The 60,948-nt window shown below is 39.4% G+C and overlaps 1 protein-coding gene across 1 annotated transcript; it reads left to right on the top strand.

The window, feature by feature from the left end:
- Positions 1–416: 416 nt before the first annotated feature.
- col18a1a (collagen type XVIII alpha 1 chain a) lies at positions 417–39,692 on the top strand. Its single transcript, XM_053329209.1, has 41 exons — positions 417–774; positions 9,961–10,502; positions 12,720–12,803; positions 15,385–15,447; positions 19,732–19,810; positions 22,307–22,443; positions 23,151–23,177; positions 23,514–23,720; positions 24,022–24,048; positions 24,218–24,280; positions 24,435–24,512; positions 24,632–24,682; positions 24,913–25,035; positions 25,148–25,210; positions 26,495–26,539; positions 27,295–27,426; positions 27,726–27,797; positions 28,844–28,870; positions 29,864–29,962; positions 30,917–30,952; positions 31,270–31,356; positions 31,495–31,527; positions 32,089–32,124; positions 32,355–32,414; positions 32,733–32,810; positions 32,960–32,995; positions 33,105–33,158; positions 33,736–33,807; positions 34,553–34,618; positions 34,955–34,985; positions 35,383–35,427; positions 35,551–35,585; positions 36,663–36,782; positions 36,941–37,100; positions 37,369–37,433; positions 37,629–37,757; positions 37,905–37,937; positions 38,017–38,310; positions 38,551–38,748; positions 38,913–39,028; positions 39,200–39,692. Exons 1-41 carry the CDS (start codon positions 417–419, stop codon positions 39,411–39,413), a joined length of 4,275 nt encoding a protein of 1,424 aa, XP_053185184.1. The 3' UTR covers positions 39,414–39,692.
- Positions 39,693–60,948: the final 21,256 nt, after the last annotated feature.

The raw sequence follows: 60,948 nt of genomic DNA, 5'->3' as shown, positions 1-60,948 counted from the left end.
CTTTTTAACAAAAAGACTGAGTCAAGGGGAACAAATTGCCCCTCTCTGTAAAACACTGAAAGCATCAGTATTGTACACTGAAAAGCAAGGCTGCCGTAATTCTAAAGTATCAGTCAGCAGGAGAGATCGCTTTTCACTGCTGTGACAAAAGGAGAAGGAGGAGGAAGGAGGAGTTAGGAGAGGAAATATTGCCAGGGCAGCCAATACGGAGCACACCTCCTCCTGCTCTCCCCCTTTACTCTTTTGAATGGGGCACTCTCTTCACTTTTCCTCTATGCCTGGTGGAGTGTGTGTGGAGGCAGAGCTGGAGGAAAGTGTGTTATCAGGAGTGTAGTGTCTCTGTGGACATGTCATAGTTCACTCTGGGAGCCTGAGCAAGCTGGTGGACTTGGTCAAGACTTGACATTGCGCCAAAGATGAGGATCCAGTTTGGAGTTTTGTTTTTTTTTACCCTGTGGGTGGTCTACTGTGATGCTTGGTTCTGGTCTAGTAGTGGGACTGCTACCACTACTTTGGCTCCATCAGTGGAACATGAGGGGTCTGGTAGTGCAGGTAGTGGAGAACTGCCATCAGACAATATTGGAGCTGAGATCATTGATGAAGGACATGGGCCCCATAAAGCTGCACAGACTTGGGATGGGCCTACTGACGCTCCTCGACTGACCGCTCCAGTACCTACAAGGCAACTACAGAATCAACGTACATCAGAAAGGGGCAGAGCAGAGATTCGGTCTCACACACGTAAACCTGGTAATAGCACATCTTCATTAGAGGGTATGGGTTCTGGAGAATTTGATCATTCGGGTTTTACAGGAAATCTATCGGAACTTGGATCTGGGCTTGAGTCTGAATCATCAGCATCAGGCAGTGGGTCAGGTCTTTGGTCTGGATTTAGAGAGCCTGATCAGGCCTTAACAACTAGCCAGACAGTGGCACCCACCCAAATTGGCCACATTTTATATGCAACACAAACACCACTTAGTGAGCAAGAACCTAGCCAAACCACCTCAGCTAGTCAGACAGAAATATTGCAATCTCCATTTGGCGTAGAATCCCCACAATGTTTGTTTGTAGATATTGCTCTTCCTTTTTGCTCCTCTGCATTTGGGGAGAGTTTTGCTGTTCCCAATTACCTCAACCAGACCAGTGTGGAAGAAGTCCAGGTACTCCTGAATGAATGGGCTTGGCTGTTGAGGTCACATTGCCACCATAGTTTGGAGTGGTTTTTCTGTCTTCTCTTGGTACCAAAGTGTGGTTCTCTGGCCCCGCCGTTGTTGCCTTGCCGGAGTTTCTGCGAAGTCTTGCGGGACAGTTGCTGGACACTCCTGGATGAGGGACGCCTCCCTTTGGAGTGCCACACTCTACCAGATGAGGAGGATGATGGGTATCAGTGCTTGTCAGTTAGTAACCAGAAAGGTAATCACTGGTTCGAATGAATCCTAATTTTTTGTCATTCATTCTGAACCAGTTTTCAAAATCCCTACTCCCCAGTTTGTCTGGTGTTTCCACCCAAAACCCAAAACCCAATACCTGATACCCCCACCCAATATCCCTACCCTATAAAATGAATTTTATCCCAGTCAGCACAGAGTATAAGTAAGATTAACAATGTCTTGGTTCCTGTTCACGGCAAAGGTATTAAGATAAAAACTTAGCATGTTTCGTGTTTCACAGTCATTTTGTTAAAAGGAAGTTCAGGCTACAATATAACAAGCATGATGCCAGCAATCCTTCAGTGTGTAACTTTGTTGCATGTATTTGTTTCCCTTGTCCTTTGGATCACATGTGACTTACTACTTGAAGGTCATTAAAACACACACACACACACACACACACACACACACACACACACATGCACATACAAACACACACAGAGCATGCTTTATGGTCCATTAGCAAATCCACTAAAGATGGTTATTTTCTTTTGGAAGTTGGACATTTAAAGGAGAACATTTTGCACAGATAGACATGACCTGACACAGCATCAACAGACATGCTGGCCAAAGTGAAATTTGAACTAAGTGTATTTCTGTCTCCTAGTTTAAGACTTTCAACTACTAAACAACAGCGTTCCTAAATGCAGATTCTAGTAACATAAGAAATACAAAACAGCATAAAGTAAAAAAAAAAAAAGTTCTATTGCTATTTGTAACTTAAAAAAAAAAAGTTTTATAAAGAATAGCACATATAACATTTTGTGTAACAATGAGTTTACTGTTTATATGATCTTTAATATGTTTTCATAGAACAGAAGTTGTGCATGAAATGGATATTTGAAGAATTGCATGTCTCTTTTGACAACGAGTAGCTTGCAGGCAGCTTGATGTGCAACCAGGATTCGACAGTGTTGGTTGTCATGCATGGGAAGCCGTCATGTTTGCATCAGTGCTTTTCTTTAGGATGTCAATTTGTACAACTGTGTAAGTTTGAAACATATCTGACAGCCTGCAAGTTGGTGCACTCACAGGTAACATATTTTAACATGTGAAAATGTAAAGGGTGAAAGGAATTAATTACTGTTCATGGTACTTATTTCTGTCTGATCTGGAATGATGATCATAATCAAGATTGTTTAGTTTGGTACAGTTAAATGGCTTTGATCTCATGTGCCTGTAATTACTGTGTCAAAAGATTTTGATTCAAAGAATATGGCACGTGAAATACCAGAACAAGGCAATAGTAGAGCTAAAGTGTTATATACATTTCACTATGGTGATAAAAACTCTATTGAACTGATAGTCATATGTGTGTATCTGAGTATCCTCTCCAGGGCTTAAACCAGCCAGTAAACTGCATGTCCGTGGTGACTAAAACAATGATGGAGAGGATGACTCAGATGTTTGTTGCCATTAGTGAGAGCTGATTCACGTGAGAACATCCTGTATATTGAGTTCTGCATCAAACACTCTGGTATGAGAAAAAAAAAATCTGTTTCCGTGAGGATGCTGTGCCTAAAATTATTAATGGCTATAGAGTGTAATCCCTGTTACTGGGCTACTGACGTGCCCTTCACTGCCAGTTCATATCATTGAGAGTTCAAGACTCTTGTCTTTTTACAGCTTCACTATCTTTCTGACAGCTTGCTCCACTGACAGGCATGAGTGGACATCATGTCTCTGGTTCCAATACTAAGTGACAGACCAGGGCCCAAATAGATTTATATTGGTTTGAAATGTTTTAACTCTGTATTCTTTGGCCTGCAAGGCGATGGTGTGGTTTTCTACTTGTGAAGTGTTTGGATTGTGGTTCATATGGTGTCTTGTAGTCAAAGAATGTTAGCTTTTCTAGCCCTTATTGTATAGGATTATGTGGCAAAGCTCACTTTTTTTAAATTGCTGACATTGACACAGATATAAGTAAAATATATGTGTTAGGGAAACCTCAACAAAGATCAAGATAACTGTAGAAGGTTCTAGACAGATTAGTCCTGACATTGCGGATAGACAGGACTCAGGCAATTTAAACCATATGACCTTGTTGCCATCTTTTCACCCTGAGGGCAACTTTTATAGGCTCTCCAGTAGCTGGTTAAGCACCAAGGCATGTGTGTTGGATATTGCCTGTAAGAGAAGTCTCAAGTTATAACTGGAGTATTTTGAGTTACTGTACTGTAAATCACTCTTGACTAGACAGAAAGCCGCTGCAATCAAGACCATCGGGTATCGTTCATTTAAATCCTGCTGATGGACATTGCTCATTAGATGGATTGTTTACAATGGTTGAGATGGGCAATGAGGCGGAGTAGATTTAATTTAATGGTGTTGGGTTTGTTTAATCTCTGTAAGGACTTCTTAGATTCTTGATTTATATCCTCTGCACAAAAGCTGCAAGAGAAGTAGTTGCTTTAGATTGAAATAAAAGCTGCTTATAATCATTTTAATTTCAAGTGGTTCCTATTAGAGTGAACATGCAAATGCTTTTATTTCACTACAGAAGGCTGTGTTTGTATTGGCACAGTTTTCAAAGCGGTCAACAGGTTGGTTGTCTTTGGCTTTAAGTTGATTGAGGACGCACATAAATGATGCAATGTGCCATAAAACCACGTTATTTCTCTGTTTATTAGCCTTTATTCTGAGCTGTTTCCCACTGCGTCTACCCACTAACGACTCCTTTGACCTCTCGGATTCACTGATCAGAGCCCCTACTATGCAGTGTCTGGGAAGCTTCAGACACTTTTCACTATCTGCGGCTCTGTTAGCTTAACGTGTGGGAGGAGGCCATTCTCATTTTGCTTTGGGCCTTAAAACCAGCCCACTCCTACATCATTTAACTATGACCTGTCATACAAGAATGTCTCATGATATATATAATTCATCTTTCTTTTGGTTTTAGCTTCTTTTGGTCGAATTTTGAGGCCATTATCATAAGGGCAACAAACACAATCACTAAGGTATTTGAATGTAGCCACTAGATGTGTGTATATGTGGGAGCTTACTGTGGGAAGATTGCAGAGATATCAGTGTATGCTTTGAAACTTTGTAAGAAATCTGTCAGATGTGAGCCTTTTACTACAGGGGGGCTACCCATGTGGTAAGACAGGATTGTTAGGGCACAAAAGCCCTTTTAATGTTTTTCCATGGTTACCGGCCTCTTGCTTGAAAGATGAGCAGTCATTCATATCAGGGTCTAGAGGTCAGGTGTAATTAATTTTGTTATTGATGGTAAAACTGTTTCCTGTCTGATAAACTCCATTACTCTCTGTCTTGTTAAGCTATTAATTGAAATTAAAAGAAATACTGTCCCTGGCCAACATTGTGGTGGTCTAAAAAGATGAAAAGGATGCTTTCATGTTAATGTATACAATACTCCTATCTGGAGGTCTGTGTACATTTGGTCTGTTTTGGGGCTTGTACATGTACACTGCACCCTTTTGGTGGTCTGACACTGATTTGTAGCACTGTGGTTCCATTGAGCCAGGATTGATATTGTATCTCATGACAGAAAGGCCCAAAGCTGGCTCCAGTTATGTGTGCTCCTTGCCAGAGAATCATTTTGAGTTGGCTCTCGGGAGGGTTCCAATTATGGGCACAGGGTAGTCCGACTTCTTTGCTGCCAGAAACTCATTGCCCCCTCCGGTTTGTATTGCAATAGTACAAAATGTGAACTGTGGTGAAGCAATGTTGTAAAAGCAGTAGGGTGGATAATGGCCACATGGTCAGCTTTTTGGTTGTTTGTATTTTTTACATTAAAGAAAGGAAAGGCAAAACCACCAAAGTAAGAGTGGTATGTGAAACGGTGACAATTTACTCTAGTCTTTCAAAAAAATCTGTGTTTGAACTGGAGTGGTGCTGTATCAGCATTTTGAAGTTCTAAACCTATTTATACCTGTGTGATTATCATCAGTACTATTTTCTCTCAGAGTTCTGAAAAGACATATTTATGAAGCTGGCAGTATGTGCCAAGAGGTTTGTTTAAGCCCTGCGTGTTGCCTTTTAAAAGTTCTTTACTCACAGGTAGAGAACTCGGTAGACAGCTTGAACAGTATCATATTACGTCTTCCTCAAATGTAAAGTGCACAGCTTGTGGTAGACCCATCTTCCTTTTTGTGGTTTGAGAATTATAACCCAGTGTTCAGGGCGAGCCAACATGAAATCTCCTTCCTGCACTGTGATGTGGTTTTCAGTTTAATATCTTTTTTCCGACTATTCTGCATCATCAGGTGAAAGTTGGCTCGTAAAGGTTTGCAGTGAAAAGCCCCATTTATGTGTGCTGTTGATACCCTGATATTAAAAACATCCTGTGTTCACTTAGTAGTTAAGACCTGGTTTTACCTACAAAGCCTTTAGAGAATATTTACATATATATTACATTATATTTATGGAAAATGAACAAAAAAGTCCCACAAATATTCCATAAAGTTATTTTGGCACCAGATCTCCCTTCACAACATACAGTATAGTGCACCTGTTTGTTACTATTATAGCGATGTTTACATTCTCTGCATTACCCATTACCCCATGCACATTTATAGATGACATGCATTTGTCACATTTGTGCCACACTGGCACCGATTAAAGTTTTATGCATTACAAATAACTATTTTTAACCCAGACATACATTGAAGCCACAAGATCAAACAGTGCTTAAACATGCAGAAAGCAAACACAACACCCATATCATGTGACTAAATTTAATTTACTTCACTTTCTGATCAGTTAGCTGATAAGCAGCATTGACATGCTCATGCTCCAAATGCTTTAAAATAGAAGACTTTTTTTCCCCCTTTTACAATCATAGAATTGTCATTTTCATGTTTCCAGAGGTGAAGTCTGACCTGCCATACGTAGTGTCACACCACTGACCAGCGTTTTGCAGACTAAGGGAAGGGATTATTGCTCTTGTCAGCAGGCCTCAAGGGATGTTTTAAATGGTGATGGAGCATCAATGTTTTCTGGGACTGTCCAGATGTTCAGATGTTTTCCCATGCGTTATACACGATCCTGAACACTTCCCAGTTCCCATAGCTCTGTATATACAGTCTCACACTGTATATACAGCTTTATCAACAGGGTATTCCAAGCTCTGGTATCCCATACAGGAATGTTAGGAAATGAAAGAAGAACTGCGCTCCTAGTCAGTAAGTGGTTTTCTTGACAAGACAAACTAGCACCATAAACCCCGGACCGCTCCATTCATCAACTGTCCTTTTCTATGCCTGATTGGCCTCGGAGCTGTCATCGGTTGACAAAGGCTATTTGAAAACCCCAAAGTGAGATTGCAATTAAAATGCTAATGGTGAACTCTTTGTATACCCAACAATTTTTGATCACTGAGAGGGAATGACTGGTTGTCCCTTTGCTCACAATGCGAGCACATTGAACGGGCTTCGGCAAAAGCATTCCTTTGCAAGAGTAAAACCTTTTCATCTGCTTTGGATCTGGTAATAAAATTGCTATTATCTGTTGCTTCAAACTTCCTTTTTTCTTTACTTTCATCTGGCACTATTCCACAAGGATACCTCTTAACATATAAAGTCAATTTTAATAGTTTTCAATCATGGGCTGGTCAACATTTTTCCTCTGTAGTAAGGTTTTTTTTGGTAAATTTTGAACATGGACCAAAGAGTGCACATCTGTTCGTGTGAGTGATGAGTAATGGGTGAGGTGTTTCACTGATGAGGGGTTTGGGAAGCATCGACCCTGCACACACGTTTCAAGACATCTGATATTCTAATGCATTTCCCAAACGAGCAGCAGACATCCTTGCTGTTCCTTTGGTAAACGCATCAGAAAATCTAATGTCTGAATTGTAGGAGAGAGATGAGATGATGATGATGATGATGATGTGGAGAGAGGACATAGAGGGACTCAGCCCTCAGAGGAATGCTGCATGCTGAGGGACAAGCAGCTCTGTTTGAGAGATGCGCCTCACGTATCAGCCCATCACAGACTTTGAAGTTTAATCTGCACACAAATTAAATATTTTTCATGATCAGCTGCCGACATACGCTTAACAAATCGCACGTTTATTTCAGATGGGGGAGATTGTCAATCACAGCAAGTAGAGACATTTTTTTCAGCGCATACGTCACTTGGAGTAAAATCATTATCATTGCTTTTCATTGCAGACATAGTTACCATACATATTCAGGTTATATATAGTGTGTCTGCTTCAAAGATTGCTCACATGTCAGCTATGGCACCCGTAGCAGGAGTATTACAAATTAAAATGGTGTGCTTTTCCACATGATGGATTTCACCATTACTACAACGTTTAGCCTTTTCAACCCTCCTCTGCCTGAGATCGTCTACATAGAAGGCAGCCAGGTTCAGACATGTGAACACAGGCCCAGTGAAGAGACCCTTAAGGTTTCTCATTCTGACTTTATCAGAGTAAACATCTGGTTGGCTTGGTGCAAATGACAGTTCATTGTTAGCTACCATCCAAACAACAGTCATGGATACAGTTTATATTAGGTGTTGCGAACCTGGGACTGTCATTTCATGATTAACATTTTCTTGTCTAGGTAGAAAATGTCTGTTTTTATGCTGAGGTCTTGAAATTGAGAGAGGGGTTATTATGGTTTTATTAAGAAACATGTAAGAGCAGTAATTTTGTCTCTTTATAAATATTTACAGATATCCAGCTCCCCACCCTCTTTTTTGAAAATATATTTCAAGGTGGTATTTTGAGAACTTTTTAACACTTGGATCACTTACCAACTAATGTGCTCTTCCAAATGTATCTAGTATCTTTGGCAAGTCTGTATTTAAATGGATGAATCCTCTGAAATGTCAGTCCCATTTGCACGAACAGGAACTGCATAATTAACACTGGAACATATTTTCATTGCTGTCCTGCTAACAGCTTGACTGGGTTCTCTGTTAGTTCAGATTCAAAAGGAAACATCTTTAGTTCTCAGGCGGCACGCAGAATATTCAGACTCGTGCTTATGGTCGGACAGCGGAAAGCGGGACCCTGGGTTCAGCTGAACACCTCGTGTGTTTAAGCTTTCAACAAAGCCAACAGCCGACCCCGCTGATCTCCGGCGCTCATGGCAGTGGGGAGGCTTTGAACTGACCAATAGAGCTTGAACATTAGTCAACAGGTGGTAAGCCAAAGCATTCCTTCAAAGAACTAGAAGTTACGTCAAGTGTTCTCCCAAAACAGTGATTTTTTTTGTGTGTGTGTGTGATTTCCTTGTAACATGAAGACACATCACTGCTGATCAAAGTGCAAAGGTTTAGTCTGGAGCTTGATGCCAGTAAAACAAAAACAGTGAAACGTCTTCAGCGAGTATGTCAATACATCACTCTTTGTGTGTTCCTTGTATTTCCTAAACGCCTTCAGTTATTATGCTCTGAGTCACCCGGGGCGACGGAAGAGTGAGCAGAGATATGCAGGAAGCCCAGCTGTTGGTCCCTGTGTGCCCTGCAGCAGTGGAGCAGTGACATTTAGCAGATGTGATACAAGTCACAAGAGTTTTGCTTTCTTTCTTTTTTTCTTTTTTTTAGTGTCTTCAGGAATGTTATCCATAATTATCCATCTCTACCCGATTCTGTGCAAAAATAAATTGATGAGTGTTGAAGATGTGGAACAAGAGTCACAGTTTCTAAAGACATGATTTTAAAGTAAAGTACTATAGGTGTAAATAAATGCACGTTTCCTGAGATACATGAGCTCTTTAGTCAAGTTGGTGATCACAGTCAAAGACAAACACGTGGTGACTTTAGTACTGCAGGTTTCATCTTGATTTGCCTCAGACCCTTCTATCATTAGATTTAATGATAAGTCTTAAATCTTTTTTAGGTTCTACATGTGTCAGTTTTTCTTGACACATATAGACTCATATTTACATCTAAAGTTGTCCTGGTTCAACTATTGTATTAAATTACTCTTTCAGCCCTAACAATTCATATGGCTTAAAGAAATCGCTGGCTGTTAATATGCTTCATTTTTTGTGGTCATTATTCAAAATTTACATTTAAATTCTCCTTACCTCCCCTCAGGTGTTGTCTTTGGAATGTAAGCGTTACAGCGTCTGCTCAAGAGATCTACTTTCCTTAGTCTCACATGACCTGTCCTTTAGCCTTTTTGGGGAAGTCAGAGTTTCTGGTAGATTTAACAACCCATTCCATATTTTGACCTAGAAGTCATAAAAAAAGCTTGTTTGTTTAAGATCCCTTGAGCCTCTTCGCTAATGCTTCTTAAAAAAAAAGCTCAGGAGTTATGTTAACTTTTCCTTTTTATGAAATGTTTTTTTTTTTTTTTTTTTACATTACTTTAGAAAGAGGGGACACATTGATCTTTCCTTTAGCAAAGGCTCAAAATACCGCAGTCTTATGCTAATGACAGCTGTTGTTCCTGCATCTACTGTATCAGACACAATCACATCAAGTCAACCATACAGCCTAACAGAGTCTGGTCTAACATCATACCCTGCCATGCTGCCCTACCCTTTAACCTGCGGTTTATTTAATGCATACTGCGGTCTCACATCCTGTTTCTCTTCCTCTGTAGAAGAGAGTGGAGTCTCCCTGCTGCAGCTCATTGGGGAACCTCCTCCAAATGAGATCACCCGAATCAACGGACCAGACAACAGCCCCGCCTACGTCTTCGGCCCCGATGCCAACACGGGCCAGCTGGCTCGCGCCCACCTGCCGAGCCCATTCTACCGAGACTTTGCCCTCATCTTCAACCTGAAACCCACCTCAAATAAGGGAGGTGTCATCTTCTCTGTCACAGATGCGGCACAGCAGATCATGTATGTGGGTGTTAAACTGTCAGCCGTACAGGGCGGCAACCAGAATGTCATCTTGTACTACACAGAGCCCGACTCGCAGCAGTCGTACGAGGGGGCCAGGTTCCTCGTGCCCTCGTTGAAGGATACCTGGACTCGTTTTGCCATCGCTGTGAGGGACGACAAGGTGATGTTCTACCTCAACTGCGACACAGACCCTCAGGTGGTGCGTATAGAGAGGTCGCCGGATGAGATGGAGCTGGAGGCCGGCGCTGGGGTCTTTGTCGGGCAAGCTGGAGGGGCCGATCCTGAGAAGTTCCTGGTGTGTATACAATATTCAAGCCCCCCAAAAAATCAATTTAATAAAGAAAGTTATACCTTATTTATTGTGAAAGCTTCCATAGTAGATCAAGAAATACATAGGATCCTTTTCCATTAAATCTTAGACTGACTAAGAATGGGTTAAAACTACTTTTTCTTACAATCAACATTAACCATGATGAAGTCAGGTCTGCTGCGGCTGTGATGCTGTTTTGATTTCCATCGTCAGGCATGTGAAACATTGCAGCTGAATAACTCTCTTCTGATTTGATTGCTCAAATTGGCCTACTTGAAACCATAATATAAATGTCTACATCACCTCATCATCATCCTCTCGAGGGCAGTCTGCAAATGATAATTGGAGGAACTCGCAGCAGGGATGTTATTAACGTCTGTCATTTGACCGCTGTAAATCCCAGCAGTTGACCCAAACAACTGTTGACCTTAGCCGTTAAAGGGTTATAGTTGTTCACCCATGGCTACCCGCAGAAAACATGTAACCACAGGCACACGGTCAGTGAGAAATGTTCACTCTGGTTATGTGCATGATGATAATTATTTTAAAGCTTAAATCATTGACTGAATTTGTTGAACACAAATCAAGCAAAAGGCCAAAAGCATGATATTATGTGTAAACCTTTAAACAATTTGTGTTGAGGGAAAAATAACATTTACCTAACTTAGTTTTGCTTGATTGTTTTATATCCTGGTAATTCACTCAGAAACCGCAATGGGAACTAACTTTTTGAATTGTGTAGCAACAGATAGACGACTACAGATAAGAATAGATGTTATTGCGTTTGAAGTGACATCTGATAAAACAAACAAGGTCCCTTGGGATTCAAAGCTATGTTTAATTCATGCAAATAGAAAAATAACATATTTCTGAGACTTTTACAGCCGTAGAGAGAAGCTCTTTAGTCACGTTTAATACATAGCTGGCTTTAATCGGAGGCGACCTTGTGACCTCGGTGTCTTTTCTCATTTTGAGTTCAACTCCAACAGGACTCCTTTCCTTGCAGTTTCCCTATTCAATATTTCTAAATATGGTCACATGCTGGTGATATGGACATAAATGACCTTCCTGTTCTTTCAAAAACGACCTAATTCAGATCATGAAGACAGAATGACACAAATAGATTTTGACTAACTGGACAGGAGAGCCAAAAATAGGGTGGCTGTACCCTCCATCCACTGCTAAAAAAGTATCTTTTAATAATAATGATTACATAAATCAACAGCTATTCACCATACTAAATATTTTTAAAAGGGTATTTCCAAATACAAGCTTTTGAAACAAGTTTATAGTGTTTGCCCAAAACTGTAATCTCATATCTTTCTTCATTTCTCAGATGCAACACTTGTTTAATCTTTTCTTTATATCATGTTTGGAGACAGTTGATTATTTTGTTGTAAACCACTTAATAACTGTACACAGCTCAAGTTTTCCCTCAGCACTTTTAGGCCATGTGCTATTTATTGACCCTCGTATGGCCCTAAGCGAGGGGTCTTGTGAACTTAATTTTCATAATCAAATTAAGTCTTGCCGAGCTTCTCCAGTATCTAAATATTTACATTATGTATTTATAAAAAGTGCATTCCTTTCTGAAGTTCAACTTTTTCAGTGGATGTGGCTTTTTTCTTATTATCCATCACTGGTGAAAACATGCTCCAGTGACAGTTCAGTCCTTCTCATGAACAGGATCTCAGATTTATTGTTGAGATCTAAAGCAAGTTGTTAAGAAAAAGGGACTGTGTCATGTCAGTAGTCCCTTTTAAAAGCCTGCACAGAGAAAGGCGGGGTTTAAATTTCACAAAGGCTTTGTTATTTATCTTAAAAGTTCTCTTAAAAAGTCCATTTGACTTTTTTTCTCAGGACATAAACGTGTCCTGAAGAATCAACTTCAAATAAGGGAAACCATCTCTTCATACCGAACTAATGGCCCTTTGATAGGCATGAAGATAGCATTCATGCTATCTGTGAGTATCCTGTGTGGGAACATGTATCAGATCGTGTGTGTGGGGCAGAGATAGTGCCACTTAACAGGCTGAGGCTAAAGCTGGTAGACATCAATAGCTCCTCTGATTGTGTGGAAAAGGGGGAATTCCCTGAGAAACATTCACTAAACCTTATCTGAAAGTCCAGAGATAAGCATCCATATTGCTGTTCTGATTATATCATCAAAGATCAAAACGCCATGTCCTTGTTTTGTAACAGGGTGTGATCGGTGAGCTGAGGGTGGTGGGAGACCCTCGTGCTGCTGAGAGGCATTGCGAAGAAGATGAAGATGACTCCGATATGGTGAGTGTCAACTAATCACATTTGGGAGACAGCTGGGGGAATAATGTATGTGGAAGGGTTCAAAAGGTAATTGACAATTAAATAGTTGCAAAGCTAACTTGATTAGTCAATTGACAGAAAATTAGGTTAATTTAATAATTGATTAATCGTTTTTAGTCATTTTTCAATTAAAAGATTTCTAAATTATATGATGACAACTTCTCAAATGTTAATATTTTCTGGTTTATTGAGTTTTCTTTGATGGTATAAATGTCATAAATCATAATAATTAATATATTTGGGTTATGGACAAAATAAAACATGAGGATGACATCTAGGGCTTGGGATGCAGTGATTTTTTACCATATTCAGACATTTAAGAGCAAATGAAGATAATGACAATAACAGTTAGTTGCACTGAACAGCATTTGTCATCAGTCCTCCGCTCTGGGGCTCCAAATAGTTTCAGGGGAGGGACAGTGACTGGAAATGAAAAATATAACATTAGTTATGTGTGATTTGGTTCAGAGATACAATAGTTTGGGGGAACTGTATTGTTTTTTTCCTACTTTCCCAGAGTCAGAAACAAATAAACGCCTTCAGACAGACCTTTTCATGTATTCGATGTAGGCTGAAGTACGTCAGACAACAATTTCAGGACATCTTGGCTCAATTGAGTCAATGTCTATGGGATCAAATAACATAACCATGATCCCATAGGCATTCAGAAATTGAGCAAAACTAAGCAACTAAACTCAGGGTGTCAGAGGGCGCCTTTTTCCCAGCTTTGTGTGATGGCAAGCCTGCAGTCTCAGACTTTGAAAAACCCCTGAGCTAAAGAAAAAGTGATTTTTTTTTTCAAAACCAAAAACGCAGAGCAAAAGTGTAAGAAATGGATTTAACGTGTGTAATGGCTGCAAGTGTTAGCATGTCAAACTACCTAACTTAACACTACTATGTACTGTAGTTAAAAATAAAGAGCCCCTTTCACAACTAGTATGTGCGGAAGTTGCTGCTGCATGCTATCAGAGTTTAGGAAGTCCCCAGACATCCTTTTCTCTTATCTAGGTAATCTTAATGTAAAAACATGGTACCAGAAAATATTAAAAAATGCAGTATTTGATGCCATTTTATTTATCTCCATGTCTTCTGTGTGAATCATCGACTGGTTCTGTCATTTCAGCTGACAACATTTATGATTGATGATTAGAAATAAAAAGCCTACTTTCGTCTGCTTCTTCCTTTTTGTCTCAAATAAAGGATCCATAATGCTTACTGAGAATTTTGAGAAGTTAACCTTCATTGTAAACTGCAAATGTGCTGAGCAAGAATGGAAAAATTGAGAGGCACAACAGCGGTAATTAAGGGGGTAAAGCATAGCAGACTGTGAATTCAAATGATTCTGTAAATTGCTAGGAATAGTTTACAACAGGTTCATATGATTTCACTTCACTCTGTGGATTTATTCTGTCACTTATTACCAATCATAAATCCACAGCAGATAAGAATCTGAGGGCGGCCTTTTCACTGCTGACCCTGACCACCCACACACAAACACAGGTGCCTCACTGCAGCCCACCAGCAGCCTTTACTGTTGTTTAGTAAAACATTGATCCAGCAGCAGCTGCTCCGCTCGCACAGACCACCGAAGCCCCGTCCTCACTGACAAGAACAGGGTTCAAGACTTTACAGCGCGTTGTCATCGAACCTTTTAGATGTTGCTCGGATTAGACGGGAAAATGGCATTCCAAGTGGAAATGACAGGTTTCTGATTTCAGGATGTGTCTTTCATCTCAAATGATAACCTCACACACAGCTGTCTTCTAGTATAATGGACACATTCTAGAGATATTGAATTACCAAGCGCTCAACACTCCAGAAGAAGTAAATAAGATTGACTGAAATAGTCAACAAATATACAAGAATTTGACTTTATTGCATTAGCTCAGATACATACTGCAGAGTATTAACAATTTAGAGAGTTTAGTCTTAAATGACTCTTAGATTTAACCAGCTAAAAGGTTTATTAGGATTAAAATATCTGTTCCAAATCAAGAAATCTGTTCCTTGCCAAGAGGATGTTAAAAAAACAAAAAACAAACGTTAACTGCAATAATTTGCATATCTTAGTTATAGTGTGTGTGTGTGTATTTTTGCACAAAGCCCAATTTTATACCTCTTCTGTCTCTTAAGCTAAAAGACACTTTTATTTTATGTTTTACTCCTTATTCTAATGATGCTATTATTATTTCTAACCATTTGATGAAGTGTCTTTCCTGTTAGTCTGTGTTTTATCTTTACTGGCTATTTGTAGATCTATCTGTCAATAAATACAACACAGACATATAAACCAGACCAATAAATCTGACACACAGATCACTAACAGATTAGCCTGTTATTCCTGGTTCTTAACAGCTGTTTTGTATTTTTACCAAAAATTCAAATAAAGACCAATGAGCAGACACACATGCTGTGGAAGTACCACACACAGTTAAAAAGAGCATTCTCGTTAGGTGTGTAATTGTCATTGCAATGATTAAAAGAAAGAGGAACATCTTGTGGAGATAAAGTTAAATGGAACATGTGTGTTTGGTCTCTTCAGGCTTCAGGAGACGGAAGTGGCTACGGAGAAACCAGACCAGACACGAGGAAACCTACGTGGACGGTACAGAGCAATTTTCGTTTTTTTCTTATTAACAATATTCACCTGCAGCTGTTTGTTTTTTCCTCATTTTTTTAAGCTTGACTAATCAGACAGTCTGAGCACATCCCTCATGATCACGGTTTGTTTCATTGATACAGTAAATAAGCAGTACTCTAACTGTCCTTGACACAGAACGGGTTAGTTAACCATTACACTGAATGTAAACTGATGAATGCCTTTAGAGTGCATACGAGAAAGAGGAGGCTGCTCTGTTTCATAAAGAGGATACCTGGCTGATAAAGATGAACAGCAGACCTCAGTGTTTGATGTACCAGTGATGTCTCGAGTTGCTCGGCATTAAGTGAGTGAACACTCGTCCCTCAAGAGAGATTAAAAACTGCTGAGTTGATGTCTGGAAGTTGAGCTGCTTCTTCTGTCTTATACATTTAGAAAATACTTTTTAACATAGAGTTGCCTCTGCTCATACTAAAAAGGTAACAGCTGTGCTGATTTAAGATGTAATAATAAAATAATTCTGAAATTGCACAGTTGTTATATGCTAAGAGATGTTTAATGTCTTAGTTTAGTTATTCTGTGGAGGATTACTTGATGTGAGGTGTGGTCTGTGTTCTGGATAGATGAGGCTGTAGATTTATCACCTGGATGAAGGCCTAAACCAACATATTTCACCTGAAGGCTGAAAGATTGTAGTGTTTTTTCTATCTTTTGGTAACCACACACACACACACAACCACATTTACACATTCATTAGGAACAAGCACACCATCATATTTAGACTATTATTCCCTTTATCCTGCCAATTGTCTGAACAATTTCCTCTAGTTTTGTATCTTTCTGTCACTTCCTCCATCACGTTTCTCTGTATCGCTCTCCTTTGTCATCCTGTCTTCCTCTCTCTGCTTTCCGTCTCTCTTCACGCTGGCAAACAATCAGATTCCACAGGCACCCACTCACCCTCAAAGATAGCCACGCAGGCTGAAATGTAGTACGACCTCCACCACTGTGCGTGCATGCCCTCCCACTCACAATTACAGAGTTGACTTAGAAAAACCAGATGTCAATTTGGACTCGATCTGATCCAAGTCGAGGGGCCCCCCTGCCTCAAGGTCCCCGCGGCTTTGTTATTCTGACTGGTTTCTCAATCTCAGTGTACAAGAACTGACTGAGGTGGAAAGAAAGTCAGAGAGGGCAGGTTCGTGGTAGCTAAAGTAGGAAGTTTCTTGTCTTCACCCTACCTGGTCATTACTGCACTGCTTACAAGGGGCTTTTTCCATCTATCCAGTATAGGCATTAATTAGCATCATATGTAATGCAGTGTAAAAGACAACAGCTGGCAATGTAATGCCTACCTGCCGACATTTTTCCATGTGATGTCTGTTCACAGGCGGTCTAACCTACACTCTGCACAATTGTCCAACCAGTGCAATTGAGGCAAGTCTGGGCAAAGACTTGTCAGAGAGGGAGAGAAAGAGAGAGAGAGGGAGAGAGTTGTATTGTGAAACTTTCCATTTTGTCATCCAGGAATTCATGGTGATAGATGACAGAGTCAGTCATCCTTAACAGTGTCACTGCCGGAATCCAAAGTGTCCCCTTCAGCATGAAGCCTAAAGAGGAAATGTTTCTGGAGCGTAAATCTGACCTGATGTAGTGTGCATGATTGTTTCAGATAGTGTCAATGAGCTGCTGTTAGCAATTGTTTCTGATGTAAACAGATCTTCGGATGTTTCGGAATAACTACAAAATCACTTGAAAGTACATTTTTCTTAGTTTTATGAAATTTCCTTGTGTATTTTATGTTCAAGTATACAGATTTCATGGAAGGCCAATGCTAGGTTATGTCAGCATTAGAGCATGCAGTCATGTCTTCGAAATAATTGAATCTCCACCAAATAACACAAGAAATGCTTATCAGTTTGCACAAGATAATTGATGTTTAAATTTGCGAAAGTTGAGCTGCTACTAAAACATGTGTCTTTTTTATGTTGAATTCTAAATAACAAGCTGTTAACTGATTGGCTGCGAGGCAAGTTGACTGTTGTGTAAAAAAACTACAAACAAGACCCTTAAGAGTCAGGCAATGAAAGACAACCCTCAATTGCTCCATTTTATAAACAGTTTTTCTCCTCACCAAAGATTGACCACAAAAATGTGCAAGATCCAATTAAACTCCTCTGTGATAATTTATAAGTCATGCACTGAAAAATCAAATCATCCTACACTGCTGTGGAGGTGGAATATGTTCATTGCCAAGGGAGCTGCATACCTGCTCTTGGATTCAGGGTTGTGTGGTTCAAATCCATCAGCACTATGTTCTAAAAGACTGGAGCCTCCCACCCATCATCCCCTGCTATGATGGATAGGTGAAGGAGTGAACAAGCAGGGTATTCTTTATCACATTAATACATATATCAACTTAGAAGAGTCAATAGTGGTGTGGTCGAATTCTTAGCATAGTCAGTGCCGTGCAACACAGCAGGGAGTTTTCTCAGGAAGAAATCTGGTTAATTATCAACACGAGCTTCATTTCAGCTGCTTACATTCTTCATCCCACTCCTCTCGTGAATTCCACAAGTGACAATTCGAGGTGTGTCACCGGTGAAGAATGAGTTACAGACAGACAGGGATATGGGGCGGGGGAGGGGGGGGGGGTAGGGGGTATTTGCATTATTTCCCTTCCCCCCTCTCTTTTTTTTAACCCAAAGGCAGTTTTTGAGAGCAGAAGTGACCTCACCTCCCCCCCAACCTTCAATTGCTTCTGTTGCTTCTCTCAGTGCTTCTGTGTATTTAGTGACACAAGATTGTTGGCAGATTGGAGTTTGGCTTTCTTTTCTTTGTCTGTAGGCACACATGTGGTCCCATGAAAACATGCTAATGTATAGAAGTCTATTTTATAAATGTGTTAAAGGACAAAGCTGGAGATTTTCTATATTTTCTTATCACTAAATCTCATAGAAGCAACTGAGAAGATGAGACCTCCAAGTTGAGGTATTCAGACCACTGCATGCTTTGTGCTTTAGTAGGATAAGGCTGGTGATTTTCTCCATTTCTCCTATTGTCAGTCTCATCTATAGAGCCAAACAAACAATTAACTGATCTGTGTTATTCCTCTGTGCCGTAGACCTCCATCGTTGTCCAAAAACTATTAAAAGCACATCAGTGAACCACACTGGGTGACATTTTCCTTTACCACAAAAGAGGTTGGGCATGTTAGTTTGTTTAGAGATGGCTTCAAAGAATAATAACAGTCATTAAGTTTTCATTCTCCAGAGAATACTTCTGTGTAAGGCAGATGCCACCGTGCATGCATGGGAACGTGGGTCTGTTTACAGCGCTTCATTCAAAGAACGTGACCGCTGTTATACAAGTCTTTGGAGCTTTGTATATACACAGAAAATTGTCAGACATATCAGCAAAGCTATTTTCACATTAAACAATCAATTAGAATTGTTGATGCAGTCGTAAATAAGGCAGTATCAATGTATAGTTAGGCATAAGAAAGTTTGACACCTTGTATTTTATCATCAGGTTTTGTTAGTTCAGCTGTGGAGGTTAAATGTGGGGTTTGGACTGGCAGCAATAGGATGACCACACACATACACACACACACACAAATACTAATAGAAGTTGGTGTTGGTGTCATTTGCATTGTAACTGAGCATAATATTGTACTCCAGGTGTCGCTATAACTCTGAGTAATTACATTTTGCAACTGCAGGCTAGATCGGTGTGATAGACTGGGAGCAGTGCCCTCTGACTGCTTTAATAAGGCTCACAAACAAATAAGTTTTGCAATAGAGGCCAGGCATGAAATGTCTGATAGTGATTAACACATCCACTGCAATTACTCTAAACAATAACAATTTGCCAAAAGACATAGAAAAGGTTTTGCTGAGTTCTTGGTTTCCAAATGCACATGTTGTCTCAATCATGTTTAAAAAAAGACTTGGTGTGGAGCTGGGAAACGATGTTGTTAGTCAGGAGAGGAGCTTTACTTGTACACAAAGTTTGAACATAAGTGCAGTTGAATGATAACACAGAGCTGAAACATGAGTCATCTTTGTTGGGATTGTTTGGAATTAACGTTAACAAGCATTACTTTTTCCCATGTGAAAAGGTTCTTAAATTGTTTTCAAGGATTTTAGAGGGAATACCAATGGAAACAATGAGGAGGCTGTGTGGCTCAAAACTCAGTTTTGCAGGATCAATGCAGCCTTTGGCAAAAGGCATCCAGTTAATGTGATCAGTTGTTTTTTTTCTCTCTATTGCTTGATTTCCTTCCAGCAGACTACTCCTGCATCTTCCCGGCCCATTCAGCAGCCACCGGTGTCCAGGAAAGAGGAAGTGTCAGTTACAAGAGAGACAGGTGAGTGTGTCTGACCACAGTAAACACTTACAGATGTATAATTTCACTTTCAAAGAGGAGACATAGATGTTGTACTTCCACATGCTGACATGTGACTCAGCTCACCTGCTGGGTACTGAAGGGAATGTTTATTACAATTCATGCTGTTCAGGCAGTGATCATATTTCTTAAATACAGCTGAGCTAGTTAGGGCTCGCTGTAAAGCAGTTTATTGGTGAATGTCTCCATCTACTGGACATCAGGAGTAATACATTAGGGGAATAAAAAATCTCTCATTTCTAAGACAAAGTCAAATATCAGGACTGGAATTTCTTACCATGTAAATTGTATCAAAGTGCATTTTCATGGTCTGTTATCAAATTCTTAATACATTTCTATTTGCATTTAGGTTTTTTTATTTAATTTTCTGAAATTGTCTCTACAACCTCATATCACTTGAAAATAATTGTATTAGTAGACTGTTCTAAAGATTGCCATGAGATTTCCTAAAGTAATTCTTGGTTCCCTGAGGATGAATCCCTCAGATTTTAGAGATCCCTGACTCTCCCTCTAGTGCCATCAGCAGATTGATATTTTTGGTATTGGGTTAAAAGTCTGGAAAACTATTGTTGTGAAATTTGCTATAGTGTTCATGTCAGGATGAAATGTAAAAACTTGATCACTTAACTGTTCAGCTAATGCCATCATGTGGTCAAAACTTTTATCTGTCCAATACTTTGGTTTATGACCCAAGTAAAAAAAAAAGTCAGACTAATGACATTCTCAGTAGTAGTACTACTTTATTGAAAACAGTCATTACATAGGTCTTGTTTTCTCATCTTTGACAGCTTCATAGAATTGCACTTTTTGTTCGTTTGGATGACAATATTACTGTCTGCAACCAAAAGTATCTAGGCCTAAAGGACAGGTTCACAATGTTTCAAGTCTGTTTTTAAACAACATATGAACAGTGAAATAAGTTTTCCTCACTGCAATCATTCCTCCTGTTCATAATGACTGTCAAAATGTCCCCTTCAAATGAACAAAATCCACAGTGTGTCCACACACTCATTTCAAAGTTGATGTGAAGCTTATATGAGGCAGTCTGAGTTTGTCATATCAAGTGGATATCTGCCACAATTACAGTCTTTTTTAGCATCAAATTCCCACTTTGTGTTCCCTCTGAAATGTTTCCCTGTTGAGCTGTGGTGGAAGTATAGTAATACAAAAGAGGGATTTTGACTTATTTAGACAGTTAAAGCTTCATATTAGCTTCAGATTATAAATGCATTGTGAAGTAATCTTCTGATGGCCAGAATGATTAATGAAGTTCATTTGAGCACTGTAGTATTGTTTCGACAGACTTTAATAATATTACATTTTCATTGAATAAGGTCATTGTGAACAGAGAAGAGGCAAGCCAAGGAATTGTCAAAAACATGTTCACAAATTGATCTAGAAACTATGAAGATAAAAAGTAACAGCTTACTTAATGTCCTGGAGCCTTCATGTGACCGACTTAAACAAATGTTTATCTGGAGACCTACTTTAACATTTGCCTTTGTATTATGTTCAGCAAGTGACTCTGAGCAGGTTTATATGGAGTCCAAGCCCCGACTTTCTGGGTCACCAGGTGGGTCAATGGGAGTTATAAACAGGGAGAAAATCAGCCAAATCCACAGTTTTTTCCCTTGCTCTTTATTCTCTGCCTGGATGTTTTGCCTGCCTGATACTGTATGTGTACTCCTAATGTAGGACATGACATGGACTTAAAAACCGAACCATATGAATCCATCTACAGTCCATCTGCTTGTGAATTCATGCAGGGTGGTGGTCATGTCTGCGTATACACTAAGCCAGTGAAATTAGGCCATTCAGTCTACAATGTCCTGGGAAAAAGAAAAAAAACTAGAAAATGAGGAGCTCAACTGAGTGTGAGATAAAGTTTTGGCTCTCATGGATATTAAAGGATGTCTGGCTGTATATGCAGCATGTCAAATAGGACAATTTTTTGGTTTATTTCTACATGAATTTTGTTTATAAAAAATAACTGGGATTGAAAAGCAACAATAGTATTACATATTAGCTTAGGCTACGAATGCCATGATACATGGGATTAGTTTATTCGGCAAATATTCTTTGCTCATGTATCCATTCAGAAACCTCCTTGCAGTGCACATACTTTTGCTGTGCATGGCAGCGGAGTGGGCTGCATTTCATACAGCCTCCACTGAAAAGTGACACATTCAGTGGGAAGAGTTTAAGGTCAGAAAATATACCGCAGGACCGTGGTGCATGCAGGTGTGGGAAGGGAAGTTCAATTAACATGTTGAAATCTTCACATGGCCTATAAATTACAGCCGTGCACACTATGCTGAAGATGTCAAGCAAAAGGTTATTTTCTTTTCTTCTCCTGGTCTATTGGGAGCAGTACATGTCCTGTTTATTGTTTGGGATGTGGGATATACTTTCCTTTCATGAAGATATTAATGACTGTCTTTTGTTGTTGTTTTTCAGGGCCAATTGGGGCTAGAGGAGAAAAAGGTGACCGAGGGGATAGAGGAGAGAAAGGAGATAGAGGGCCAATTGGGGCAAAGGGAGATGCAGGTTCAGGCTCTGGCTCCAGTTCACGGGGTGGAGCCCGTGGAGAGAAGGTTTGAACCTTTTTCTTCTTTTTCATTTTAAAACAATGTACAGTGGAACACATTTATTAGACAAGTGATTGTGGTTTGCAGTTTGAGAGCTGGAATATAATTAATAATTCCTAAAACTAAAAATTAAAAAAACAACAAAACAATGACCATAGTGTTTCTTCTGAAGTTGGCAGTGAGCAGTGAGATAATTGGTAAACTCATGAGCAAACACTAGCATAAGGGTAGCAGTAATATGAACTTTTGTGAAATGTCCCAAAGGAACACCAGAGGGAGCTGCAAGCCCTTATTTTATGCATGCACATACATTTAGTACTATGAGTGGCATGTTGGGTGTAAAATTAACATTAAGGGTTATGATTTGATTACATTATGTATAAATAAGTACATATACTGTATTAAGTATATGATGATGGTTAGGGTTATTGGAGTCATGGTTAGAAACAGTTTCACTGGGTGGTGTTACTGAAATTGGATTTGGTTGTACATTTATTTACAAGTTTATGACTGCATAATTTGATTTCCACTGGTGCTACCCATATAATCAAAGTGTACTCTAAATGTATGCTGTTAAAGCTAAAAATGTACAAGAAACTGTGTCTGTGGACGTGAGTAATAGTGCCTGTTCTTAGAAATGTTTCAAGTCAGATCAGATGGTCTTTGAGGATAATAGGGACTGACACCAACCTTTATTTTCTGTAATTTTTCAGGGAGAACCAGGGGAAACAGGAACAAAGGTAAGTTATAGATTATTTTGAGTGACTTGACACGATTGACTTGACCTGAGTCTCCCAGAGGCATGTACCTATTTACTTAGAATGAAACTCTTGGTCTTGGTCACTTGCTCTGTCAATATCACCTGTTTCATGTGTAGATGAGAAGGTTTCTTGTACAAAACAAAACAAAACTGCGTGCTACTATTGTTTCTTAGCAGATAATTCCTCAAGATTCCTCACTATGAGGGATCTGCTGCAACATTAATACACTTGTTGATCTCAATTTTTGGATTTCTGGTAAAGTTAGAAGTTGATGTTTCTCTTGTCTGATCATGTAGTTAATTTATTCATCTGCAGGGCAATGCAGGCTTTGGCTACCAAGGAACGAAAGGAGAACCCGGCGTTCCTGGGCCCCCTGGTCCCCCTGGGCCCCCTGGTACTACGTCCGATATTTCAACTGGCAGTGACGGCACAGTTGTTTCGAGAATCCCTGGCCCCCGAGGACCACCTGGACCACCAGGTGTCTCAGGCCCAGCAGGTTCACCAGGAGCTGATGGAGAGCCAGTCAGTAGAATACTGTTGAATTGTTTACTCAAAAACACTAATCACACTTTACTTGATAAACTGACATTGTATGTTGTATTATTTAATTAAGAGCAGCAGCACACTGGATCATAGTGTTAAGGATATATTCAATAAATCCTGCTATTTACTGTGTCTGTTGAATTGTCTGAGAATAGACCGTATGCTTGGGCATTATTGCTGAAGTTATCCAGCTGAGGTGTCTGATTTTGTCATACTGTAAAGCATACTGTGTCTTTTCTGTTAAATTACTTATGTTTCATTCCTCATTTCAATTTTGCAGGGTGATCCTGGTGAGGATGGAAAAACTGTGAGTTTTTAATTTGTATTTTATTTCCCATACAATACGAAGAATATAATGGTTTTAACTTTTACCACTTGTCACAATTATGTTATGATGGTCTATTAAACTTTGCTTTTCCTTGTATTAAGTTCATGACAACCTCTAGTGGTCTAACATTATGGTTTCCTCAACATAGGGTGCTCAAGGACCTCCAGGCTTCCCAGGAACTCCAGGTGACCCTGGACTCAAAGGAGATAAGGTGAGATACTCAATTACACTGACAGAATAATAGAAAATTATTGTAAACGAAACATATGTTCTGCTGTACTTTGTCTGTATTAGACGTGAAATAACAGAAGATGAAGTTTCTGTTGTAGAAATCTAGATTGTCTTAACGAGTCTTTTGCATACAGGGAGACCGTGGAGAGGGACAACCTGGCCCCAGGGGGCTCCCAGGTCCTCCTGGACCCCCAGGACCTGGACTCAGATCTGTGAGTTACTCTTGACCTCGTTTGCATGTAAAGTTTAGTCACAATTTGTAACAGTAAAGAGCTGCCTCCATTATTGAATCACTTATTGAATCTGATTGATTTTAATGAATATATTGCAGACTTTTGTGGACATGGAAGGCTCAGGGTTCCCCACTTCAGAGTCTAGTCGGGTAAGAACAATTACAATCAATGCTAAACGTCAAAAACGAATTATGAAAGTGTTGTTGTAAGACTTTAACCCGCAACTGTGATTGATAATCAAAATCAAACCACCAAGAACATGAATTTGCTGTAGGGCATTTCTGTTGCTGAATACTTTAATTGTATATTTAACCAGAAATCTCTGATCTACAAAGACTTCACAGATTACTGTGAAATGATTCTTTTTCTTTTTTTATAGGGACTGCCAGGTCCCCCAGGTCCCCCTGGTCCTCCCGGTCCTCCCGGTCCCACTACAACAGGTACAGCATTGAGTTCTGGGGCATTTGGACCACCAGGAAAGGACGGGGCACCAGGTCAACCAGTAGGTGTCAATATATTTGCGTCTTGACACAAATATTCACTCAACTCTCTGAATACTGACTGTAATGGTTGTACACCCTTGCCAAGCCTTAACCTAATCTTTCAACCTCTAGGGTTTGCCTGGTATGCCAGGTACTGATGGCAGCCCAGGACGTTCTGGTCCCAAAGGAGAAAAGGTAAATGTGACCTTGTGAAAATCTTGTGAAAATGACTGTGAAGTACAAAATACAATACAGGAGTAAGAGAACATATTCAAAGTTATAGTAGATACATATTTACACAGTAAGCATAAAAACAAAATAAATGGATGGAATGAAAGACACCAACTATTAAATAAGTTAAATGTCTGACTATAAGACTATGTGTTTGACAGTCTGGTCATTTGCAGTCTCTAGTGCTGCCAACGACACAGCAGGTGTTCCTGAAGACGTCCGTAACATTTATTAACATTTGAAAGTTAAGTTAAGTAGCTTAAACTTTCTGAATAGAAGACAGTCAGACTAGCAGGATTGATTCCACTTTCTGAATGGAATACAAACTCAACAGCACAGTGGGTCTTCTCAGATCTTAAAATGCTTAAGGGACATAACCAACACCATGTGTTTGTTGGAAAAGGGGTGGACCATTGATACCCATGAATGTATTATAAGACTCAAAGATTGCACCTATTCATTTGAATAAAAATTGCTCATATGGTGCGTTCAGGCACAAAAGCCAAAAAATATTTCAAGCGTTTGGGTTTACTTCTACGTCGTGTGCCCTGCTGGAACTTGCAGTAGTGATTTTTTCGTCTCCACCCAGAGACTTCACATTTGGATAATGTCACAAACGTCAGAATCAGTTCTGCAGGCTCTGGGGATGTTTTACAAACTCATAGCTTGCAGGTTTAGAAGTCCATTATACAACGTGTAATAATTATCCTTTTCTGCAGTTTCAAAGAAAGAAAGTTTCTTTTTTTATAATGGTGGATTTTTCTGTTGTACTACCATGTGTGACCACTGGGGGAAATCCACAGCAAGGCACCATATCCATCTCTCTTAATGCATTCATGGTCATACCCCTCTCCCTATCCGGGCTTCCTGTCTCTCTGCACTTTCAGCTGTCAAATAAAGGCAAAAAGAAAAGGGGGGAAAAAAAGAGATAAACAACTTCAATATTCATAGGATATAGAGAGCTATGAAACGCACCATAGAAATTGACAACCCGTCTCCTAGCAACGTCAGTCCTCAGATGTCAGTCAATGGTTGGCAGTGAGAACACTCACCCATAGGCTTGAATCTCAGACACCGTTTGAACAAATGAGTCCAAAGACTGCTTAATCCTCGTCTGAAGAACAAAAATGATATGTACAGTAACCAAACATCATTGTAGTTCATATTTTCTTTTTAAGTTTTATTAAGTTTCACGTCTATTGGTGTTTCTGTTAACATGTTTTATCAAACTCTTTCTTTCTACTTTAGGGTGATTCAGGCGAGCTGGGTCTTCCAGGAACAATTGGAGAGAAGGTGATGATTTATTACCTTGATTGTTTTGGTTGCTTTTTAAGTAACTTAAAACAAAGTTGCAGCTTCATATTAACAGAAGACTACACTCCAAAACTCAGTGACATGCAAACTGCCATTGGTGTAGTATCAGTTGTAGAGAAGAATTTATTTGTCATAATCCTGGGAAGAAAGTATATAAATTAAAGTGTATTTTAAGTTGGTGGTGTGTTTTTTGGAATAATGGTGCCCATTCGATAACTGACATATGAACTTTTATTCAACTATTTTCTTAAGCTTTTCTCATCCCTTTCATTTCTCCAGCACAGCTCCTACTTTTCTTTCCTCACCAATCTGCTGCCTCACTATTTATCCTCCTCCTACTCTCTTAAACCTTCCCATCTGCAGGTAACTGGGCTGCAGCACGTCAACCATCAAAGGGGATTTGTGTCTTCTAACAATATGCAAATGTTAAGACTTGTGTGAAATTTTAATCTCGAGTGCTGGCTATGGTTTGGTTTAACATTTTGAGACATCTGACTTTAGTCCTAGAACAATAAGCATGGGTGTGTATCATCTATAGTTATATTAGCTAACATACCTTAAATTGCCTTTTGACACTGATGGCACATATCTTACTAGTTTGTGCATTAAGGTGATTAATGACACTGAATTTAAACCCCCCACAGTCATGCCATTGATTAGATGCACTTCACTGAAGACAGAGATAACCTTTTGTATCTGAACACTGATTTTACTTCTGTCCTTTTATCCTACAGGGGGCTAGAGGAGATCCTGGTTTACCGGGATCAGCAGGAGACCCTGGACTGGCTGGTCTGCCTGGACCACTGGGACCAGTTGGGCCACCTGGGCCTCCTGGACCTCCTGGACCAAGCTATCGTGTTGGATTTGTAAGTTCTATATTTGTTTTTGTTAAGATACCCTTTGGTTGAGTTGACATAATCTCACAGTTAAAGATATTGAGATATGAAAAGATGCTCAATATTAATATAACACACTGTCCATTGGCAACTCTATTGCATACCATTAATGTAATTAACAAACATATTATGAATTAAATTCAGCATGTTTTGGGCAGTAAGATTCTGTATCATTCATATGGGTGAGGTCTTAGTCTTAAAATGTAGACCCTGAAAAATATTTGGCTTTTCTGTTTGTTTGTTGTTTAATACTTTGCTGGTATTTATAGGATGACATGGAGGGCTCTGGAGGATTTTTGTCTAATGGACTTCCTGGTGTCAGAGGACCAGAAGGAAGTCAGGTTAGTAAATTACTAACAAAAGGCCTGAATTCCTATAGAGAAGAGGTTCTCAAACTTTTTTTACATCAAGGACCCTTAAATTGGCACATTTTATAAGATTTTTGCTTTTAAATGTTTTATTACAGAAAGTGTATGCAACCCATGACTAAAATAGTCACAGATTCTGTCATCATGTTACTTCTTAATGGAATTATAGTGAAAATGAATGATTCCCCTATTTGCTGGGGACGACCAGGAACCTCCTCAAGGACCCCTGGGGATCCCTGAACCCCACTTTGAGAACCAGAGTCATACAACACACAGTTTTAAAGAAGCACTAAAATTCTTTGAATGAGTTTCTTTATGTCCACATGACAAGCTTTAATAAGTCTCTGATGCCAGATTTGACAGCTTTAAATTATAGTTAGTAAGTTGATTAGCTTGGAGTTGTTGTCCATGTTGTGAAAAACTGTCTTCAGCTTCGCCACATAGCTTTATAACACTAAACAAACAATAGAGGAGAATCCCATAAATTTTGCTCCTCCATTCAAATAGTTTCTTTTGGTAGCACTATTATACTTTTTGAAGCAGTAATTTACTCAGTTTTACATCACAGCTAGCCTTACAGTCAAAGCACAGCAGCTATCCACAATTTTAATTTCATTTAGTTGAAACACGTTTCTTGAAATGCTAATGCAATAAGCACCTTGTGTATCTACAATTCTGACACCACCACAACAACCACATGGCTATTATCTTTGGCTAATGAAGTCACTTACTTTTAAATCATTGTCTAAGTGCTGATTCCACTTGTAGATTATTTTATTACTAGTACTGTTATTGTAAAAACAAAGTGGAATATCTTAAGACCAACATTTAAAAAGATCTAATCAGCAATTATGTATCTGATTGCCAGGTATTCATAACAGTAACAACAAAAAGGAGCATATTTTAAGTAATATAAAGTATCACAGCTAAATTGTGTGCATGTCTATTTTACATGTCTGAGGATGATATAAAAGTACATGAGCTTGCAAATAACCATGCTAATTATTGTGTGCTTTTAGGGTCCTCCTGGCTTGCCCGGACTTCCAGTAAGTAATTAAAATTTTATTTCAGTCATGAGTCCTGAGCTTGTCTCCTTGACCCCTTCTCCAACTTACATGGTTAGAGACAAACTATAAAATCAATGAAGCCAGTGATTTTTATATTAATTGATTGGCTTATTTTTTATTAATTGAAGCATTTACAACTGAACTCCAGTCTCATGGCATGTGGTTTAAGCCCTTTTCTTGATGAGTTTATTTAACATTCAGGTTTGGTTAGTGGCAGTCGATTTGTCCTTGCTGTTCTCCTCTGCTGTCATTTCACGTGTTTGTTTCAAAACCATTAGGGTTGGGAAAATAAGCTGCAGCTTTATTGATTCCCAAGGGGAAATAAGGTCCTTTCAATGTCTAAAAAAAAACAGTAGTCAGCGGGGAAAACAAGAAACACAAGCACACAAGAGTAATACAAAGTAACACAAATGAAAAATAAATAAATAAGATGGGTGGGTACATACACAAAGCTTGAACAAAAATGGAATAGTATGCAAACAACTGTGGATTATAATGTATATTGATATTTATGATTGTTTTAAGTACATATTATAAAAATAGAGGGACAGAAAGACAAACTCACAACAAGAGTTACATCATGTTTGCGTGTTACCAAACAGCCAGTCTTCACTACTGGTTCAGCTCAGGTTCAGTCCAGCACCTTGTCAATGTGATGGAACATAATGTCTGCAAATAGTAAAGTGATGACAAGAGTAGCTGAAAGTTGCATAGAGCTGCAGAGTTCAGTGTTGATTTTTCAGTGGGATCAGCAGTTCAAGCCAACTTTTCACATTAAAAGTAACTATTGTTTGAAGTCAAAGTTGCTTGCCTAAATATGGAGTAACTTTACTGCATTAGCATTCACATTTGCAGGACTGGCTAGCATTATATTAAGCCCAACAGGATCACTAATGCCATTAATTGACACATAGTTTGACAAGAACTGCATATATCTTCAGTGGTAAAACTTGAATGCTTTGACTTCTGCAGGGTAAACCTGGTTTGCAAGGTATGCCAGGTCTAAAGGGCATGGAGGGTACTGTGGGAAGAGATGGGCAACCAGGATTGGATGGCTTCCCTGGACCTCAGGTAAAAACCCAACTTCCCTGTATATCTGGCACTCTGAGAAATGAAAGGAATATTGTATCCACCGACTAGATACCAGAGGGCAAAAGGTTGTTGCAAACCTGTTGCAGCTAGCTAGTAGAAGAAAATGCCAACTCTTCACAAATCAACAAATGGCATGGCCCAGTTTGCAGTTGGTTTTATAGGTAGTTTTACAGTCGGGATCCATGATGTATCAGTTTAATGTAATAACTGTTTTAAAATGTATAATTTGAATCAAATATTACACCATGTATGAGTTGTTATAATTATTAATTATTGAAGCTGGAAAGAGTAGTTTGACAAAATAATCATATCTGAAGGCCCATTTACAATATTTTTGGGGGCTTCCAACTGCATCCCACATCAGCTGATGGAGTTTTCTCAGTTGTCATGGAGATGGCTCACTTGTCGTCCATACCAACTTATCAGCCAACTGAGCTCCATGACATCTCCATGACAACTGAGCAAATCTGCCAACAAAGACAGTGATATGAGGCAGAAAAAGCTTGTAAGTGGACCTTGAGCTAGAATTATTATGTCAATATACCCGTATATACAGTTTCAGGTAATATATAAGGCACGATTTGGACATCTGTTTAAATGTATGTAGGAGCCAATTTTGAAAAGATAATATTACAATCTAACTTTTGAATTTCTTACATTTTTATGTGAGCAAAAGAAACTTTTAAAAGTTGAAGCAAGATGCTGATAACACTGAGTTTAATCATAAATCCAGCCATTATGTTTGTAGTTTATTTAGAGCAACTCACATGTTGGTATTGGAATTACATTAAATTTGAAAGAAAATTAAAAATGGTTTATCTTCCTTTTTATGATGAGTATTTATTGGATCCTTATGGAGCAATTATGTGGACATACAGAGCATATTTAGTTGAGTCTTTTCTATTTTTAATTCAATTACATTTTAACTTACAGGGGCCAAAAGGTGACACAGGCGACAAAGGAGAGACGGTAAATATTATTTTATACAATGCATATTTGTACATTTTCATATTTTCTCTACAAAGCAATTTTCTGTAATATTGTCATCTAACGTACTGTGACATGCATGCAATGTGATTTCGTTTTTTGTCGGCATTAGATTTCTCAGAAACAAGTTCATTCTTCAATTTTAAAATATATTTTTTATTTCTTATATTTAATGCAATTCTATAAGCGTGGACCAAAGCTTTGCAAAACTGAGCGCTTGATTGAGTTTACGGTCTTCAATGTCTTACTAAGACGAGGGCTGGTATTTATCTTGTCTCTACATGTGTTGTGGTTTTTAGGGTGAACCAGGCCGTGATGGAGTCGGCCTCCAAGGCCCGCCAGGTCCACCTGGACCGCCAGGAAAAGTCATCTACCAACCTGACAATGTAAGCAACGTGCAGAATTACAACGACGACATTCTACCACTGGTAGACTAAAATCTAATCTGAGAGTGAGTTAAGTATGTAACGGTGTGCATCTTAATTTCTTTCATTCTCTCATTTACTCTGTTTGTGTCACTGCAGTTTGATGGTGTTTCTGGCAGAGTTGGGGCTCAGGTATGTATTAACATCTACATGACAATACTGATAACATTAATAACAAAAGAAAAAATACATTAAAAAAAACACAAAATTACACTGGGAAATACCAAAAAGATCACTTTGCAAGGTTCTGACTAATTGGATTGTGTTGTTTCAAAATAAAGTAAATAAAAAAAAAAAAAGTTGTTTCTTCACTTACCAACTTGTAAAAGTGAGGAAACATATTTATACCATATGTTGAAACACACTATTAACTTCCTTTTCTGTGTTAGGCCAATTAGGGAACCACTGTTCGAATAGTGCTGACAGTTTTAGGAGATATTAAACTTTATTGATTGTTGCCATTAGTGTCTGACCTTTATCAAACATAACCATAAAACAAGAAAACATCTTTCAACATCCTAACAGAATGTCAGCTGTATAATAGTCTTCTACACCAAGTGAAAGCTGCACTCATTTCACAATCTACATTTTAGAAAAAAGGCTCAGACAAATCAGAACAAGTTGTCAGGTGGCAAAAAAGCAAGCAAATGTAATAAATGTAGAACGTTAAAATGTATTTGTTTTCCTGTACAGGGAGGACCTGGTTTACCTGGTCAAGCTGGATTCCCTGTAAGTCTCACTGTATTACATAATTTATGTCCAATGCCCTTTTTATACTCAGGTGAACATTATTAAAGCCTCAGTAACTTATTTTTAGCACATAAATGTGAAGTGTTCTTTAATCTTCATCTTAATTCTTATAACTCTACTAGGATTTTATTGCTTTTACTTAGATTTTTAATACAGACGTCAACCACAAGCACAACACATATTTGATTCTGTCATCTCATATCTTGTAGGGTCCGATTGGACCAAAGGGTGACCGAGGAGACCCAGGCCCAGCAGGTTATGGACTGAAGGTAAGGTCAAAATCATCTTTTTCTGGACAGCCTGGTGTTCGAGTGGTTAGTGCATGCCATATACTGTAACTGCAGCGTCCTTGGTTTGAATCCGGCCAGGGACCTATGCTGAAAGTCATTCCACTCTCTCTCTCTCCCTGTTTCCTGCCAGCCTCTCTGCCAGCTACTGTTAAATAAAGGCAAAAAAGCCCAAAATAAATCCAAAAAAAAAAAAAAAAACGTTTTCTGAAGATGTCACCCAGATGTGAACTATTTTTTGTTTGTTCCATTGTTGATTTTGCCACTCGTCACCATTAAGACACTGCTTCTCTTTTGCAGGGTGAGAAGGGTGAACCAGGCTTAATAATTGGTCCTGATGGAAATCCTCTGTATCTGGATGGGGCAACGGGTGTGAAGGTGAGTCTCACTGCATCTGTGTGTCTGTTTTCTCTCTCAGATACACACACCCAAAAAACAAAACAAAAGCACATACATGCACCTCTCCTCTAAATTAGCCGTCTCCTCTTATCTCCTGTGTTTATCTGTTTCTTTTACCCTGCATGTAGGGAGATAGAGGACCTTCTGGACCAGCTGGACCCCCTGTAAGTGTTTGACCATTTGACACATGCAAACATATTTGTCATATTAAACTTATTCCAATATGTTCTCTGATCAGACAACCTTTTCTTTTATTTCATGATTTCTGTGTAGGGCCCGTATGGACCTACTGGATTAAAGGGTGAAATTGGAATGCCTGGAAGACCTGTAAGCACCGTTTACATTGACAGTTTAAATGGTCGGGAAGTCTCAAACCATGTCTATGCTTTAAATGTTTCAGGCACTTTTTCAGTCGTGCGTCTCAAGCATGTCTCACAGAACAGACACGCTCCTATTTAAATCGATCGAGCTGTCTTCACCAACCACTTAATGGCTTTTGTTTCACTCTCACTACACACGAGTAAATGCAACTCAAATGTCTATTCTCCTGTTTTTCTTGCACGTATTTAGTCATTGGGCTCTGAGCACTTCCAAAACACATCTGAACTACACTCAACACTCCAGTCTGTTAAACATGCTGCGCTACACTCCTGAGTAGATGTGGTGTTTTATCTTCATGCTGCCTCCCAAATTCTTTCTTACAAACGAACTAGAATTTAAATGAATTGTCATACTTAATATAATATTGTAATTTATCTATATTTAACTGTGTAGCTACTAAAAAGTGTCTTACAAACTATATACTGGCATTTTGCTGACTTGCTGTATAATGTTGTCGTTAAAACCCTAACACTTTGTTTCCAAGCGCAGGAAAAAAAAATAACCAATGACTTTCTTAATACAGGGTCGTCCCGGAGTAAATGGATACAAGGGTGAAAAAGGAGAGCCATCAGGAGGTGCTGGCTTTGGCTTCCCAGTAAGTGCTATTATTATTACTGACTTGGCCAGTGAAAATAATTAGGGTAGAGGCATATATAGACTTAAAGAAGGTTTTGTAAGAGTCTGAAAATGCTACCAAGCTGATTAGCTCGCTGATTTTATTATTGTTCTCAGAGAACTTTCAACAATGCTTCTTTAAAGAGTAACTGCACCCAAGTCTGATAATGCTGCCTGTCTTTCCAAGTAGTGGTGACAGCATGTCTTTTCACATCCTGTGCAGCAGTGATGTAGTGTGGCACTACAGTACCACTCTTCCTCACACTTGTCCTCTCCTAGCTGTAACTTTGGGTGTTGTCAGAGGTTCATTGAGGACAGAGTTGATATGTTTTCCCTCTTTCAGAAATGTAGTGCAGTTTATCTTCAACACTATCAGCTGTTTTGCCTCATGTATAGTATATTTGAGTCATGATGCAGTGAGCTCTGCCTTGGTTTGAGTTTAATTTAGGTTTACAAAAAGTCCCAAACTAAACCTGGCACTTCAGACATGAGAGTAATCATTATTCAGTGTCCACTTTACAGTTCATCAGCACATCAATATCCTCTCTTCATCCTCTACTCTTTTTCCTGGTGTCTGTCTTGTGACCAGCCTATATTAAATAAGACCCGCCTGTTGGAACATTAGTAACCGATAGGACAACTCCCCACTGGGGAATCACTCTGTATCTACACATCAATCAATGACAGAGTGAATAACTTTTGTGTTTTGTTTTTTTTTAAATCAGGGAGTCCCCGGCCCTCCCGGACCTCCTGGACCTCCTGGACCAGCCTTTCCCATTAATCGCTTCAATGTGAGTACAAGACCCCAGTATATAGACTTGTATATTAATGAATAATTGTCTGACATCTCTGCATTCACAAAACCCGATTGTGGACGCTAGAGCCCACAATAATAGTATGTACCAGTAAGTGTTAGCTGTACTATCTTGAGCCAGAGAGCTGAACCATGTCATATTGGAATCTGTTGGGCAGGAAACGTGTCATTATTTTGTGCTCTTGATCTGCCAGCCAATCAGCTCATTGGCTGGTGAAACTAGTGAGTTGGTCGCGAATTATAACCGTAGTACATGGTCTTTTTCGTCATTGTTTTTGGTGCTTCTCTGAGCATTTCCTTCTTTTGTTCATAGGGCTATGATGATACTTCGAGGAATTATCCAGGTATGACCTCCCACCACACACAGTTTGTTGTTTTAGCGCAAATACATAATACGATAGGCTAGAACTCTTCAAAGAGAGGGATCAAAATGAAGAAGTTAAGTAAATGTGTCAGTCAAGGAAGAGAGATTTAGAAAGGATTTAAAATGTCTGGAGAGATAAACAGTTCTATCTTAATTTCAGTTTGATCCAGCTGCCTCAGCCTGAAGGGGATATACACTCTATTGTCAAGAGATTAAGCTGTCAAGTCTTACTAGATCTGAGCAATGAACTGATAAAAAAAAAAAAAAACACACACACAGAAGACATCACTATCAAATAAGTGCTAACAGTTTCACAGCTACCAGTTACCTGTGGCATACTGTGTTTAACTCATGTAAAATATTCTACTTTGTTGTAGGAAATAAAGGGGAGAAAGGAGATATTGGACCTCCAGGGATCCCAGGTAAATCCTACAGTTAAAATATAATCAAATATACGTGCACTTCCTTTATTACATAATGTAAATATCTACTGTTGTGAACTGAATTACCAGTACTTCTTTACTAAAAGACCTTTGCTTTTGCAGGATTGAGCCCATTTAATGATATTTACACATTGAAGGTAAGCAATTAATCTTTAGATGTTTTATAGTGTAATTTATTTCTTCTGCTAAATATGACAGCTATGACAACATTTAACTGACTCAGTTCCTTATCATGGGCAACAATCAAAGCTATCAAACTTGGCAATTTGTAGACACAATGGATCTAATTTTGATCGGCCCGGAGGGATGATGAGTCTTGGTATCATGGAAAGATTGAAAAATTATGCTGATTGGTCTCATAGTTGCTTTTTAAACCAAATGTGATCTTGCTGATCTAATTTGACAAACATTTGGAGGATGAAACTTTATACATTTTCATGGAGAACACATATTAACAATGGTTGTGTTATACTCAAGTAACCCAGAGCTCCATGACAGTGTGACAGTGAGCCAGCAGGTGTAACACCAGGATCAGGCATTGTTTTGAATTGTTCAATGCTGCGTTTTGGTATTAAAAAAGCGTTAACGTTTAAAAAAAAAGAGTAAGTTCTAATGCAGTAATAAATGACTATCAAACACTCAGGTGATTTACTGTTGAGACAGACGCTCTAAGTTTCACTTTCATTTTCCTCCTCTGCATTTCTCTTTCTCATTTATTCACTACATCCAACTCATGCAACAGTAAATACAAAAGACAACAGGACAAATCTGTTGTTGTTTTCCCTTGTGTGAATAATGCATTGCAAGTGCAATCTGTAATTTTTTAATTCCTCATAGGTCTTATTTGCATGATTCACGTTGATTTAGTTCCAAGTTTGGTTCCTCTAGTTACCTGAAATTTGTTAACTATTTGGTTAAAAAGGGCTAATATGAGTCAGTTAAACGTGGAAGTTACTGAGTGGAAGAGTAAATATGTCAATAAAATGGGTCAATAAGTCAAACTTGGACTTAAACACAATGTATTTGATTTCAGTAAAACTTGGAGGAATTGTTCATTTTGCTCTGTCACCTATTTCACACTTTTAACAAGTCAATTATTGGCCTGAAAACACTAAAATACCACCTGATTCAGCAGCAGTGACTTTTCCTACAATGCATGATGTACTGTACTGTAATTTGAAATGTCATGATAATGTTAAAACTGTTTCCAACAGAATGAATTGAAAGGAGAGCAAGGAGGCCCAGGAGTGAAGGGAGAAAAGGGAGAGCCTGGTGGTGGATATTATGACCCGCGGTATGGCCCATCAGGGTCTCCTGGCAAACCAGGCCTACCGGTGAGTTCTAAGAGAAATTTAGATATTAACAGCTAATTTGTCAAGCAATTAAACCTGTACAGAAAATCAAAACACTAACCTTTACCACATGACAATTTAGATGTTGGACGTTTAAAAGTATGACGTTCAAGTATGTTTTATGTTATCCTTTATGTCAGGGACCAAAGGGAGATTCTATAATGGGCCCTCCTGGACCACAAGGACCACCAGGACAACCAGGGATTGGTCATGATGGGCGTCAAGGCCCTCCAGGTCCACCTGGACCACCAGGTGTGCCAGGGTCTTACTCTCAAGCCGGAGGATACAGGCCTAATCACCGTAAGTGTCATTCTTCCTGTGCTTCAATATTGTGCATCTAAATTATACATTCCTGAGGACATTTTAGAGGCCTTGCATATAAATAAAATATACGCAGAGTGTGTACTTGCCACTACAAGAGAATGAGTCATACTGTCCCTCTTACAACTAGTGTGGAGGTGAGCTTATGCGTCTGTTTGCACTTGACTCGATGACTGCTGGAAATTAACTCCAGTGGAGCTGTTCAGAAGTCAAATCATAATAATCAAGCTTTTGTTTCAATTTAAAGCTGTCAGTCTACCAGGACCTCCCGGTCCTCCTGGACCCCCTGGACATCCAGGTTCATCATCTGGGGTAAGTGTAATTACTGCACATGACTCAATTGTATAGCTTCCATCACATGACTCATAATTCATGAGGAACAGTCTGTGGCCTGGAACAAGTGTTTCTATTTTCTAGATATCTTTTCATTTTAAACCCATTTAGCAGCCATGTATTATGTTCATGTCCAACAAAAAGCTAAAAACCATGCATACTCGTCTTCCACAGGTCACAGTTTTGAGGACATATGACACCATGATTGCTACTGCCAGACGCCAAGAGGAGGGCAGTCTCATCTACGTCATAGACAGGGCAGACCTGTATTTAAGAGTCCGCGACGGACTGCGACAAGTCATGGTACAGTATCTATTTCCACAGTAATGATGTTTACTGCCTTAAATGTACTTTAAATACTAGATTTAAAGTTACAGTTGGGATCATGTGATTTAATTCATTGAGTTGAGAAGTTATGTCATCTCTAAACATGTTGTTTTTCCTTTGCAGCTTGGAGAGTACAGTCCCTTCTTCAGAGATCTGGTAAGTTAGATTCCACAAAAAATGAAAGAGTGCATTTTACTTTTTTGCCTCTTGAAATTGACCATTTTGTCATTTTTAGGAGAATGAGGTTGCAGAGGTCCAGCCTCCACCTGTCATCGTTGCCCATAACGGGGCTGGCCATTACTCCAAGGAAGTTTCTGCTGCACGACCCATCCAGCCTCCACCACAACCACCTGTAGAACCCAGATACCCCCCACAGTATGATCCCAGGTTCCCAGATCCCAGACACACGGGTCACACAGATGGAAGAACAGCCACCCACAATGATAACAGATACGCTGTCACTCCCCAGCGACGCCCCAACCCACCTGTGGTGCAGCCTGCAGTGCATGTGGACTCATCTGCATCAGGAGTAAGTAGAGTTAAACCACTAGAACCAAACATCATGATGAGGCATAAACACTGCTTTTGGTGATCTTGTAGTGGGAATTGGTCTGGGAGTGATTTTTGGGAAAAGGGGGAAACAAACTGATTGGGTAAAAGTAACCAAACCATAGAAAATTAAGAAAAATTCGAGGCACTTTTTGCTCTAGAGGGAAGCCCTGAATTTTTATACAGGAGGTAACATACCTTTGTATGTCTTTCTCATCAGCTACATCTCATCGCCCTGAACGCCCCTCAAACTGGTAACATGCGAGGAATTCGTGGGGCAGACTTCCTGTGCTTCCAGCAGGCCCGTGCCATTGGTCTGAAAGGCACCTTCAGAGCTTACCTGTCCTCCAAGCTTCAAGACCTCTACACCGTCGTCCGCAGGTCGGACAGGGACAGCATCCCCATTGTGAATCTCAAGGTGAGATACTGCTGCTAAGGCTTGATTGAAAATATTTGAAGACTGACCTAATGTGAAATATTTCCACTGCGACCAAAACTAAGTGTAATCTATGTATCTTGCTGTTCCATGAGGTTCATATGCAGTAGAAATGAGAATTAATGCATTGTATTTTTTCCATGCAGGATCAAGTGCTGTTTAGCAGTTGGGAGTCCATCTTCAGTGACGACGCAAGCAAAATGAGAGAGAATGTACCACTTTACTCCTTTGATGGCAGAGATATCCTCAGGGACAGTGCATGGTGAGTCTTTAACTGGTGATAATTATGTTTGTACAAGAAAAAGCACTTATAATTCAGAATCCATGCATGTAGCTTTCAGTGTTGTGGTAGACTTTGTTGATTTGCAGTTCATTTTGTATAGACGTATTGTATATATTGATGTCTGTGCTTGTTCTTTTTTCTTTTCTCCAGGCCAGAGAAAATGATCTGGCATGGATCAAGCAAGAAAGGCCACCGGCAAACAGACCACTACTGCGAAACATGGCGGGCAGGCGACCGCGCTGTGACGGGTCTGGCATCATCACTACAGAGTGGCCACCTCCTGCAGCAAAGCTCCTCTAGCTGCTCCAGCTCCTACATCGTCCTCTGCATCGAGAACGCCTTGACAACATCCTCCAAAAAATAAATGCCGTCCATCCTCCTTTTTTATTTTTTTTATTTTTGTGTTTTGGGCCCCAGTTAAACACAGTTTTTTTATGTCCAAGCAGACATGTTTTTCTAATTCCTTGATAACATGCCTTGTGAACATGTGGCGTCCAATGAACTGGCCCTGAGGCTCTTTGCCTGGCAGAGACGCTTTGCATCGTCTGCTCCTCCCCTCCCCAAACGCCAAAGAGATGGGTCGGACAGAGGGATCCTTTTTCTCTGGAGCATTGGCACATATTTTCTTCAAGGGGTGGAACAAGAGCGGAAAAGCTACAGTAAATATGTTCTCAAATTGTATCCATTTAAAAAGAAAGAAAATCTGTATATTACATGTTTGTCATTTGTGTTCTATTTTTGTTTATTTTTTGATGTTATCAACTTGCTATCAACTGTTTTTAAAAATTGCTATATCCACCCTGTTGTTGTTTTTTATTTTGTTTTTGTTTTGTTTTTAGGTATTGATCACTTTCACATTTGTTCCAATTTCATTTTAGAGTGTTGGGTTACAGCGGGGTACAGCAAAGTTTTAAAGACTATTTTAAATTTAAAGAAGAATAATAGATATTTATTTTTAAATGAAGTTATGTAAGAACAAAAAAAAAAGTGATTTGGAAAAGTATAACAAATGCTAAAAAATGTAAAATTGATCACTGTGCCTTAATACACAACCAGGACTGCTTTTTAAAATAAGTTCATGTAGTGAACCACTTTCTTTTGTATTATACAAATTATGTTAACAGCAGCTACATTTTTGCTCAATAGCTTTTACTTCACATAATTTGAACAACCTTCTTGTACACAGACACTACGGTAATAAATAATCCCACATCCAGAGGACCAGATTCCTTTAGCTGAAATTGAGCCTTATGAATTTAAAATGATTATTCCTCCTTTTACCACTTAGTAAAAGCCTATCAGAGTAAGCTGGAAATGATTAGTTTGCTGCTAATCTTTGTTGGAGTGCTTGCTGTCCCTGGTTACAGTAACAGGGAGATGAAAACCAGTATGTTACGGATGCAGTTTTGTAGTAGCCTTGCATTGAATTTCAGAGACTAACCAGGCTTTAGTGCTACTGATGTCTTGACTGAACCTGTGGATATACATTTTTATAACACATTGTGCTGTACTGTTCCTCCCAGGCACTGAATAAAATGTTTTTTTCAACCACAAACAATGCCACATGAATAATACGGTGTGTACTGTACACTCGTCTGTTGAGTTCTTTTATTTACCGAGCACAATGAAACGGTGTCACGGAGGTCTCTGATAGCACTGTGACCGACCTTGACATGCATCACTCAGCAGCCTTGAGCACTTTAACAGTTTTATGTGCTCCTCAATGGGATGTTGCTGCTGGTGGAATTGGAGATGCCACAAATCAGTGTTCCCCCTCCCCCGACCCCGTGGCAATAACAGGTGCTCAAGATGCCTTGGCCATGCAATCCATTTGCCTTCACAGTGAATCAATTCAGTCTAATCATGATCATCACCATTGAATTTATAATAATATGTATACATTTATATAACACAAGTCAAGTGGATGACTGCTACAGTACAATCATTCTTAATAGTTTTATGGGTAAATACAACCCATCAGTGTTAATTAAAATCAAATTACTATTCATTAAATGGAAATTGTTAACTAATTAAGAGAACAACACTCTTGAACCTACATGTCAAGATTAACTTTTTTTTTTTTTTTCCCCCAATGAAAATTACCAGACAATCAACATACATTGGCCATGATGTAGGTCTTCAAGTAAAGTGGATTTTGAAGGAGAACTGAATTAGGTCACCAGTCATTGGCGATGGCTTATGAAATCCCCTTAAATCTCTGCTTTAAAGTTAGGAGGCGTTTCATGATAATATTTGATTAAGAAGATTCATTTGAATTATTCAGAGTTGGCCTAATTTGGTCGTTACTTTTAAAAATGATATGCCCACTATGAAAGAGCCTCTTACGTTCAGGTAGTTTAGTGGAAACCTACTCATCCCTCTATTTGTAGCTAAAGGCATACGTGTCCACGGCTAATGCGGGCAAGCTGTTACCATGTAACACAGCTAGTGACTGAGTGATAAGAAATCACAGCAATCAGAACAATAACACGGCTCATCAGTAGAGCCAGTCCAACACAAAGGAGCATTTAACACTGAAACTTTTCATGTTTCAAAGCAGACATTACTCTACATAAAGCTAAAGATTAACGTTGTTATAGAGGCAATATACTCAAACCACATACAACACATTTTACAGCAATCAAATGTGTCCGTATTCCACAAAGGGTTCGCTGTCTAATGGTCTCTGCACTGTAGGCATGCCCACTGCAGAATAACACACTGAAATTTGCATGTAATGTTGAGCCAATTACATGTTTCTCGTGGTTCAGGAACTGAGGCACTGAAGCAAAACTGGCACCTCAAAGACCTGCCGGGTCTTGCCCTTGACAGGATGAGGCTCAAGTCCTTTCAGTTTCACACTGAGGTAACCTCAAAATTAAGTTTCTATTGTACATACCCTTAAGATTTGCATACGAGTAGACTGCAATAAATTTATTTTACTGTTCGGCTCTCATCTTATTTGTCATTTTTGGCTTCAGTTTGCTCCTCTTGGCTCACTTTAAAGAAGTAAGTGGCCTCCACCTCTCTGCTAGTAAGGATTATTGATGGTGTTGGTGACTGCTGGCCATCTTGGATTGTAACTCTCTTGAATGAGGTGTGGAGCATGTAACGACAAGTAGACATCTCCATCCCAGACCTTTGGATGATTAATTACCCTAGCTTGTTTTACAATAGTGGGATTAAAGCAAACAGTGATTTTATAGATGGCTGGGTTTTTTGTGTTTTGCTATGTTCATTTCATCATTAATGGAATTAATCAAGTTAGCTACCTTAAAAGGAAATATCAATTCTTTTCATCTATTACTTAATTATTTAGCCTCTAAGTACCATGAGACTATTGACAATGTGCTCATGTTGTGATTGTGCATATTGATAGAAACAAGTTACAGCAGCAGCAGCACAGCATGCACATTTTTTCTGTCCTGTTCTGTTATGTTAACACATCTAAAAGACAAACATAGATGCAGGTAAACATTGAAAATCAAATGCTAAAATAAACCAGCTACAGGTGAGTTCATGTCTGGAGAAAAGGGAAATATGGAGAGTGGCACTTTTAGATATTCAGTTTTAGCAAGTCTAAATGCAACAGGAGACATAAATAAACATGTCGCCCAGAAGAGAAAATCCTAGTAGTGTTACAAAATAGACATGACAACTAACCAGAAAGCAACCATCAAGCTTTTCACCACAACAGACCAACTAACAAAAGTGTGAGTCATCTCCATTCAAAGGTGATGTTCTACTTAATGTCTGAAAGTGAGCAGAACTGAAAACTGTCTATTTTGAAGCCCTACATATATATTTATTGAATGTTTGTGTTGCAGCTCAGTAAATTGTTGTGATGAATCATTTGTTCAGGTTGTTAGCGAGTTTCCCATCGTTTATCGATCATTTATGCCAATGAAAGACACATTTATTAATACTTTTTCAATAATTGTTTTTGTTTTTTTTGTGCAAATTAAAACCATTATGTGGAGTAAACAGAGATGTCTATATGTAGTTGTACATTTTTCTATGGCTATATGAGAGTGGAAATCAGGCTTATTGAGTTCTTAGATCCTTAAATGTATGTTTTTCTTCAGTAATATGAACTTATTGTGTATCATTCAATGGCAAATAAACAAACAACACAGCAGTTACATCTCAAATAACCAACATTGGAAAACATTTACAAAGTTCCAGTTCTCCCCATGGCCTTGCCAATGCACAAAAACGAAACATTACCTCAAACAAACCATTATAAAATGATAAATATAATAAAAATAAAGTGCTTTCCATGCAAAAAAGAATAAACCAGCTCAGACACTATTCAGACATTCAGTAACTCCTCACAGAAAGATGTTTGTGTGTCCAGACACATGGAAAAAGAAACCTATAAATATAAACAAGGATGAGTCCTGATATTTGACAATATCAGACAAAAGCTGTATTTAATCCACCCATTCATTTCATATGAGGGACCTCAGAGGCCATTAACGCTGCTATAACATGGCCACTTAAAGAATACAAAAGGTAGCTTGTACTACTAGCACAAATACATTTGAGGTGCCTACTCGGCAGCGAAAGACACAAAAACAAAATACAGTAAATGTACATTTCTGAATACTGCTCTACAGGAGTGAGGTGATTCATAGAAGAAGGGTTACATCTTTTTAAGTTGTTCATTCCCTTTATCTTTTCATTCAGGACTATTTTCCCCTCAAATTGAGTCTAGAGCTAAAGTATCTTTCATGTAGCTTACACAGGAAAAAAATGCTAACAGCTAGCAGACACTTCCTGTAGCTAAAGCTGTACTAGCTTACATTTCAGAAAGTTACAAGTCACAGGGAACATTGTAAAAACTTTGGTCAATTTCTCTCAAGTTTCAATAAATTCATGGAGAAGTTGGTGTTAAATATTCAGAGCCTGAAGTCATCATCTATGCCGTGTTATTCATCAATCAAGAATAGCTGATCGGACAGAGGCCCACATTTATCCTCGGGGCGCACGACCGCATAGTAGAAAAGCGAGCATTCCCTAAAAATAATCAGTAAATACTGTCACTTCCCACTCAATTTCATCAAATCTGCCTCTTAAGCATCTCAATCCGCTGAGCAGCCGCACGAGAGCTAAAAGGCTTATATTAATTGACTGGAGGGGCTAAGTGTCGCAGCAATGTCCCCGCTGAAAGAAAAAAATAACTAGCATCAACAGCTCCTGTCCAATTCCTCAATGTCCTCAGTTTAGGATATCTTTAGGAAAAAAAAAATAAAAAAACATAACTTATTGAGTGGCGTATTATCCATTTAAGTTTTCCAGACTGAGTGAGGTTAGAGTGGGTTGGGGGTGGTTGGGATGTAATAACCCACAGCTGGCTTTACTGTGAAGTGCGATCACACTGTCTGCCTGGGGAAAGCTATATTTAGGGGAGGGGTGGGGGGTGGGGGGGGTTTGCTAAGTAATAACTAAGTAGAGAGAAATGATCCAGCGACGGTAATGATACAACAAGGTGACAAGCAGATATTGGGGGACTTAATTACGTTTGGGGCGGAAGCGAAAAGCTGCAGTTGTCAGATCTCTGGACTGTGTTTATTCGTTGCTGGTGACTCACTGTCACATTAACCAAATCTAAAATTATCCCAACAGTGCACTCGCAGCATCGCTAGAAAGCCACTTTGTTTCATGACCTTGTAATGCATTTTATCTCACAGATAACCTGCTTTATTTGAATATAGCATCAACCTCATCATATATATATATAGGGGGAAAAGATATTACCACTGGCTGTATGTATCACCATTTCAATGCATTCTGCCTCTAACTGAACCAACATGTTTCTCCATTAAATTAAAGGGTGATAATAAGGAGCCCTACAGCAACATTTGGGTACTGTTGGGTAGTTAAGGCCCATTGCGAGGCTTTCACATTCCACTGACATTTAGATAGATAATGAGTAACAATCCCCCAGTCTTTAAATCCCCTTGTGAATCTTCTGGCATTTAAGTCTACTATTTTTTTCCTCCTCCTTTCTTTAAATATTTGATGAGGACGATGTTATCTGGAGTGGATATTCCTGGCATTGTGAAGATGGGCTTTGACCACTTTATCATCATATCCCGTTCTCTCTCTCTTTTACACTGACCCGGGTAACATTTTCTCACCTTTATATTAAGGAAAGTAATATCATTTGAATTCAGTGTGAAGCCTCCTCCTGTCAAAGCTAGTGAGACACTCTTGAGGGACGGTTTGTTCTCTTAATGGGAGGTAAAAAGATAATGACTCAAAAGACTGATTTTCTATTATTGATCACCTTTCATAGATGCAATTTAATTAATGCAATCTGTACTGTAAGCATCTGGTTTAATGCATATTTTATGTTTTTTTCTGGATGAAAATGTCACTTAGCAGAACTGTGGAAAATGAATTCCTCCTTTCTTGCCAATATGAGCTGAAACGTGTTCAGCTATTTGGATTTATAGCTATTAGCAATGAAAAAATCTTAAAGGCAGTTTTATTAGAATTTTTGTGATTAACTATTATAAAAAATGACATCACTTGACAGTCTTGTAAAATGAAATATCTGTTGGTATTATTATGTTTCTGTCTTTGCATCTTCTTGATGAGACCTTTCTGTCGGTCTACAGTTCGGGTCTACAGCTCCAGTTCACAGCTACCTTACAAACCTTACACAGCTGACTACCCATGGTCATCACTGCAGCTGGCTACATATTCGATGTGACATCTCCTTCCATCTTCTAATGAATTTTTTATGTCTCTTCCTCTCCCACTCACATGAAGACGGGGGCTCGTATCTGCCCCGCTCTGTAAAACTATGCCACTGAAAATTACAGTGTTGCCTTTGGAGTCTGTGACCTCTCTGTCCTGTTTTTTTTTTTTTTTTGTAAAGCAATGGATGGCTCTCTAGTAGGTTTCATACTGATTGGATTTATACAGAGACATACTGTAATGCATGGCGCATTCATGAGATAATTCACAATCGTGTTGTCAAGGTGCAAACTTGTGTATATATGAAATGGGGGGAAAATCATGCCAGACGTTGTTATAGATATCCATGAAATTATTGTTCTGATTAGGAGTCATGCATGTATGTCCAATCTTAGACTCCATTATAAAAGCAAGACCCCAGTTATGGACAATTTTTAAAACTGACATGGGGGATTTTCGTCATGCTGCCTTCCGCTGCCTAGAGATATATCGATTTCAGAGGAAGACAAACTTCTGGATTTTACTCTTCGCTTAACTGACAGTTTGATGCCACACTTGTGCTGTGCATATCCGACCATGTTATAATGTACTCAGATATTGACAGACTCATTGATTTTTAGGGCCCCTGCAAACCATCATTCAAAGGGGAGTAATGTGAAGATGTGCAGGCTCAACATGCAACAGTTTAAACCAAACGGAGTATCTTTAATTTGACTACCGAACAGTGTGTGTGTGTCTGTGTGTGTGTGTGTGTGTGTGTGTGTGTATGTGTGAAGGACTTGTTTTAATCCAACAATGAGGATGGGCAATTTGGTCTGATCTGTGTTAGAAATGTTTATTTTATATGTATGTTAAAAGGTGACACCAAGTGATGCCATAGACTACTGTACAGTAAAGATTGATTTGACTGATTGAATTTATCACATTTTGCACCTTGACCTGCTTTTTTATGAAATTGTGTTTTACATAATTACACTTATGATTCTGAATGTAAACCTCATCTTGTTCAAAAAAACTCTGACATTTGCTGCTATTTACCATAACTAACTGGGCAAAAAAAAGCAAGAGAAAAAAAAAACAAAAAAACACCCAAAACCTATTTGGATTAACAAGACTCCTGTGGACTAAGATTACTGCATACACTGTGTAAAGACTTGCACCTGCTTTTGGAAATGTGATGGAATTTTTAATTTTTTTTTTATGCGTGCATTGTGCATTTTTTTCATTATTTTCCTCAGTTGATAGTGGAGAATCAGACAAGAGACAGAGGGAGAGAGAAAGATATACAACAAATTACCTAATTACTTCAGTCACATTTACGTGTAAATAGGAGTTTTTAAAAAAAATATCTTGCATTAAAGTCTGCTGCTGTTCAATACACACAGGCAGATAAAATGCAGTGTAGAAGAGTAGTGCAATAAATGTGCACATCTATTTTATCTCATTGTACTGGAGAAACAATCAATTAAAAAAATACTCATTTCAGCTCTTATTCATGAAGCATGGATACATCATATACAAAAGTAAGATACAAATAAGAATATAATGTGTCCCTAATTAACATCAAGTCATCCTACATGTGTGCACTATCAGACGTTGTAGGTGACAGACTGAGATACATTTTAGGAAACAAACCAATGGTATGACATTTGCAGGGTTTCTCATACATTCATTTATTTGTGGCGGCTGCAACAATATCAACATTTCCCGCCACATATTGATTTTTCTATTTTTGGAGCTGCTCGTTTTCTGTCACAAACACGACAACAAACTCTCCTATGAATAACATGATGTCATACACAGTACAGTGGGTGGTGGCATGCTCCTTTAATGTTGGTTTGTGGCCCACCAGTAAAACCAGAGAAGAAGGAGGAAGAGTTTATATGGTTGCTAACTTTTACTGGCTTTTCCCTGTAAAGAAGAAACCTCGGTGTGGGTGCGTGTGTGTTGATGGTAAGTTCAAGGGTCAAGTGCAGCACAGCTGGTTTAAGGTATTTGTAGTGGAGCACCTTCTATGTGGTAGCTTCTTATTTAATAATATATATTTATATAGCCCCCACCCCACAGTCAGCTACCAACACAATTAAAATACATGGCATGTGTTAGAGAAACATTAGCATTCCTTTGTAATTGTAACCAATATTCACTCTACTTTCAGCTCTGGTTTGGTCTCCACCTTTCTTCACTATGTTTACCAGCTTGTCGCTAACTGTCTGTTTGTTGTTTGGTGATGGGCAGGTAGCATACATTCGTCGTTAAGAGCTTTTGAGAGTGATGTGTGTGCAATAAAACTGTGAAGTTGCAAACCATGAAATGTGAGCAATGAGTCAAAAGATGCTGAAATGTCCCATAGTGACCAGAGATCATTCTCCGTGAGTCTATTCATAAGAGCGACCCCTTTAATCAACAATCCATCACTGATGCAGTCTGTGAGGGAAGACAAAACAGTCTTCTCCCCTTGATATCATTACTTTTTAACTCACCGTTGTTCTCCGGCAGTGACACCAACCCAAACTAAACCAAATATTGCATGAGCCGTAACAGCGTTGTCATACCTGAATTAAACCTTAGAGAACATTTATATAACATCACCTATGTCTGAATTACAAGAAATCATGAATGTAACAGGCAGATAAGGCCAGTAAGGTTATGTATTTCCCGTCAGTAGAAAGCTGTAGATCCTATCAAGATTATCAAATTTAAAGTTTGACAAGGTGTCTTTAAATTTATTTTTTATTTTTCACTTTACTACGACTTTCCCCTGGAAACACACTGGTATCGTGCTTGCTTCATGTATGCATGTTAACACACATTCAGGTTAGGTGAATTGGAAATATAAAAGTTCCCATAGGTGTGAAAGTGTGATATTATTGGTCCATGTGTGTTAGCCCTGTCATAGACTGCAGAGCTAGCAGAGTGTACTCCTGCTGCTTGTCCACTGCATGCTGGAATAGGCTACAACCTCAGGGTGTGTCATATCATACAGGATTATATCGGTATTATTTTTAATATGATACATGAAAATTTCCTATATTACAATAATCGTTGTTGTTGACATAATGAAGTGAAAGCAAAAGCAGCATTACTACAAGCTCCACAGTAGGGAAGTTAAAAAGGACAGGGACTTTAGTAGTGTGGACGTGGTTTGGTTATGAACTATGGTAATATGTAAGAAGTGCAAGAAAACTAACAACAAAAGTGAACAATAAAACATTAATTTCATCACACCTGGTTGAGTACAAGGAGAGCCCAAAATATCCTACAAAAGGGTGCTCATATTATTTTAAGGCCGTATTGTCCATCCTCAACAACCCTCTCATCCTGAACAGCAGTCTAGAAACTGGATGGGTAATTTTCATCGGGGACTCCTTGGAGAAGTCAAGTCATTGTTAAAGCTCGTGAACATCACGGAGAAAACCCAGAGTTTCACAGTCGTGTATAAGAATCCCCACAGCTGGTGGCCCCAGAGAATTCTCCCCATCCTCCTGGAAACCGTTTTTTTCTTTCTTTTTTTTCACCGAGTTGTCGAGCTGTACACGTTGACAAAAAGAACCACCGTAAAGTATTTCTCCTTCGCACTGGTTTTGATGTAATAATATAACTACTGTTTCGTTCACTTGCCTGTGGAGAATGAGCAGTTGAATCATGATGTGCTTCCCATTCCTCAAACTGACAGTTCCCCATTGATCATTTATCAAGCTGGGTGCTTGCCAGAGCCATCGATTGAGCGGGCGGAAATAAAATAAGACTTCTCCGAGTGAAGTAGTGCCTTAGTGAAAATACAAGTAACAACGCCTGACGAACACATTGTTCTGTAAAAAATGTTATTCTGTGCTCACTGTTGTTGATTGGGAGCTGTTTTCATGTACTTTAAGGACTGTGGTTGATGAGAATTGATTAGGTGAGGGCTTGTGAATGAGAACACGTGCCTGGGTGTTTATAATGTGTTTCTGGCTGTGTGCATGAGTGCCTTGTTTGACCATACAAGTCATTCTCAAACTCTAATTGAAGCCTTTCTTTTCGGGAGTTTGCCAGGTCTGCAGAGGAGCATGCAGTGATATTGTTCTGAGCTAAGTGGCCTCAGAATCTAATCAGTCTAATGTCTGTGGCAGCCCTAAATCACTCTCACTGCCTGGAGTGCGGCGCTTGGTCTGTCCTTCAAAAAACGGAAGCTTTTCATGACTCCCTCCACACTGTCATTATTCCAACTGGATATGAGCTATTGCACTTACTGGCTAGGGCAAGGCACCGGCTGCTTCCTCTTCCATTGGCTGCCTGGACACCTCTCTGCCGCCTCTCATTGGTTGCCTGGAGGTGAGTGGGAGGGGAGCTCACCCCATCCTCCCCCTGTGGCAGAGGGTGTAAATGTAAAGACTCTTTCTCTGCCTATTATCTGAGTGACTCGGGGTTTTGGTGTCTGCCTCCGAGCGCGTGTGTCTGCGTACGTGTGTGTATGTTGGAGGGAGAAAGAGATAAAGAGAGAGAGAAAGGGAGGGAGAGGCAAGCAGCGTTTCTTCTCCCCCCCGTCTCCCTGCTCCCTGTCACTCCATCCTTCCTCCCCTCTTCCTGGACCACCCTCCAGCCCTGCTTCGAGCCGGACCAAGACCCCCTAACCACCCAGACCACCCCGGGACCCTTTGACTCTCCTCACTTCTCCGTCCCACCAGCCACGGCCTCTTGAGAAGGTAAGACTGCTGCTTATTTCTGCTCGCTCTGAGGCTTTCAAAAAGTACTTACAGTTCTCTCTTCCAGTCATTCTTGCTCTCCTTCTTGACTCACTCAAAACTGCTCCTGTTGTTCTTCTTTTCTTCACACACTCACTTGTCCCTATTCTCTCTGGCCTCTCTTACTTCCCTCCATGCATATTTTAAGTTTTCCCTGCAGCACTGTTTCTCTCACAAAAGTGACACAGTTGCAGGAGATGATATCAGTGAGGTCAATATTTTTTTTTCTTTCTTCTCCCTCTGATATTCAACCCTGATATCAACTTACCCCTCCCTCTCTTGCACACAATCTCTCCTCCTCATCCTCTCTCCTCGTGTCTTTTGCAATCTCATACCCTCAGGGCTTTTAGCGGATGCAAATTTAGTGAGAAAGTGAATCAAGTCTTTTATTTTTAATTCTGCCAGGAGCGCAAGTTTACAAGGGCGACATGGTGTATTTTGGTTATGGAAAAAAGCATCTCTAATTGATTATTGAAAAGTGTTTACGTTAGTTGGTGACGGCTATTTATAGGTGCTGACGTGCCAGGCACACGTGTTTCACTAGACCACTTCCCCAAATGCCGGGACAGAACACAGGACTGTCCACTGGCTCCAGAACGCATGACATTGCACAAAGCGTAATGGCTTTACAAGGCAGTGACCTGCTTGATTGAATCAAGCAATCTTTCCTGCAGGAGAACCAATATTAACATGGCCCATAAAGCATTCCTGGCAACAGCAGAGCGGGGAAAAACTGCTTAGTTCTCCATCCGCACATCCTGTACTTTACCAGGAAGGGGAAGTAGAGTGTGTGTGTGTGTGTGTGTTTGTGAGACAGAGATACTGCTAAAGTGCTTCAGACATCAATACTGCCAGCCCAGAGTTTTTAAAGCCACTCCATCATATCTGAAAATTGGACCTTACAACAATGTCAACAACTGAGGAAAGGCTTCCCCAGATGTGGTGTTTTGTTTCTTTGGAGGCTTGTTTTGAGGAGCCGGGTGTTTAAATGCGACTGAAGAATAAAGGAGGATGAAAGTTTTTTAATCAAATATCATTTTAACATATTATTTATATTCATAAAGGCCACATAAATCCCACAAACCTTACTTTGTTGTGCTCCAAACACAGGTCAGGTGTTCTGCAACCTAATTTGCATATTCATACTATGATATTGAGTTTCCCTGTTTTTTTTTAAACTGGCTTTCTCCAGCAGACAGTTTGACCTTTCTTTCTATGATAATCATTTTCTAATTTAGACAAAAAGAGCATCTGTGACAAAGCCTTCTGGGAATGAAGATCTTCCCAACAGGACTGTCTCATGAGATAGCAGCTTTTCACTGAAAGGCTTTGTGATAGTTTGTGTTGAAAAAAAAACTGAAATCCCTGACAGTTTTTTGACTCTGAACACTCCTTTTATTTTGCATATTTATGATTACCATAAATACGTCCTCAGAGAGCACACTCGTGTTGTCGACTGTAGTCTCATATTCATACATTTGAGTGTTGTGCTGTTAGTTTAAGGTGTGTTAATTGGTTGTCTTTACACCTTGAGGAAGCACGCAGGTGTTTGTCTGTGCTCTCCCTCAGATGCTCAGCTGGCTCTGATCCAAATACTAAAGCAAAGCCACAAATGTTCATCCTCCACATATTAATACAGACTCTAGTTCTCATGTATCATCACAAAAAACATTTGGATAGAAGACCTTTAAACATTAATAGAGTCAAGACTGGCGGCGAAGTTATATTGCTCATTATGAAAATTAAACAGAAACACAAATGAAGGTGGAAAAGAAGTTTCACCATTAAAAGTAAAAAGAGCCGATCCATTTTACTGTTTTATTTAAGAAATCCAGCTCATTTAGTGAATGTGTCAAATTTTCATGAATGAGAAGATGACCTACAGTCACAAAGGAATCATTCATGTCTTCTCTACTTCAAACCTTAATCTCCCTCTATAATAGACTAATTTATGTTCAAAGTCCACATTTAGTCTAAAATGAGACGTCTCCATTAGTGGTAGTGAAAGTGTGGACCTCAGCACAGCTATAAAAGTCACTGAGAGAGAAGTGCAGGAGTATGAAAGGAAGTGGAATGCTTTCTTCCACATAGCTGCCATTGTTTTTAATGCACACAACTCTCACACATGAGCCCAACTGCTCTTATGCAGCTGTATTTAATGCACTTACTGCACATCAGCTCTTTCACTGTAAGCTCTCATAAGAATGCATACGGAAAATCCCTTGTAGAATGAGATATTTATGAGCCCGGGTGATTTGCACACTTGTGCACTTGCATGCCTTCATAAGCCACTGCTTTAAGCTTAAGTTGGGGCTGCGTGTAGTTAATGCAGACAATGAGTGTGGCTCGCCATGTCAAGCCAGTTTTTACACTTTCACATCACACAATGCTACAGATGTCAGTTCAGGACGCTCGCTGTTGTGAATTGATTTGAACAATATGTGTCACATTAAATGTTGAGGTGGCAGCTCATGAAATGCCAGTAGACAGGCCATTGTTTTTTTTTTTCAAATGATGTCATTCAGAAAAGACAGATTAAGACTGAAGAACGCATACGACTCACTAGTTGATCATGGGCGAAGAGTTGAGTGAATCCTGAGTTATTATACATACATTCACTTTATTAGGAACAGTAAGGTGCAATCTAATACAACAGCCTTGTCATAAATTTTACTTGTCTACTGTTATGAAGCTTCAGTTTTTAATCAAAATTGACAGAAAGGTGATTATTCTACTTTATGTTCATTATGTAGGTCATTATATTGAAAATGTGTTCTTAATATTTCACCTCCCTCGTGTATGTTAAATGGGTGGACAGAATATTAGGAACACTTTTCAGTAATAATGCACCACAACCACCCACTATGACCTCAACAAAAAATTGATAAGGTGTAAGAATTCATGGCAGAGCTGTTGCATTGGATTGCATTATATTACACAGGTGTTCCTAATTAAATGCTCTGTGACTGTCTATTCTCTAAACATGTATTCTTCAGTATTTTCAATGTATTATTGCTAATTTGCCTTTTTTGCAATAACCCAATATAAAAAGATGGATCACATGTATGAAATATATTCAGCCAGCCCCGCTTCCTCCTATGTAAAGCCAATGCTCTGCAAGCAGCTGGCCCTTTGTGCCTTGGCCCTTTTTAGCCGTTCCGGATCTCACGCTGGCCTGGCTCGGTGCACAGAGTGTGCTGGGAGTTGCCTGGGTAGGGACTGACGCAGTGTGAAAAAGGCCACCGACACTGACTGGCTGCCATGTTGGTGGAGCTTACAGAATGATGAATGGCACATGGATGCAGACAAAAAGGGTCTGTAGAGGAATTACTGTGGTTGGTCAGCTGGGTGGTGACTTAATGGAGTTCATATAATGGTAATCAAACTGTGCACTTGATTTTTTCTTAAGAAGGAATTCAATCAAATAACTGTTCACTTCAACACATTGAACAGGACCAACCCTGCAGTTAGTGGACTCTACCTGGCGGCTCTAGTGAACCACAGTCACCAAGTTGTAGCCCAAAGTGTTAAATGCCAACATGTGAACGCAGCTCAGCAGAAGCTATTAATATTAAAACTTCAGGTATTACGAAAATCTGAGTTTGGATATTTAAAAAAATAATCCTGTTTAGCCATCTGTTATCTGCTTAATAATTTAAGATACTGTTTCATCAGTAGCTCATTTGCTTTGTGAATTTCAGAAAAAAGTGATCAGCACCTTTTAATTCACACATTTTTCATCAAACACAATGAGCCCCAGACATTTAATTGATTTGGTATTATTATAACCTTTTGACAATTGTTTTGGGTACTGGTTTATGTATTTATGTACATATTTATCTATTTATGATTTCAACAAGTCACATGTGAATTTATGTGTGATTTTTTTCCTAGAATAATATAGACTTGCAGTGAAATACTAAAAGATTAATGCAGTTTTCAAATCTCAATTGTAAAGTTATACTCCTGACAATATGTAGCATATGATTATATATCAGCAATCAATATTTAAAAACAGGGGTGAAAAATGCAGTTACTCAGACGTTCCCATGAGCATTTTGAAAATGTGAAGCGATGAGTACAAACATGATGTCCTACAGAAACTTTTAAATGCTCTTTACCCTTCTTCAGTTCAGTTCAGTTCCACCTGCGGTCACAGCTGGATTATAAACCTTCATGAGCCCCCTGGGAGTTTAAGGTCAAAGCTGTGGCACTACAGTATAGCACACACACACACACACACACTCAAACATATATACTGAACTGTACAAACACTCCTGCAACCACTCTCTGTTTTTCTTGTTGTTTTTTTTTTTTTTAACATCTTGCCCCCTCCTTCACATACACTTGACTGGTTAGCAGTTCTCTGTCACCGAGCCGGGCTGTAAACTTAAAAAACAATCTATCCTGTGTCATAATTCATAAAAGAATGTGATGGTCGGGGGGTGTGAGGCATCGCCAGAGGCTGAGATTGAACATGGTACCTTTTAAAAGTTAAAGCAATCGGAGAGAATTATGATCTGTGAAACCTGAGGGCCTTTTTGTCTCAGTGCAAAAGCCACTGGCTGATGTAATTTAAGCTGGCGGAGGGGCTGTGAGATCAATCAGGGAGGATGAAGAGTTGGGTGGGGAGAGAGGAAAATGGAAGAGGCTCAGGGTTAAGAAGCAAAAGGTGGAGCAGGAACAGAGCTTTTGCATTCCCTGCTGCTTTCCCAGCATCACTCTGGGTGGTGGTGGAGTGTGGTCATAAATAGGCAGCCCCTTTGCCCCCCGTGTGAGTGCTATTTTTATACTTGTTAATACAGGGGGGCTGAGGGAAACAGCTCAACTCGAGGAAATATTATTGTTGGCTCGGTTAAGAGGGCTGTAGTGATCAAAGAGCTATGCACATACTGCACCCATGGAGGGGCATTGTGTCAGAATTAGCCTTTGTGTTATTTTGTATTAGGTTAGAGCTTATATGTGCTCATTAATGGCTCCGACTAGGATCCTATCTGACACGTGTTGGAGCATTTATATACTGGGAACCATTTCCAAAATTGGATAGTTTAGTTTGACACCCAGCATGGTGTGTTACATTAATGCAATTTTTTGTATCATTACATCTGCACCTCACATGTACTGTTCACACCGTAGCTTTACTTATTTTTTATTGTAAAATTGCATTTAATCTATCTGTGATCACCTTTTTAGTTGTGTAGTTTTCTTACTTTGTGTTTTTTGACAACAACAGGGTAAATTCAATGTAAATGCAAATCTACTTGGTAATAAACCTGTTACTGGTTTGGGTTTAACATACAGTAAAAGCTGCTTGAAAGGTGAAAAAGTTTCAGCAACAGATTTATAATTGCTGCCTAGAGTTAACCGCTTCTATTTTTGTGATTTTAGGCTGGAGCTCAGTTGACAGGTTTTATATTCGGTACATTGTTTTCCCTACTTGGAGTGCAGTCGACTTTGTGCACATTTTTCTTGGTTGAAACAACACGTTATCGTTTCCCATGAATTCCAAAACAACATGTTTGAAAATCTAAATGTGTGATCGTGGAAAACTGGGTGAAACTGTCAGCTGGATGAAATAAAAAGATGTGAAGTCAGCAGTAGACATTTGATAAGCAAATTGAAAAGAAAGGATGATAGTGTATCACTACTGCGGCTTATCAGCATTGACCTCAGATAAAATGGGTTAAATTTTCAAGCCATGCTATGAATTATTTTACTGTCAATTTCTCTGTAAGTGAAACTATTTACAATGCTGTTTTCTAAGTACTGTAACTGAAGACCTTTTATTACGACCTTTTCCGTGTGGAAAACAGGTGAGGATGGACTCCGGCTGATGCTGTCCAATATTGTAATCCAATCTGTGGTGGAGAAGCATCATGTGCACCTTATTTGTGTCTGCACCATGTAATTAATTATTTAAAGGTCTGCGTGGGACTGTTGTTTAAATCCTGCGCCCACCCGCTCACTCTAAATTTCCAACCTCTCCCGTGAGATTCAATCCTGTCTGCAACAATGTTTGGAAAATCTGTTTCCACCATCCTACAGGCAAAATGACAGGTGGCCCCCACAGATCATATGCAGGTTTGACCTCTATATCCATCCTGCTTGTCGTGCTGCATGCATATAATGTATTTACTGTGTGTAATCAAATTATTATTTACTTTTCTATTATTTATCGTTCTTTTGAGAAGCTCTTCCTAATCTGAACTAAATGATGAATGGGAGTATTGATTCAACAATGAGGTTCCTCTCTGTGTGATATTAATATCTCATTATCTTTCCGGCCTGTAGAAGGGATTTGTCTCTGTATTCCAGGTATATTATAAATGTTTTTTGATAATTGGTTAAAAAAAGTCGACAGTCTGCTGTACAACAGTGCTTTGTGCTAAATGCTAACGTCAGCATGCTATCATTGGCAAAACACACACACATTTTTCTAAGTCCAGGAGCTGGGTCCCAAAGGTTTCAAGTGATTTCTGCTCTACAAGGCGGGTTCTCCATGGATATTTTAGAGAGAAAGGTGGCAAAGGCTGGAGAACATACACAGCATACACAGTTTGTGCAAGGAGTCCTACATGTTAGTGTTGTGTGCTTAAGTGAAAAAAAAAAAAAATCAGGATTTGCCACACAGAAGTATTTATAAAGATTTAAATTTTATAGCAAGATGGAACAAAAAGAAATGTTGTGATAAATGGCGGTATTGATTTAAGTGATGTGATACTTTCACAATACTTGAATGCTGATTTGATTCAGAATTCAAATTCAAGTTCTTGATTCAAAACTGATTTTTGATTGAATGAATAGAAAAAGGAGCAATATTTCCAGTCTCAAGCTCTAGTTTACTGTGTCAGATCATTCACTGGTGTTCTTCTTCCACTGAAGTATGAAACAGAACTGGCCTGGCAGATAAGACTTATGGTCCACAGCCTTTTTATTCTATACATTTAACTGCATTCATTAATGAAGCATCTTCCAGTCTCCTGCCTGTATAAGAATAACAAACTGAGGGGGAGGCGGAGTGCTCCTCTGTGTTATTAGCGTCACGTCTCCAGCAGCACAGAGCAGCTTCTCTGCTGCAGCAGCGGCTCTGGGGAAAGCATTGTTGTCCAACACACTGAGCGGGTGCAGGGTATTTTAAGGTGACCGCACTGAGTTATTTTCTTCACCTCAGAGTTGGTTTTAGTTGTTAAATACTGCAGTATGTGTTGGTTAGCTGGTCTTGCTTGTTACCGCTGCCCCGCTAATGTTAGAGAGTTCATATTATACTTCACATTCATCTCACAAAGGCTTTTAGCTGCTGCCATTTTTGAAGAAGAACTCTGATATGTACTCTATCATGTGCATGCTATAGACTGTCCAGATGTTGCAGTGCCCTCACAGTCGAGTTCTTATTGTTCGTTTCCTTCAATATCACCTGTTGGAATTTTCAACAAAGGCAGCGGCCAATAATAGAGGCAGCCCGCTTTTGATATTTTTGTCGTCTGGTATGTTTCTCAGTTAGTTCAGTTCAGTTCAGAGCTTTATTGTCCCTCGAGGGGAAATTTGGTTTGCAGTGACAATAAGAACTAACACAACCATAAATAGATAAATAAACAGTGACATACAACACAACCAAACTTGATAAGAACAATTTTAATCCGAATAAAAATAAGAAATGTTGTTTTTAGGGTTTGTACAGGTTAACTGTATTGATAGCACGTGGGACAAAAGAAAATTTGAACCTATTTGTTCGTGCTCGAGGTAGCCTAAATCTCCGTCCAGATGGCAGGGGAATTAATTCCTCAAAGTGGATGATCAGAGCTGGACAAGATTGACCATGCTTTTTTAAAAACAAGCCTGTCAAAGATCTCTGATCAGTTAGGAGGCAGGCTCAGAGTCAAATTAACATCAAAATCAAATTGATCTACTTTTTAAACATTTTGCCAATACTGTTGGGCAGTCCTAAAATATAGTCACCTACCAGGCCATGACCTCTCCAACACAGGTCAATAATTATTATCTAGACTATCTGGGCCAATTTTCATGGCAGTCCATTCAATAGCTGTTGAGATTTTTAAGTCTGGACCAGAGCAGTATACTGACCAACACATTGATATTGTAACACCTAGAACCAGGCTGCTAACGTGACTAAAAACATTAGAGGTCGAGTATGTGTTTCAGTAACAGTGTGCAGATTCATTGTGCATATACAAGCCAAAATTTGGGACATCAGACATATTTAAGTGCTGAGAGTCAGCTGTGAAACAACACTGCATTCAAGCCACGTTCTCAAATGGTGTGTTGCTCTTGAATGCACCATTTGGGCAGACCTTTAGATCAACTTTTTAACAGCACTTTCAAAGCTTTTGAACAGTATAAATTTTAAGATCTATTGGTTTTGGGGCAATTCTAAATAAATTCTGTAAATGGAAAAGCACTGCAGCATTTCTTTTCCACCGGGTCAAGGCAGAACATAAAGCTGCCATCTTTGAATTTATTATCTATGTTTATAATCACAATCAGATGCCGTGACAGCAATGCTGACAGCAGGATTTCACATATCGTGCAGGCCGTCATGACAACATGTTAAAATGCACAGTGGGCTGGATTTCACAAAAAAACAATGTAGATTTCATTAAACATGGCATCTGTGTGTGGAGAATCAGCGTACCATGAGGCAGACACTGAATATGATGAATCACATGAAGTAAAAGTATGCAGAAAATTCACTGTGTCCTCTTTAAAGATATTTTAAAAAAACAGTTGTGTTTGCAGCTTACAGTGAAAAAGCACGTCTGGTGATGTCAGGAGAAAGTGTAACAGATATTCTAAAGCTCATCTCTTAGCCTGGGCTCTTGGCACTCGCCACTGCCTCTCAGCGTTTTTACTTGATTAAAAAGCGCCCAGGAGTTTGTAAGCGCGTGGTAGGTGCGAGCGCACACCCTGACAGCTTAACATACTGATAATTCAAGCCTCTTAGGCTAAGCCACGGCACTCGAGTGATGAACGTCAACTCCCCTCTTTCCCTTGCACAGTCTCAATTTCTCCCTCTCTTTTATTCTCCGTTTGAAAGAGTGGAAAGCCAGTGACAGCTTGCAGAAGGCAAACCTGTTGTCTGGGAAGCAGAGGGGATCAGTGACACAGTGATTCATACAGTGCCGTGGCTTTATTTAGACATAATCCACCCAGCGTTGCTCGCAAGTTCTTGTGTGGAGCTGGCGAGCAGTAGCCGGGCTGTGCATTGTCCTATGATGTGGACCAGAGGGAAAGTCCCTTACAGTGGTTGTCTGATACATTCACTTTCTCCTGGAGGGGTCAAAACATCCCTGATGCAGAGCTGTAGTGTTTCCTGACATGACTAATGAGTGCTAAATGTATAAGAACCTGTCCTGTTACGTATTTAACCTTTTATGTGTTTTTCACTGTAAACTGTCATTATTCACTGTTATTTATGATAGTTCCCTCTTCACCATCTCTGTCCATTTACTGCAATAAGGAAGGTTGTTATGATTCATGTCCTTACAGATATGTACAAACGCTTCCATTATTGCCTTTAAAGCATTTAGTGTCTCTTGTGTATTGTGGGTTGCGCTGTGGTGCAAGCTGTCCCCCTCTCAGTATCTGGACTGTGTTTGGAAGTCCTCTCAGCTTGCTGGCGAGGCCGTGGCTTCTACCACCGAGTCACACCTGACCAACAGATTGGCCACAGCTGGGGGGCTGCGGCAGGAACAGACACAGCGGACGCTTACCTGGTGATTCAGCTGATAATGTGGGCATGTACAATGGAAGAGTACACAAACCGCTACTTCAACTGCTCTTATGTCTCGGGGAGACTGATTTAGTGGTTTGATTACAGTCAAACCCCCTTTAAAGGATGACATAATCCCATGAAAAGACCAAAACCAGCAATGCAGTGTTGTCTTAATAATTCCCTTCTAGCTGCGGCACTCAACTCCAAACGCAGTGGTTCCTGCTTAAGACGTAAATCTTCTAAACACTCCAACAGAAATGCCTGACAGACCATAAAGCATTTCAGCTTTGATAAAACATGAAATCTCTACAAATACCATTACAGAATATTATAGACAAAGCTTAACTTAGTTAACCAAATGCAGCACAATAGCTAGATTTCAGCAGATTACTACTATAAATCAAGATATGGATTTCTTGTATTAACTTCATGTGCATGTTTGTATTTCTCCATGTTCAGTCCTGGGGTCACATGCTTAAAATTGTATATGCAAAGTCAAAAATGTTCATACACATCATTTTTGTCAGATTTATAAATGTGTTTTGTAAATCTCAGTCATTTGAAAGTTGGCTCATTTCCACTCCCACTATTATATTATTAGCCATATATGATTATAAATATGCTGCCAGCTGCCCCAGACTTCAGACGTGACAGTGAAACAAACTCATGTTGCATCAGTTCAACAGCAGCTGTCATTAGGCAAAGCTGTGGATGTTTATAGCTCCTGTGAGATTCAT

Source organism: Scomber japonicus, chromosome 11 (genome assembly GCF_027409825.1).
Source record: "Scomber japonicus isolate fScoJap1 chromosome 11, fScoJap1.pri, whole genome shotgun sequence".
In the NCBI taxonomy this organism is placed as follows: Eukaryota; Metazoa; Chordata; class Actinopteri; order Scombriformes; family Scombridae; genus Scomber; species Scomber japonicus.
The sequence above is the reverse complement of the archived record's forward strand: the minus strand, read 5'-3'. Positions and strand labels throughout refer to the sequence as shown.

Bases quoted from the DNA above. Each gene is read 5' to 3' on its own strand.
- col18a1a (XM_053329209.1), top strand. From the start codon at position 417: ATGAGGATCCAGTTTGGAGTTTTGTTTTTTTTTACCCTGTGGGTGGTC. The intron at 29,963-30,916 runs GTAAAAACCCAA...TTTAACTTACAG, and splicing joins ATGGCTTCCCTGGACCTCAG to GGGCCAAAAGGTGACACAGG. The intron at 31,357-31,494 runs GTAAGCAACGTG...GTGTCACTGCAG, and splicing joins TCATCTACCAACCTGACAAT to TTTGATGGTGTTTCTGGCAG.